A 72,089-nucleotide genomic window follows, 5' to 3' on the forward strand; every position below is an offset into this window, starting at 1 on the left:
AATCTTTTATGGGATGAGTCAGTGTCGAGACATCTCTCTGAGCAGGTATGGACTTCTGTATAGCTTGGACATGGGGAACAGAAGGTTAGGAAATTGAAAAATAAATCTTGGTCCTAAAAATCTATTGGGTGGCTCAGTCCATTAAGCATCTGACTCTTGGTTTTGGCTCAGGTCATGATCCCACGGTTTGTGAGTTCGAGCCCCACATCGAGTTCTGTGCTGACAGCTTTGGAGCCTGCTTGGGATTCTCCATCACCCTCTCTATCTGCCTCTCCTTTGCTTTCTCTCTATCTCTTCTCTCTCAAAATAAATAAACACTTAAAAAAAATCTATCTTTGAAAAATGTAGACTTTTTATCCCCCCCTCCCCTCTTTCCAGATCTTTCCACCACTTTTTTCTCTTTGTTTTCCAAATATGGGTGTGAGTCCTATCTAAATATCTAAACTGTCAAAGAACAATTGATTGCTTTAGGAACTGACACTGACTTTTTCTAGTGATGCCTGTTTGACTGGATATATCTGTCTCTACATAGAAGCAGGCTGATAACATCAATGTACTCAAAATGGTGATTTTCTGAAGGAGATTATCATATGGAAAAAATCTTTGTCCCATTTTTTCTTGCCGTTGTCTCTTTTTACTCCATGCTTTTCCTCCTCTACTCTTATCAACTGAATATTCACCCATGGAAGCCATTTAGAGTTTGACGCCTCAAAGCCCTCATATCTGTTAAATTACAGCTTCCTTTAGAAGGGAATTTTCCTTGAATCCGACCACCTTCATTTACTAATTAACAGATGTTGTAGCCGTGGCTGCATTTCTTGGGAGTAGGCGGGGGAAGGGAAATGGATTCATTGGCATCTTCTGTCAGAAGTCAGTGAGCAATCATTCAGCCCTCCTGGGCCCTAAGCAGGTGCTCCTTCCTTCCTGCCGACAACAGCAAAGGTTCCCAAGACTCTGGATGACAGCCCCTATGTTAGTACTTAGTGGCTCCACTGACAGGTGTTTCTCTGTATAACCAGACAACAGGTGTTTGCCTGGTGCCGCCTGCCAACAGCCAAGGAGCCAGAGTAGAAAACAAAGCCCATTTGTGAAAATGATTACTGTAATTAAGAGCTATGGTAATGCAAACGATGAAAACGTCCAGGCTCACACTCTCCCGAGTCCTTCATACCCTGGTAGAAGAAATCGCAGACTACAAATCATCCAGCATTACTATGTACTTAAAAAAACAACTTCACAAATATAAAAACAGGGAGGGGGACAAAAACATAAGAGACTCTTAAGTATGGAGAACAAACAGAGGGTTATGGGAGGGGTTGTAGGAGGGAGGATGGGCGAAATGGGGAAGGGGCATTAAGGAATCTACTCCAGAAATCATTGTTGCACTATATGCTCACTAACTCGGATGTAATAAATAAATAAATAAATAAATATGAAAAAAATGAAAATAAATAAAAATTTAAAAATAGCTTCATTGATTTCTTCTCTGATGCCTTTTCTTTCTTTAAATTTTTTAAAAACTATTTTAATTGAAGTGATAGTGGACAACCAATATTAAATTAGTTCCAGGTATACAACTTAGTGAGTCAATGATTATATACATTATGAAATGCTCACCACAATGAGTGTATTACAATACTATCGACCATATTCCCTAGGCTGTACTTATTATCCTGGTGACTTATTTATTTCATAATTGGAAGTTTGTATCTCTTAATCCCCCTCACCCATTTTGCCCATCCCCCGTCTCTCTCCCCTTTCACAACCATGAATCTGTTTTCCATATCTATGAGCCTTGTTTCTCTCTTTGTTGTTGTTTGTTTGTTTGAAAGTATAAACTCCTAAAAGAAAAAAACTTGGACATCAACGTTGGCAATATTTTTCTGGATCTATCTTCTCAGACAAGGGAAATAGGAATAAAAACAAACAATTGGGACTACATCAGACTAAAAAGCTTTTGCATAGTGAAGGAAACCGCCAACAAAACCAAAAGGCAACCTACTGAATGGGAGAAAATATTTGCAGATGACATATCCGAAGCCAATCAGAATGGTTAGTATCAAGATAAGACACAACAGCTGTTGGAGAGAATGTAGAGAGAAGAGAATCCCTGTGCCCTTTTGATGGGGAAGTACATTGGTGCAGCCACTATGGAGAACAGTATGGATGTCCCCTAACAAACTAAAAATAAATAGACCATACAATCCAGTAATTCCACTTCTGGGTATATATCCAGAGAAAAGGAAGACATTAATTTGGAAAGATATATGCACTGTATATTTATTGCAGTGTTATCTGCAACAGACAACATATGGTAGCAACCTAAGTGTCCACTAATTGACAAATAAAGAACATGCGGTACATATGCTCAGTGGAATATTACTCAACCATAAAAAAGAATGAAATTTAGCCATTCATAACAACATGGATGGACCTGGAGAGTATTATGCTAAGGGAAAGACAAATACCACATGACTTCACCTATACGTGGAATCTAAAAACAAAACAAAGCAAAACAAAACAAAATGAATATGGAATATACTTTTAACGGCTAACATTCTTATCTCTTTTGGGGAGACATTTTCTTGTTAATAAGGATCCTCATTTAGGATTTATATTAGTGTGCATTTGGGGGATCACAAGGCAGTGTATGCTGAAAAGAGGCTGCCTTTAAGGAACTTATATTTAATTGGAGACCATACACACCCATAAGAAAAGTGAAATGCACCTAAGCATAACTGAATCACAATACATTTGGTTGTGACCTTCCTTATGGCACCAACTTCCACTGTGCCCCTCTGGCCTCCCAGCAGGAAATTGCCTCATCTACAACCAAGAAAAGTCTTGACAGCAATACAGTGTATGTTCTTCAACCCCTCACTTAAGGACGACACAGGAGCTTCAAAGACAGGGCAGATACCAGAGTGGTTTGCATAAGGTATATTCTTGTTTTTTTAAAAAAAATCTGTGAGTATGTCATTTTTTTTTTTTTCAGGAGCTGAAGATCTTGTCACTGTTTTACTCTGGTATGGGGCAATGGCAAAAACACAGATAGATGGGAAAAAGTCATGGACTTTATCAACAAGACTTTTATATTATGCATCTACAATCACAATATTCAAAATAAATTACATGTGTTAGGTCCTTCTGTTTCATTTTTGATCTCCTTTGTATACATTTTCATGGGAGCTGAGGGAGTAGTCATGTGAGGGTAGTTCAGTTTTTGCTGTAATGTACTGTGATTATTGAATGCTTTTATAATGTGATTATCAAAAGAATGATCCAGGATTTTTGAGTTAGCAGTTTCGCAATGTGGGGAAGAAAAAAATAAAAAGAGGAAGAAACAAAAAGGGCCGTTCACAATAATTCTCCTAAAGGTCACAGGAATGGGATACTTTCTTTGTGCTTTTTCTTTGTCATTTCATGCTTTGTGTTTTTTTTAAGTTTCATTTTTATTTATTTGCTTTTTTTTTTTTAACAGCTTTTGGTTTGGGACTTCTCAGAAAATTCCAGATTTTAGAAACGTATGCAAGGAGTATTCTTCTAGAATATAATACCTAAACTTTACTTGGAAAAAATACGAAGCAAAATCAAAACATCCACTTGCTGTCGCTGAAGATATTTTTGCAACTTTGTGTACTTCCCGGCCAAAAAGTCGCATCTCCACTTTTAGTCCCCTTATCCCTTTAGCCCTGGGGGTGGGGGGGTGGGAAAGCATCTTATTTGGGGGGAAAAAAACTTAGTCTGTGTGGACTGGCTTTCAGACTTGGTCTGAGAAATCAGTTTTGATCAAATTACTTTCTGAACAAATGGCCTTTGACTGGGCTGGTGAATGGGTAGACCATGCGCCCCGGGTTTCAGCAGCTTCTTATCTGTTTACCACTGGTACCAGGCTTGGTCTCACTTCTGTTCTCTTCCCTCCTGTCTCATTTGGCACAAGAAGGATGTCCTAGGAGAGGACAGTGTGCTTCCTTTCTCTCGATCCCCCGCCCTCATTTTTCTTGAATGAGTGCCCATTTGCTTATGGCCTGTCTCTCTGGATACAAACCAAACATCCAGAATGCTAGAGCTAGTCCAATAGCAGGATCTGCTTCACCACATTTCCTCTCATAGATGAGAAAAGTGTCTGATTCCCCGCTCGTCTTGCCACCAGACACACTCTGCATGGGGAAATAAGGCTTGAGGTATCACATCTCTCCAAATATGCTCCGAGTGGCCTCTGTAAACGTGATTAAATACAGAAAGTTCCAGGACCAAAACCTGTTGCAAAGGGCAGAATGGGTCCTGTTTGCAGAAGGGATGGTGGCCTGATCTTTACAAATACACATATTTTTCTGTACTCCCGTGTAATAAGCACAAGGAACCACATCTTTCATCTCCTGTGGCTAGCCATAGACAGGAAAAGGGGCTTCTAGGACCTTAAGAGCAGTGATTTTTCTGCCATTGGATGCTGCGTGCTGAGGGACCTAAGTGCCGGTAAATGCTTTGGGATTCAGCACATGGATTTATCAGAAGCTAAAACCAAAATAGTCACTAGGTTAGTTGGAAAGCACCTGAATTGCGCTTTATAGTTGAGCTTTTTTTTTTTTCTTTTTTTAGAAAAGGTAACTGATTTCATTGAGTCAATTCAGACCACAAAAGATCCACTTCTACTAGCAAAAGTTGCTTGGCTTTCTGACTCCACATGAAATAGAGAAGACCAGCTGCCTGTGGCCATTTCAAAACACCTGCCTCCTCAGAGGGAAGTAATAGATGCTGGAGACAGAGGAAGAGCTCTAACCTCAGGACCCGCAGGGTTTCTGATCACACCGTTGCCACCCTGTCTGTGCAGTCTGTCTTTGCCTCCTTCCCGCACAGCGCCTTCCCACCCTCCTCAGCCTGTTCGCTGCTCCTTAAGCCACAGGCTATTTGTTATGTAGTTACTGCCAACTTGGCTGGTGGGAAGCCAGGCCTGGAGGACAGAGAGGGTCCTGGCATGAACATGGACTGAAGGTCCCAACAGGGTCAGCTCCTGACTCCTCCCACAATACAACTGTGCCTCCATTAAAACTTGTATGGAACTAGAAGTCACTGCAGGGTCATCAGGGACCTGGTTAGCCAAAAATGGTCCTGCTATCTATCTGGATACAGCCTCTCACTGTGTGAAAGGGTGGGGGGAATGGAGGGAGGGCCATAGGGTCCTTTAGGGCCAGGCTCAAGCAGCATACTCAGGAAGACACCCTGAAAACCTCTGGGCTCTCCCGTGCGTGGATCCAACAAAGAAAATCCGTCCTTGCCGTCCAGTGTAACAAACCTTGACCAGGCCAGTCTCACAGAGGGCCTCCAGGAACAGAGATCTGGCGCCGCTGAGGCTCTCCGGACAAAAGCATGTACCCGGTCTGCTAGTGGGGTGGCAGCCTGGCTCCCAGGTTGGAGGGCCTCCCGGGACTCTGGCTGGCACTGCCCAGGGTTGCTCACCCTATCCCACTGTTGACCTCTCATTCTTCCCTCGGTCTTGGTACCATGCAGGTAGGATGGACCAGGCTCTGGCCTTACCCTGGAGCGCCGGTCGCTGGAAACTCTGGCCTCTGTTTACAACCAGAAGAAGGTTGTAAATAGCTTGGGCATTGACTTTTCTGCCCTGATCTCTCTCTGTCTCCTTAGGCATTTGGCTGCCAGCCTGAGGAGACGGGTTATGATTCCTGTCGCTAGTGACTGGCTCATATCTACAGTGGCAGAAGATGTAAGAGAAATTCACCGCCCGGTTTCCCAGACAGAGCTAGAAAAGGCCTAGAAAGAAAGCTCAGGTGCTGGGGCTAGGAGAGGTGATCCTGAGGTGGCAGACCCACCGACTGTGAGGAGGAAGGATTGAAGAGCTGCTGGGGCGCCTGGGTGACTCAGTGGGTTGAGCGTCCGACTTTGTCTCAGATCATGATCTCAGGGTTCGTGGGTTCGAGCCCCACGTTGGTCTCTGTGCTGACAGCTAGCTCAGGGCCTGCTTCAGATTCTGTGTCTCCCTCTCTCTCTCTCTGACCCTCCCCTGCTCACGCTGTTTCTCTCTCTCTCAGAAATAAATAAAAACATTCGAAAGAAAATTGAAGAGCTGCAGGAAGTCAGTTCTGGCAGATGGGGGCAGTGGCAGGTAACCCCGAAAGGGGTGGAGGACCCAGCCCTGACCCCGGCGCACTTGGAACCTGGCGGCTAAGCGGTGCGACCCAGTAACCCGTGTTTTAGTTTTTCGGTTCCACGTCTGGTGGACCGTTTGCTTTACCTCCGCAGGTAGCCAGCGGCACGCACCTTCTCCTGGTCCTCGCGTTTGGGGCCTGGAGAATGGGGGGAGTTAAGAACAGCAGTGCGCGCGGGCGGTGGGTGAGCGTCCGCCAGCGCCCAGGAGACCTTGACGGGGCTCTACGACCTGTGCGTGGACCACAGGTACGTCTCCAGCCAGGGAGCTTTCGATGATCCTGGAAGTAACCAGAGAAAAAGTGACTCGCACTCTCTTTGAGTGGAGCTTAGGGGAGTATACAGCCCGGAGTAGCCGAGAGGGTGAAATGAGAATTTTCCGACTGCACAGTTGCTGTGAGCAGACGCTCAGCGGGATCGAGTGAGCGCGCGTTAGGCAAGGCGTGGGTCAGGCGGGCGCAGCCCAGGAGCGCAGGGTGATGGGACCTGCCTCTGCAGAGCGGTGGAGGAGGAGGCTTGCCGGTTTCGCGCGCGAAACACGTGCATTGTCATTGTCAGTCTTCTTTCACTGTTCAGCTTCTGCAGGGTTTTTTTTTTTTTTTAAATGACTCCAATACACGTTTCACCGTGTTTTATAGATTTTAAAGGTTCAGTGGCTTCTACCCTGCTTTCTTGCGCACACCACGAGTATTCAGCGCGCACTACTCATCCCCCATCCCCCCAAACCTCTGCCCCAGTATCCTGGAGAGTTGAAAACGAACTCCGAGTCTGGTTGCCAAATTCAATCCCTGCCAACAGGAGTCGGTAGCTTCTCTCATAAACGCTTGGCTTTTCCTAAAGTCTTCCCTTAGAACCCCAGAGGAAGTCTAAGTGAAACTCGCCAGCCGCCAGCTTTAGGTGAACTGAAACTCAAGTAGGTGTCTTGGCTTTCCTGGGTCATCCCTAGACAACAGTTTGATCTTCTACTGGAATCTTGCAGCTGAAGAGGGATATGAGCATGGTTGTTTCAATGTGGGTGTAATTTGAGAGGAAGGGTGAAAGAAAGAAAGAAAGAGAGAGAGAGAGAGAGAGAAAGAAAGAAAGAAAGAAAGAAAGAAAGAAAGAAAGAAAGAAAGAAAGAAAGAAAGAAAGAAAAAGACCAGAGGCCAAATCTCAGACTCCAGAAGTGCAGCCAAGTGGTTTTTGACTTCCCAGGTTTAGGGAAGAGGCTTATAGTGAGTCTGGGGCCCGAGTCAACTCCAGCTTTTCCAGCAGCAGACCCCTAGTGAAGAGGAGGATGAGAAACAAGCAACTGGATTTGTTTGGAAAATCTTTGCCCTTTGAAGCATGGGTTAGATTGTGTGACAGAAAAGGGAACTTACTGACGACATGCAACTGCACTATGGGCCTTTAACTCTGTGACAGCTTTGTCACAGAACCAAGGGCATCACCTGCAGAAGCCACAGTGCCCAGGTTAGCAACCTGTAATCATTAACTCAGGAAGGAGACAACTTCAGTGAAGTCTACTGTTCTGAGGGGCTCTGGCATCTGTTCTTGATGCCCACTTTCAGGATTGCCTTGTAAGGGTCTGGCTGCCCACACTAGGTAAAACCAGAAGCATAGAGCTTGAGACTAGGACAGTAGAAAGAGAAAGGGTGTTCAGCCCGGGACAGCATCTTTCATAGTGTGTCAGTGGCATGTGCCCAAGTTATGCACGCCTATGTGTGATATGACCTTTCTTCCCCACAGTGGCTTCACGGAACTGCACAGGTGACTTTCTGTTTTACAGTTGCCTTGATGTTAAGTATTCTAGTCGTGGGATATTTCCAATCCTGAAAAACCTACATGTGTTTTATAAGCTTTTCATTATCGAGATAGGAACCTTTAAGTGAGCATTCAATAATGGATAAGGCCATAAATTCACATCAACCTTGGCTTCTGTGAATTGACCTTCTAGGTCAAAATCACAGCCTTTTCATTAAAACGACCAATGAATAATGTATCAGAGTGTAGTTTAAAGCTCCAAATATGTTTTCAGACAGGAATATTCCAAGAATGCAAGTCAGGTATATTTTTCAGATAAATGACAGTAGGGGCATTGCATACACGGAAATTCTCGGGTCTCAGGTTTCCTGAAACCCAGGGCACGCATCATTAATCATTCATTGGGGTCGGTCCTTCAGTCAACTGCAGCTCTGAGTAAGCCAAAGCGAGCCCTTAGCTAATCCTTCCTGCCAAGGGGATCCTGGGGTGAGAGAGGACAACTGGACAGTCAGCCACCTGTGCTGGTGCCCAGACCTGCCCCTCTTGTCCGGCTCTGAGCGTGGCTGTGCGTGTGCGCTCACCCTCCCGGACACAGACCGAAAATTTCCCACTCGGAAAAGCAAATTAGGCATAATGTTTAGCGTGACCCAGAGTTTCCAATAGGAAAGCAACTCCAATCGTGACCTAATGGCTCAGGGTGACTCTCTAAGTGCCGAATAAACCCTTTCCTTCGCTCTCTAAATAAATTAGAGGCAACAACAAACAGCAACAACAGCAGCCTTCTCCCCCAGCCGCGCCACACCAAAGGCTTCCCAAGTTGGACTGCGAATCCTGCTTTGGTTCCCCGCCGCCAGCACTTCGAAGCGCTGGGATTCTCTCCGCCCGACTTCGCTCCGGAGGGATTCCCGTAGCCAAGGGGGTGCCGGCGGGGGGTCTGCGGGGCAACCTGGAAATTGGGTCTTGGGTAGGCGTGGGTGCGTTGTGGGGACGCGGGCGCGCAGCGGAGGCGGGCGAGGACCGGGACTCACTGCCACGTTTAAAGCCCCCATTTCGGCTGTTGCCCCTGGAGGACTCCAGGGCTCGCGCGGAGGTGAATTCCGCGCAGGGCTGGCTCCAGGAGGAGGGTGGCCGTGCGGCGCGTGAGAACTGCTGGGGCGCGTGGCCCCGGTCTGCGCGTGCCCAGCGGCGGGGTACAGCTCCTCGCCGCCCGCCTTCTCCTCCCACTCCCTCGCTCGCATCTCCTCCCTCCTCCACACCCCCCGCCCCCGGGACCGCGGAGCTCCCTCCCGGCACCGGCCGGAGAGTACACAAAGCGGCGGGTGAGGGGAAGCTTCGCAGGCGTGCACCGAGCAGTGAGATCACTGGCGTTATAAATATCCCAGTACCGGCGCCGAGATCCGTTCGAGTGGCCTCTCTCTCTCTCTCTCTCTCTCTCTCTCTCTCTCTCTCTCTCTCCCTCCCTCTCTTCCCCGAGGCTATGTCCACCCGGCGCGGCGAGGGGGGCAGCGCCAGAGGCACGCAGCCGCTTGGGGGCTACGGAGCCCAGAAACAGCCCCACAAGATGCACTTAGAACCCCCGCGGCTGGAAGAATGAGCTTGTCCTTCCTCCTCCTCCTCTTCCTCAGCCACCACATCCTCAGCGCCTGGGCTCACGGGGAGAAGCACCTCGCCCCCAGAGGGCAGCCCGGACCCGCAGCCACTGGTCGGAACCCGGCAGGCGCCAGCGGCAGCAGGGGCAGCAGGGGCACCACGTCTTCCTCTTCTTCCTCCGTCTCCTCCTCCCCCTCGGCTCCTCTGGGCAACCAAGACAGCGGCTTGGAGCAGAGCAGTTTCCAGTGGAGCCCCTCGGGGCGCCGGACCGGCAGCCTCTACTGCAGAGTGGGCATCGGTTTCCATCTGCAGATCTACCCGGATGGCAAAGTCAATGGCTCCCATGAAGCCAATATGTTAAGTAAGTTGCTCGCCCTCCGGGCCCAGCGCGTCCTAAGCGGGCGGTGGGGGGATTCGGGAGGCACAGCGGCTCTTCCCCGGCCCACAGGCGCACCTTCCGGAGCCCTGGCCGCGGGGACACGGCTGTCCCTCAGATCCGCGGGCAGGTTGGGTGGAGATGCATCTATGTGGCGCGCACACGCGCACCCCTCTTGTGCGTAGGAGGAATGGCGATTCCTGAGGTGTAGGCGACCAGAGGCTGGTGCCCAAGGCAGGGACCCTGTCTGCAGTTTGCCAGGGTCCCAAAGACAAGCCTCCAGCCTGTTCCTCGAGAAGGAAACAAAAATCTTCCCTCTCGTTTAGTTTCTGTTAACCTTCTGCTTCTGTTTACTAGGCTAACATTTTTCATGAGGCATCAAAGTGCATCCCTTTTGCGTGCCTATCGCTGAACAGTTATCTTAAGAAGAGTTAAGACTGGCCATGCCGGTCCCCCCAACTGCCACCATAAACCCCGAAGCAATGCATTATACATCTCTGTATCCATCTATGTCCATTGTATATGCATATCTGCACATTATGTACATATAGAATATAGGGGAGACCAGACATCCCCGCTGGTTGGAAGAAGACAGTGATCTGGAAAACTGGACACGTTTAGGGAGGATACATGATGGACATTCGAATTATTAATTCCAGAGTTGGGTTTAACAACGTTTAAGTATGTTGAGACGATGACACACCTTGTCAGGAAGGACAATTAAGGAAAAGTTCCTTATTTTGGAAGAAGGTCAGAGGAGGGTCAATTCCGTACAGGTGTACCTTGTGTTAAGTTTTGTTTTTGTTTTTTTTTTTTTTAAAGGTAAGTTTTACATTCTCTTTTTGAGTTTTCTCTTTAGCTCTCTTTTCCTCCTCTTCCCATCGCCTCTTTCCTTCCACACCATCTGGGTTTGCGGACCATCGCTGGCTGCCGTTCCTCTGATTCCTCTCGCTGCCTCTAGGTAGCTGCGGGGAGAGACGATCCGGGGGTGTTTGCGGGCCCGGGGCGATCTCCCCGAGGCTTTTCCTCGGTAGGGCCGGATCGCTCATCGAGCAGGGGTTAATCCAACAGATAGAACCACTGCCGGGGCCTGCGAGATAATCAGGAAGAGCGGGAACGTGGCCAGGAGGCTGAGCCGCTTCGGGTCCCCGGGCTCTCCTGTGTCCGCCTTGTAGCTCCCAGGTGTACTTAGCTTGGTTCCTTCCAAACCCACAACCAGTGGGCTTCTTAGTACCCGAGCTGCAGAGAAGCGCAGCTGGGAGCCGCTTGCCAAGCGGGCTTGCAGGTGTCCCAGGGGTAGCCCGCGGGCCAGCCTCCTCCCTGGGGTCCGGGAGGCGGGCTGTGGAAAGACCTGGCGGTTGTGCCGGAAGAGGAGCGGGTCCACGCCCGCCCCTGCCCCACACCCGTCTTTTGAGCTCTGCTGCTCCCGCTGGCGGTGTTAACACGTGTTTAGGTGGCCTGGAGCCCTGAACCAGAGGGGGCTCCGCCAGTAAACCCCAGCGAGCGCCGGGGCCTCCCGCACGCTCCGTGGAGGAGGCTGTTTCTATGTTTTAAGGTTCATTTGACTTTTATGAAACAACTTCCCGTCTTTGGTGACGAAGAGCAAGGTCTGTTAGGGTGAAGGGGAATTTTCCCAGATTTCGGGTGCAGCGAGAATCACATGAACTTCAGGATTTCCATTTGTCTTTCTCATTTGCCCCCACACAACTCTTTACTCCATCAGGCACCCGAGCTCATCCCCTACGTCTAGTAATCTTTCCACCTTTCCTCTTCAGGACTTTTCTGTCCTGCTCTTGTAGTTTACCCAGGAAATCAGCACCAACACTGGATAACTTCTGTGTTCCCCAGGGAAGGCACAAAGTTATCATGTACCAAGCTGCGGATTGGGACTCAGGGGGATAAAAGCATGTGTCTTGGGTGGGTTTTGGTGCAATAGGGATCTCTGAAAACCAGATTCATTCCCAAGATATTCTCCTGGAAAAGACAAAGATAATTGCGGCTTAGGCCTTGCCAGAGCGGAAGTCCTAGAAAAGCAGACAAGGAAATTGAGAACACATCAACAAAGAATACATTTGGCTAAAGAAGGATTACCAATATCTTTTATTTCCAAGGTACAGTTTATTTTAAAATCCACTTTGAAAGATATTTAAAAGGAACAGGGATGTTTACTAAACAGTGCCTAAATAAAACTTCCTTAATGTAATACTTTTCCTAATCCATTCCAGTTTAGAATAGCCTTTCAGAGTTTAGTCTGTATCTTTCATATGGCTTGCCATCATTCACTCGTTCATTCATTCATTCATTCATTCATGCGCCCATAATGGGGTATCTAACTCATCATGCTTGATATTTTGATTGCTTTTGGATTTGGAGGATTTTTTAAAAATTTGTTTTTGCATTCCATAGATTTTTCGCACAGAGGAAACCATAACTTAAGTGTTTAAATCACAGTGATTTTCTGCTTTGTGATGTCTGGAGTGTTCAACACTATTAAGTATGATTTTTCTGCCACGGGTGGATGAAGAATTTATGAAATATGTCATGCTTAGTGGGAGAGCATGTAATTTGGAAATTTAAAATCAGTCTCTGCCCTCAATATCTGTGAAAGAGAAATGGAAGCCTGCTAATTGTTGGCTGGTCATATACTTCTTTGAAAGCAGCATTTGACAGTTTCCTGACACGTACATAAACTAAAGCATTGGTCATGGGCTGTTGGCTAGAGTACACAAGGAAACAATTGTGTAAGTCTCACAAGAGATACTAAGAGCTGGGACGAAAAAGGACCATAGAGGATGTGCTAGAGTTTTACCTCATCATCTCATTTTACTCTCTGTGAGTGGGCAATGATGGAGAACTTACTTTTTTTTTTGGTCATAGCATGCTACTTCAGAAAGAGTCAAAACATTGCCATCAAACTGCCACCTAAAAGGTTCTTTTAAACTTAGTAATTTTCTGTAGTGTTTGTCAGGACAGATACATGTATCTATACATATACATATGTTTTGCAACTATCATTTGACATTAAAATTTCTGCAAACCATGAATGTTTTCTAGTTTCACCATCAGAAGAACACTCAAGCAATAGAGTTTGAAACACAGTTTATTTAGTTGAGGCATACCACTTAATATGTCCTAGCTTCTCTTATAAAGTAGTCAACCCAAGTTTTGGAGACAGAAAAATAATCAAGCTCATTGCATATACATTCTTATTATGAAGAAATAGTAGGGAAGAATGAATAAAGATGGACAAGAAAAACAGATGATAAAATCCAATTACTGAATAGAAACAAAGGTTTAGCTTTGATTCATGAGCTTTCAAGTTTAGTTCCAATGCTTCTGTTGACTTATGGTGAGCCATTGAAGAATAGCCAGTCAAGTAATTATCAATTTAGGGAGTAAAAGTTGAAGGTTATGGCTACACAAAGCAAAAGTGTTCACATAAAATAGGAAAGTTACAATAATATATTCTGACTAAACGGAATCCTCAATTTTACTAACTTTTAAACATTTAAATTCACTATCAGTTTTAGTCTCCTGTAGAATCAGTCTTTCTACAGTCCCCCAGAATCTGTATCTACTGAATAGAAAAACCCAAATGGAAAATTTCTATTACTGATTTAATCATCAAAGGCTGCTAAACTGGGAAGTTTAAGACTCAGATTTGATAATGATACCCAGAAATCTATGGCCGTGCGAACACAAGAAGAGAAACTTCAGTTTTAAATGATTTTTCTTTGAAGATATTCAGATGGGCTGTTGAAAGCTTCTGAATACATGGGTTATCTATGTCATTCTATTATGTTATTTACTAAGAAAAAAGTGAGAAATCTGCATAATTTTAACAACCACCATTAATAGAGTCCTGTTGTATTAAAAACTCTGGAGGGAACTAAGGTAAAAATGTAGACAGATGTCTTCTTCCTGAAATAAACTTACTTTGTTGTATATGCCTATGCTTGCAAGTAAGTGGATTAAACAATGTGTTATAAATTCTTGTCTTCTTCAATCTAGATGTCAGCTCCCAAATTCCACCAAGAAAAAGATAGTTTTTTCTGTTCAGCACAGCTTTTTTCTTTTGGCCCTGTTACATGTGAACACCCTAAGAAAGATAGCACATTGTCACTAGCACCTTAATGTGAAATAATTATATTCATCCTGTCTCCCTGCCCATTCGGGAGAAGGCCAGAAACGCGGGAAAGTAAAACCTGTGTCCATGCACATAGAGTGTTCTGAGAAAGGAAACAGAAATAGTGAGAAGGTCAAAGCAAACATTCACTGGCTATCTGTGATCCGTGAGATACACTTGGCCTTCCCAATTTTGCTTTAGGGATACCATCCTGGTATCCATAATGTGAATTGTAAATTCCGATAAAATTTATTGTTATGGACTCCTAGTAAAAGTCAGGAAATTACTGAAATTGAGAAAAATTTAGTTTTAGAGAAATGTTTTCTGGGATTTCTATAATTATGATTTAGTGCATATGGGTTTAAAATATTGTAGGGGCTCCTGGGTGGCTCAGTCGGTTAAGTGTCCGGCTTCAGTTCACGTAATGATCTCGCGGTTCTTGGGTTCCAGCCCCACGTCAGGCTCTGTGCTGACTGCTAGCTCAGAGCCTGTAGCCTGTTTTGGATTCTGTGTCTCCCTCTCTCTCTGACCCTCCCCTGCTCACGCTGTCTCTCTCTCTCTCAGAAATAAATAAAACATTAAAAAAAATTTTTTTTAAATATCGTATAGGACTCTTCACTGAGTTACTGAGATTTGGTATAGTAAAATCAATAATTGTGTAATCTCTTGGACATGGGGTCAAGAAGCTGAATTGTAGGGCTTGTAGAATCTGTTCCAACATTCTCGTAAAAAAGACATTGTGAAATTATGTTGAAATTACTTTGGAAATTATGATCTTAATAGCATTCCCAATATTACATCATAATTACTTTAAGATTTAGAAGATCATACCAAAGTTGTCTTATGTGTTATTTCATCTGATCTCATCTTTTATCTTTCCTGCATTCTTCATAATTTTAAATAGAATAATATATGTAAAAGTATATTTTGAAGCTGTCAAGTAACTTTAAAACATATTATAAAATCCATTCATTCCCAGACAAATATCAATTTTTTATACTAGAACTTGCAAGAAAAGAAACCAAGCACTATATAATAAAATAATAACATTGTACATGTATTATTTCATCTCTCCCATCTAATTTATTACAATGGAAATTTTACACAACATATACACAGAATGTACAGTGTGTTAGGAAACAAGTTAAATGACTCAAAACAGAATATGTTTTTGTCAGAAGCCGTAGCTTACTTAGACAAAGCATTAATGCTCCCATTAAAGAAATATTTCCAGAGCCTTTGTCCTGATCTCTCAAACATTAACCTATATACATATATATCTAATAAGAATTTTATCTTTCATGCTATGCTGTAGTTTTCCACTAACACACAGGTTTGCACTTACAAAGCCAAATACTTTTCCAAAGAATGGAATAAAAACACTCTAACAATGTACAGCCATGAGTAAGTTGGGGGAAAACATACAACCAACTCTCCTTTTCCACCAATCCCATATTGTCTCTTTTGTTTCTATTTTTCCGCACATAGATAACTTATCATGTTTCCATGTCTCATTTTTTAACACATGTTTACACACAATTCACAACCACAGCCCCATCTTCCAAATATCCAAAATCATCAATGCTATTTTTAATATCATTCTTTAATTATGATAGAAATATAACTTTGTATCATGTTCTATTTATGTCTTATTAATTATATTATTACAGTATATTATATTGTATGTTGTATCTAAATTTACAAAGGATTATGTGTGCTTTGGCACTATTTGATAAAATGGTAATGCTTCAAAATCTTTGGGTGTGCATCACAGTCAAATAATTCACCTGCCAAAATCTATTGAAAGGAGCATTGTGAAATCATTTGGAAGAAAATAATTTATGAGATGACAGTTTCTTTTGGAATTTCTTCCTAAAAGCAAAACTAGTTCCTTTCTAATAGTTTTGTTTTGTTTTTAAGAAACATCTACTAATAAAAGTGGTAGTGGCAATTTTCTTGAGTTGTGTTTTGTTTACTCTGGACTAAATACTCTTCTAACAGAAACAATAGTTCTTCTGTGGCCCCTTTCCCCCCCTGAACTTTCTGATCAAGTGCTTTTAAGAAGTCAAGCTGAATAAATAAATAAGCAGCAGTATTTGATGCATTTATAAAAATTAGCTCACATTGTGCAAAAAGGTACTCAATAAAGATATTCGTATAAATGTATATATCTTATATATATGTGTATCCACAAAATTACCTTTTTACTATATTGAATAATTTTATATGTACTTCAAATACTGGAGGGGGAGGTTGCTACTTCAAGAAAATCTAGTGAATTTATCTGTTCAGAAGAAATCTGTTAAGATATCGAATTAGTCTATATATTCAGAATATAATAGATTGAGAGGTTGAAATTTTCTTCCCTTCTCCCTCCCATCCTTTCTTCTTTCCTTCCTTTCTTCCTAGGACAGGCCTCTTTTCAGCTATAGTGAACAGATTATTTTGTGCTCTCCCCCATTTTTTTTTTTTTTTTGCAATTTGATGTAAACAATGAACAAAAAGCACTACCATTTTCTCATGTTCATATAACATTATATATGATTTATGATAAACAGGCAGGAATTCCAATTATATACAGGCTATAAATTTCATCATCTTAAAATACTCTATAAACTGTGGTATGTGATTCTCTTGACACGGTGGATACGAACTTACAAATTATTGAAGGAGACAGAGGGACATTGACTTGATAATGCTAACTTTGAAATACTAAATATAAACAATAATGTGATAAAATATCTTATTAATTTTTTGCCAGAAAAGGCATTTAAAATACAAGATGTCTCAAATCATAATGCATTAAACACTTATTGTGCTAATAATCCCAAATTATTTATAAAGCTTTCAACAACTTTTTATGTGTAGTCTTTAAATGAACTACTCACTGAATGATTGAATATAGTATATACTGATTTGCACTTGTAGTTATTATAATTTGAGAGGAGAGATTTATTTCATGTAAGTAATATTTGTCTCTGGCTTTCAATGGCTTACATTAGTCTTGGGTCCAAACTTTATGAGCTTTAATATTAAGAGCAGTGTATTATCTCTGATAGAAAACAATGGATGGGAATTCTTTTGAAAAACATTTAAAGAAATTTTCGATTCCTTTACAACCTGAGAAGATTCTATTGTTAAACCTGGTTTACTAGAAATAACTTCTCATTTGTAAGGAAAAAAATAATTATTAATGAAGCAGGACAACATTTTTGAATCTTAAAAGTTGTCATTTTAAATGAGCACTTGGGTGCTAGGCTTTTCTTTTTTAACATAACGAATGTCATGAAAAATAAGGATGTTAAGTACTGTTGTTGTTGTTTTTAAATCACAACTATAAAGAATGAAAAGAATCTATGTAGAAATTTAATTCTTCACAATGGTATATAGAAGAGTCTGTGTTTTATTTTGGGATTTCTGTCATCCTAGGTATTTTGGAAATATTTGCTGTGTCTCAGGGGATTGTAGGAATACGAGGAGTTTTCAGCAACAAATTTTTAGCGATGTCAAAAAAAGGAAAACTCCATGCAAGTGTAAGTAGAACCACTTTATGTTTTTAAAGGTGTTACGGAGGTTTTACATTTGTAGAATGGAATGAAGTGATTTTCCACATTGGTAGATGGACAATTTGCTCAGAGGACTTAATGTTGGTTTAAAAAAAAATTATTATAAGTAGACTTAACCAAGGTGATTGTGCATGTTGCTGTAAGTAATCATTTTTATATTTTATTTACTTGGAAAGATAATATACAGTCTACAAAAAACTTTAAGGAAGAATGTATTTGAAAATAGCACTCTCAAACTGATCGCTATTATTTATTTATTAAAATTGGCCCAACCGGGGAACAACATTATGGAAATAATATATAAAAATTTAAATGTACATGTTTATGGTGACTGTGTGTGCATTTTTATTTTAGTAGATCAGGTTCTCACTCAGTTTTACAAGCTATTCTGATGTCAAAAATTAGCTCTAATATAATCTATTGTCACATCAGTAAGTATGGAGAGAAAACAATAATGAGAAGATTTTGTGTTTCTTGGAGAAATTTGATTTATCCATTTGAGTAACTCTCATTTTGTGTTTTTGTTGCATCAAAAATAATACTTCTCAAAATTGTAATGACTAATTTTGTACTGAAAAATTTCTTTAAACCACACATGTTTTGTACTTAATTTACAAATAAAGATTTCTGTTTTTTTTCTCTGAAAATGCTCATTACTTAGGAAGTATTAAAATGTTTTGAAGACAGTAAAATATGTTTAGCTTAGTTTTTCTACTCACAGGTTTGGCTTATATTAGTCCATGTGCGCAGCACTTAAAAGTGATGTATACGCTTTCTGTAGGTTGTCATTTGTACAAAGTAATTATTATTTAGGGTTAGTCCTTCACTTCTGATTTCTTTAATTCTTAATAAATTGGAGAAATATCACTTTTCCAGAGTTTGAAGTTATATAGGAACTTTTAGTTAAGAGTGTAATCAATTGAAACTTGCTATTTTACAATTTTTTACTGATAGAGCTTCAAAAAATTCAGTGAGAATTTCACTTGGTTCAATTTGTAAGAATTTCAGTTTTCATTTCTCTAGCACCTCAAGGTGATTTCTTAATACCTCTTGGAGGGGATAGCAGAATTCAAGCTATTTCTGTAGTTATTTGTGGATTAAATGAGATAATACCTTTAAAGCTTTTAAAACAGTATTTGGTACATTGTAAGTGCTTAAGAAGAAATCCTATCTGTTATATGGTAAACTAAATATAATAGATGTTAAAGTCTCAGTTGGTTGAGATAAATAGAAAACCTTTGCTAATCTCTTTAATCACCCACTGCAAGAATTATAAAAAGATTTACCTACTTCATTTTCTGAGGGGGTTATTGTATTTTGGCAAGCTCTACTACTGTTTTCATAAAGTAATCACTCTTTGATTATTTATTTTGAGGGACAAACTTCTGCATCACTGTGGAAAAGTAGGCAATGCCATTTACTCAAAAAATTTTTTTTGATTTGATTTTTAAAATCCACATGCAGAATAAAAAACAATTACCAAACACATCCGAACACAGTCCTTTTCCCCAGTCTACTTTAAGGTTGTAAAAAATTGAAACTACTTTATTGCTTTGTTTTGGGTGAGCTCCTTAATTTTTTTTTTTTTTTAATTTCTGAGAGAGAGAGAGAGCAGGGGAGGGTCAGAGAGAGAGGGAGATAGAGAATCCAAAGCAGTCCCCAGGCTCTGAGCTAGCTGTCAGCACAGAGCCCGACGCGGGCCTTGAACCCACGAACCGTGAGATCATGACCTGAGCTGAAGTCAGATGCTCAACCGACTGAGCCACCCAGGTGCCCCATGAGCACCTTAATTTTTTAATTGTTCTGACTTATGCCCTAGTACATGCAAAACACAGACCAAACTTGGGCCAGCTTCAGAATAATTGCCACAGAACTCGAAGTATTACAAATGGATGCCAATTAGAGAGGTCACACAGAGAGGTGAGGATACATGATTCCTCTGGCAAATGCAAGTAACAAATTTCCAGAAATCTGACCCAAATGTCTAAGGATGGCTGGCTGAAATAATGCAGATAATGCAAAAACAACATCTGTTATTCTTTCTCATCTTGGCAGGCTAAAGTTATTTCATGGAATAATGACTTTAAACAGTACAAAGCAAGTCTTGCTCCTGTCACTCACTGAAGTTCTTTGATACAAAAGTCATTCTAATGACTTTGAGCTGAATTGTAGATAAAAACATTAAGCCCTATGATTATGTGGATTCTTGTTAAACCTACCGTCCAAGCCCACTTTCTCTTATCTGAGCTTTTATTAGCACTTTTTCTCTAGATGGAAACCTAATTAAATTATAAAGTGATTTCTTTTTAAGGAAGTTGAATTTAGAAATAGTATTAATCCTAGCAATTATCAGTTTTATGCCCAGATGGTTTCTTTCCTGTTTTCTTCTAGTTAAACACGTTGAAAAATTACTCTTGTAACTTTAGATATAATTATTTGATTTAGTTTTGATTTTCACAAAATTGCATTGTCACTAAAACCGCTAAAAATCTTTACATTTTTAGGATTAAATGTATAGTTTGTGAGTTGCTTTAAATTAGTAACTGCAGAGCCATTGAAGAGTACCTTTGTAATCATTTTGACATATAGATGTATATATATATATATATACATCATATTAATATATATTCATCTTAAACTTATGCAATGTTACATGCCAATTATACCTCAATAAAACTGAAAAAAATTAAATTAATAGAGTAATTTTAAGGTTTTACCTGCAAAATAAATATGAACCAAAAATACAAAGTGTTCATCTAATTCTGGGGAAAGTAATTTCCGTACTGTATTAAGAAATATTCATGGATAATTGTAGATTTTCAACTTAGTTTTTATAGTAACAATTAGAATATTAAAAATTAGTTGCTGGGCACAGACAACATATTTGCATAGTTCTTTAAAAGTTCTTTCACTCACATTATCTCATTACATGATTAGGTGAGGAAAGAATCTAGAGATGTTAAATAATTTTGTAAGTTAACACAGTTAACAAGCAATTGAACCAGAACCATCCTTTTAAAATTTTGTTTCTCTGTAAATGCTATAATGCTTTGCAGGTAAAATTTAGTTGAGAGAAGATACTAACTTTTGTTTGGAACCAATTACATTGTTTTCACCTATTATTTTATGGGAATTAACAATCGTATAGCTTAATAATATTTTTATACACCATGCCAAAGAATAAATATTGTGGCGCATCCTTACAATATTTTGCACGTGCTATGCCTCCCCATCTTACCCAAGCTCTGTTTGGAAAGTTTTTTTCCATCTATTTCTGTGTCTTTAGTTTCTGCATTTGCCAGAGAACTTATCAAGTTTTACACACATTGGTTATTCAATGTGATGACGTGTCACATAGGAAATGCTTCTCAAGATGAACTTCCAAAGCAAAAGAGAGCTGTATTTTGTTCACTGAAAATTTTCATTTAGAAAATGCTTCATTATCAGTAGACACAAAGATAGCAAACAGAAGTATGAGCTCAGAATGGGTACACTTAGGCAATATTTGTGCTGATCTTTTTCTTGTGCTAAGTTTGTTAACTCAGTAGAGAAATTTTATTTGAACTTCAACCATCTTGGTGTGCACCTCTTCCTGACTCATTCAACCTATGCACATCTCAATCTACGTGCAGCTCTCCTTGAAATCTTTACTAGTGTACTCCCAATACACAATGCAGCCAGATTCCTACCATGCAGGGTTTTTCAGCATCCTTTACAAGGGTGAAGATGTATGGTCTTCTCCTTCTCAAGATGTGTTGGGAATTTTCAAGAGTGGGAGTAGGTAACTGCTTCCCAAAGGGCCACGAGGGTGAGTCAGAGCCTTCACTGTGACCTCCACTGTCCTGCTGAACTCATTCCAGGCTGAGGTACCTTGTGGGAATGAGCCCCCTTCTCTTTCTCTCTGACTGCTTGTGTGTTCCTCTTCCCTCCTCACTGTTCCTGCTCTCTCCTCAGGTTTGTTATCTCTATGGAAATCCCCATAGAGTGCCTTTCTGGATTTATCTGAGGTGGGTCCAGATGTAGGAGTGAGAGACCTTGAATGTGGTGGTTACAAACATAGTTAGATTGTGTCATTCTAGTTAAATTAAAACTAGTCGTTTTACTTAATCTTTCCCTTCCTTGGTTTTCTGAGCTGTAAAAGGAGGGGGACTAAAATCAAAATCTATTGTGGTAGTTGAGCAGTTTAAATGAGATAATACATATAAAATACTTAGAATAGTGCCTGGGCAGTATTCAGCATTTAATTTAAAAGAGACCTTCCTTAATTTGCTCTCAGGCAGCTGTTTGATGATCCTGTCTCCTCAGAAGAAGACATTCTGATTTGGGGGTCAGGCAGCTGTGACCCCTCAGATATTTAAACCAGCCCCAAACCCTGTTTATCACTGACCTTTTTTTTTTTCTTTAGCTCCACTTTTAGGCACTTTTTGTGCCTATAAGAGCCCCTTATCGCTAGGGTTTTCTTTTTTTCAAGGAACCTAATTTGAAAGCAAAATTCCCAGGCTCAGTCTCTTAAAGAGGCAAGGATTTCTTAATGATCATAATCTCATGACACTTTCAGAGCCCTGTTACATCTTGTTATTTTCCTAAAGGAAATGTAAATCCTGGAAAAGATGGTTATGATGTATTTTCTGGCCTTTTCATAAAATAGGACTAAGAGCACCTTACCTATCGGGGAAAAAAACATTTTAGCTTATTTTAAAGGTCCAGAGAGAAGCATGTGGTAGAATTATTTTTGTTTCTCAGGGTTTTAGGGGATCATGTTTGGAAGGAAAGCTAATTGCAGAGTTTACGAAACAGGCATGGAATGTGTGCTTGATCAGCCCTAAGCAAGGACTAGAACGTCTTCCTTTCCTGGTTTCGGAGGGTGCCAGCTGGCTTGCCCGGGATGGGAGTCTGGACTGGACTTCCTGCGCTGGGGGCAGTGTGAGCAGGAGTCAGCAGCCCCGAGAGCTGGGCATGTTTACTGAAGGGGGAAATGGACGCTTGAGCAATAGTTACCACCATCATCATAAAAAAATAACTTATTAAGCACTCCACTCTCCTAGTCAAGATCATGAGCCCTCTAAAGGTAGTTGCATAGAAACTTCTCTTGCCCTCTAAAGGCTTTCGATTTACATAGTAAACCAAACGTCCAGTAATTCAGGCTCAGAAATAGGTTCAGAGTTCTGCCTTTATAGTAAATGCCGGTTTTCCCTTAATTTCACACTATGCTAATCAAGCTAGAGAGCCAATTTTATTGTAAAAATCTGGGTGCGATGAATTGACTTGTAGTTTCAGAGATCTGTTCCAGCCTATGGAGAGAGATGGTATATTTCTCCAATGTTTGGGGGAATGGCATTGTTTTTTATTTTAATCAGTATTTTTATCTATATCAGCAACTTTATGACAGGCAGGACTATTCAGAAGTCTAGGAGATGCCCTTGGGTCTGTATGATATGAAGGAGCTGGAATCTAAGAATCAGAAGATGGGAGATTTAAGTCACAGGTGCTGACCCTGGCACTTGGTAAACATGGGGCTTTAGATGAATCTTTGTCTTTACTTCTCTGACTGGAGAATTAGATAATAACATCCTACCAGTCATGAGATTATTGTGAAGGTGAATAGATGTAAAATCCCTGGCACATAGTAGCCCTCAATAGCCCCGCTTTTTGAGTTATTAAAAACAACAGAGAGAACACTCTCACCTCACTTGCATCAAGTCACACAGGGTGCTGGTTTAGTGATGCAAATCTAGGACCTCACCTTAGATTACTAAAGACACTACCTCTGGAGATAGGGCCTGGGGAATCTGCATTTCGAACTAGCTCCTGGAATAATTTTAAGTCAATCCGTAAAGTTTGGTGAGGGAGATATCCTGTGGTTGTTATATTCTTCATTACATTACCTCAGGCTGGTTTATTATTAAATCCAACTTGTATATTCCCTCGGTCGCTCAGGATGACGAACTGAGATACGGAACGGAACAATGTCCAGAGTGCCCAGAAGCAAATAGGCCATGCCCTGGAGATAGCATAATATGGCTGCAACTGACCTATACGAAGCCTAGGTAGTAAAGAGTAAAAAGCAGCCCTTTGGGTGCAACCCCCTGAGCTATTCTGCTTGGAAGCAATGGGAGCAGGGGCTGCCTTGTGGCCTTTAATCACCACCAAAGGTGGGTGCCTTCGTTCAAGGAGCATTCAGCACAATCACACAAAACAGCTTCGTCTAAGGGGATGTGGCCGGCCAGCTCCGAGGGTGGGAATAGGGCTGGGAACCGTGAAGCACTAAAGGAGGCAGGGGAACCAGAAGCAAGGATGCAGTCAGGAAGCTTTGCTTACAGTACAGTTGGGCTTATAATTGTTTTTATTGCAGTCTATAATAATATTTTAATTATTTAATAATATTACAGCCCACAATGACATTTTAATTATTTGTATTTGGTTAATTATTTTCTTCATAAAGTTTTCCAAAAGAGGGAGGCAAATCAAAGAAAACAAAGTGAAATAAAGAACTAACTTGATTAAATACCCCCACAAACTCCAAGGTTTATACCCGTGTTGGTCCAGATTCAGTCCTCTCCAAACCGTTTTCATATACTACATATTTTCTTGTATTGTTGCATGTACTGAGAATTGGTACTTGTTTGCATGGATCGGACTCAATCACTGCACGATCCTCAGTCATCATACAACACGATATTAACTATGGAACAAAACTGTGTTGAGATGTTTTAGAAAGTTTTTGAAAAATGTTGTTTCAGAAAGAATTTTCTGTTTGGCTTCCTTAACCCTCAGATTTCAACTAAGCAGGATTAGTCTTTTCTAAAATATCCTGGTTAACCAAGGTTTTACCTTCTTTGAACTGAATTTGACCTTTCTTCTAAACACCCGCTGTGTGTTACCGCTGTGTGAAAAGATGGGTAGAATCAAGGCACAGCACCCTTCTAATCCAAAAGTTCTTGTTTTCCTTAACTGCACCTTTTCCCTTCCTCCGAGTAATTAGGCTAGCCAACCAAAAATAGTTTAATTTGTTTAAGTTTTATTTGTTTTGTCTATTAAAACTATACTAAATTACATAAAAATTAGCTGACTTGAACATTTAATTTTAATTCTGCAGTTATGATTTGTTGAACGTACCTTGTTTTTACACTTGCAAGATCAAAGAGAAGTTAAGAAGAGGGCTGCCTGAGTGTTGGTTATGCATCCGACTCTTGATTTCGGCTCAGGTCATGATCTCAGGTTTGTGGGATCAAGCCCTGCCTCAGGCTGTCAGCACAGAGCCTGCTTGGGATTCTCTCTCTCTCCCTCTCTCTGTCCCCCTCTCCTGCTCACACTCACATGTGTGTGCATGCATGTGTGTGTGCGCGCGCACGCATGCTCTCTCTCTCAGATAAATAAACATTAAAGATATTAAGGAGAAAAACATATACTTTAATTCAACAAAGAACATGGACAGGACCATGTCTGTATTGTTTTTGACTGTACAAGTGGCAACTAGCACAGTGCCTGGCATGTGATAAGCCGTCAATAATCGTCTGTGGAATAGACTGGTAAAAAATGAAGTTGAAACAAAGATACGGGTTCTTTAGGTTCGGTCTCGTGGCTGATGCTGCTAGCACGCGGGGTAATGGGGGTCCTGGTTTCAACAGCTTCTCTGAAATTTCCTTCACTCTCTACCTCACACCTTAACTATAGAAAATGCCTTCATGCCAACATCACTCTTTCTAGGGAAACAATGTAGTTCTGTTATTTTAAAAGCATATATTTTGCAAAAAGATTTCTTATAATTCGAAGGAGATTTAAAAAGTTAAATTTATTATCCAAACCTGTGTGGATAAATGTCTATCTATTTAAACACCTGTAGCTAAGACCTATATTGCTTAGTGACTCTTTGCAATGAAACCGGTTCACGCATGATGTTAGAGGCAGAAACCCATTGCTTAGGGTCACCGTCTTGTCTGAGTGAACAAGGCCGGGAATAGTGACAGGAACAGTCAATCTCTCAAGAAGAAACCAGATCTCCTGGTGAAGAATAATTTGTTGAAATGTTTGTTTCAAATGGTTCTTTTCCATCACAGCTGGAAGAATTTTTCAGACAAAACATTAATTTAGAAGTAGATTAAGAAAGCCAAAACAGTCTGACTGCCTTTTACGCCTGTTCTAATGTGGGATTTTGGAAAGGCTGCACGCGTGGGGCTGCACGTGGTATGTGGGTCCTTGGGTTCTGAATACCTCTGCCCTGGGTGACAGGTAGTCCTTGAGAATTTAGAGCCTAAATAGCCTTCCTTTGTCTTAAGAAAGAACTTATGGACATAAATCTTAAGGAGGAAAAGAGAATGATTTTGGATGATTTCTGGCAGGTGGAGTTGGTGGGCTTTCATGCATCTGAAGATTGTAAGATGTAATTGCTATAGGTTTCATTCGATATGCTATGTGTGTGTTTGTGTCAGTAAAGAAAAGGTTAAATAATGCAGTCCACTTTTTTAAAAAACCTGTCAAAATTGGATAGTCACTGCTATCTCTATTTCAGAAAATGGACTTTTGCAAAATAGGATTCCAAGTCATGTTGGGGTATAATGTATTATATACCTTTAAAATGTTTTTCAAACACATTTGAGGGAAAAAAATGAGACAGGGTTAATATACCTACTAGTCTGTTTGATGAAACCCCCTATACCTTTCTAAAATCTTACCCTTTTATGTAGCAGAAAACATTACAGATGGCTATAGCACTTATTTTAAAATAAAGCTTTGGGATTATCTAATGAAATGGGAAAGCATTTAAGTTCTCTTAAGAGCTAAGCAACTATAAAAAAATCTATGTTTGACTTGTAAGTCTTCTTAATAAAAAAAAAAAATAAGTGTTGTAAGCATACCACCCTTGGCCTTGACATAGGCTGGTAGGGTATGACAAGATGACAGAAATGACTTAGGTGATAGTTCTTTAAAACACTTGTTTCCAGAAGCTAGAGATCAAATCCAGGGAATCACCAGCAGACTTGTAGAGATTCTAGATATATGACTCCATAGTTTTCAAATAAAGAGCTTTACTGATTGAACTATACTTGAATGTAAATAAGTTGGGTAAACTGTCATATGTAACATAAACGCACTGTTGGAAGATCTCTGAAATTGGTGTCTTCAAATATTGTTGCTATTTTGCACAAGTCATAAAATTCATATGACCATCAACAGTAGATCTATGTAGATTGCCTTGCACTGTTCTGACTTTCACATTACAGCATTGTGATCTATATTGCAGAGAAAAACTTGGCATTATTAGAAAAAGTAAGCAAAAAATAACTTTTAATTTGAGTATAGTACCTCTTGGTCTGATATGGAGAGTACATCATATATATACATTGAATGTTTTTCTCTATAAACATCAGTGTATTTGGTATTTGCAAGCTGAGGAACTCTATACAATGGTGCTCCCTGAACTTGTGAAACCCAGTGATCTGGTCTAGGATAGGAATTCTTATTCTTTGGGAGTTATGGCTTTTTTGGGTTTGATGAAAGCTACCAATCTTTTTCCTAGAAAAATATTTGGGTACTCACAGTAGCCCTAGGGATAAGACTTGTGGATAAGGAGCCTAACGCTACGACGTTGATTGGCAGAATTGGTATCTGATCACACATCAGTCTGACTCCATGCTCATGTGCTACCTCCCAGACCATCTTCCTTTAATTCCTTAACAAAATCTTCTGTTACAAGTTAACTTTTTAACTAGAAATTTCAAAGTCATTTAAAAACAGTAACAGAATTGAAATATATTAAGAGTTCTGATTTTCTTACATACATTGATATTATTTATGTGCACAGTAAACAGAAGTCATCAGCATTACGAGCATGCCAACTGAGCGTTTTCAGTGCCCTTACTGGCCGACTTGGTCAGCTTTATCTCTAGTTTCTTCTACCGTACATCCTACATGGAAGTCACACTGAACTGCTTACTACCTATAGTAAGTGTCATGTTGACCTGTGACCACACTGTTCCTGCTCCCTGAGAATCCTTTCTCATGTCCCCTGCCTTGCTAATATCTTGTACTTGATGACTCAGCTCAAATGTCACCGTTTCTGGGAAAACGTCCTTGCTCTCTGCCAGCCACCTCCAACTTCTTAGATTCCCTTCCTCTGTGCTATGGTTGTACCCTCTGCATATTGCTGTCCTAATTCCCTGTATCAAGCTGTGCCATGACGGATGTCTGCTTCTTTCACTATTCTGGGAACATTTCAAAGGCAGACACTGTGTGTGTGTGTGTGTGTGTGTGTGTGTGTGTACCTGTGTCTCTATCTGTCTGTGTCTGCATCTGCATAGGGGCAGAGAGAGAGAGAGAGAGATCTGGATGAAGTATTGCTAGTGACTCCAAAAGTAATTTTTTCTTCTTGGCATCAAATATTCTCTCCTGTATCACTGTGTGAAGATATATTTTTTCCTAAAGAACTCTAACACATGCAATATTAATAGGGCCATATGCTACCCCTCTCTCAGCACCATGAATCACACTGATAACGTTGAAAAATGCATACTTATTTCAAAGGAATAATATGACCCCATTTCTCAAAACATGAATTCATGTTTTATCAGGCAATTGTTCCTTAGTAATTCAGTTCTATTTATTTTCTTGACGGCTTAAGAGGGGAAAATATTAAATTGTTAGAAGTTAATTATTTTACTGCAAATCTCAAAGTGCTTTAAAACCCATAACAGAATTTCAAAATATTAAGAGTTCAACATGTTATCATTTTTATATATGTTGATGTTATTTCACTAAGTACACACTAAATGGAAATGAGCATTACAAAGATGAATAAAGTAGGAAGACAGAAATGAACATAATAATTTAAAGCAACTTTTTAAAAGAAGCCAATATGTCTTAGGGTGCCCGAGTGGCTCGGTTGGTTAAGCATCCGACTCTAGATTTTGGCTCAGGTCATGATTTCAGTTTCCTGTGTTCAAGCCCCACGTTGGGCTCTGCACTGACAGTGTTGAGCCTGCTTGAGATTCTCCCTCTCTCTCTGCCCCTCCCCAGCTCACATTCTCTCTGTCTCTCTCAAACTAAATAAAACAACTTAGAAAAAAAAAAAGAAGCCAATATGTCTTTACAAGAGAGAATGGAGGAGGAAGCCTTCGGTCAATGGAATTTTTGGTTTTCCTTTACAGTACAAGACCTCGTTTTATTACATGCTGAAAATATTATTACTATTTTAAATCTCTTCTTCTTTCCCTCCTCCACCAGGCCAAATTTACAGATGACTGCAAGTTCAGGGAGCGATTCCAAGAAAACAGCTATAATACCTATGCCTCAGCAATACACAGAACTGAGCCAGCGGGCCGGGAGTGGTATGTGGCCCTCAACAAGAGAGGAAAAGCTAAGCGAGGCTGCAGCCCCCGTGTTAAACCCCAGCACATCTCTACCCACTTTCTGCCAAGATTCAAGCAGCTTGAGCAGCCAGAACTTTCTTTCACGGTTACTGTCCCTGAGAAGAAAAAGCCACCCAGTCCCGTCAAGCCAAAGGTTCCCCTTTCTGCGCCTCGGAAAAGTCCCAACGCCGTGAAATACAGACTCAAGTTTCGCTTTGGATAATATTCCTCTTGGCCTTGTGAGAAACCATGCCTTCCCCTCAGGAGTTTCCATGGGTGTCTTTACTGCTCCAAAGAGAAAGGTTCGGATACAGCTTCAGCTAGACTCTACTGTAGTGAAGTCAGGTCACTTGTTTCAGTGTGACTGAAACAAAAATGTTTTCCGATAGGAACTGAACTGGAATTCTGTATCCAACATAGGGAGCACACTGCTTCAGTTCAGGGTGGCGTAAAGCCTTTTGCTTTATGCTTCGTGCATACTCTGTATTTTCAGAAAGTTAAGCAGCATGGACTATCTATTTTTCAGACTTTCACAGATCAACCTGAAAGAACACAAATGATGCATTTTTATTTTTGGTTTCCAAAGAATATTTTGATGCAGATAAAATATTTTATTAACTTTTGTTTTTTGTTTTTTGTTGTTTTATTTTTTTAAAAAAGTACCTCTGCATTGAGCATATTTTCTTACTTTTATTATTTTAATTAATATGACATAACCATTTGAATGCAGTTTATGAATATAAATGTGTTAATAGCCCATTTGTAATACGTGGATTTTTTTCATTTTTCTCATTCATTGCACTTTCATTTTTTATTTTTTTTTTTACCATACCTCAGATAATGTAAGTTTAGTCCATCACCTTAAAATACTTAAATTGTCTTCAACAGCACCAAAAGCTTAGCTTAGATGTGTGTGTGTGTGTGTGTGTGTGTGTGTGTGTGTGCAAATTCATGACACTATGTGGAATCCTACCCCTTTGGTGGCTGGGCTATAATGGATTAGGAGTAAAGAGAAAATATAAGGATTTGTTTGATGGAATCATACACTGGAGGTAAGGAAAAGGATTTGAGGCACAACTACACTAAGTGTGCAGCATTTACTGGGATCTGATTCTGTCTTGCCTTCATTTCTCCTTTTATCTACCCCCCCCCCGCCCTCATTCTTGAACAGCTGGAGGAATACATTTTATTCTGTCCATGAAGCACACACTATGAAACGAGAGGGTTTAAAAATACCTCTTCTATGACCCTCTGCTGTCCCCACTGTATAGATCCACGGGGAGCAACCCACTTAGCAGAAAAACATGGAAAGCCGAAGAAGATAAATCGTTTAACAGTTATGCACATCAAGTTCCGTTGTCAAAAATATTCTTATTACTCAGCCAAACACTCTTTGAGTTTGCTATCCTAAAGGTAACTGTTCCAGTGAATAGATTGTCCTTTAGAATAGATACTCTCTGATGTATATTTTTTAAAAAGTGGGATATGGGAAATTTAATTTGGGAATTTGATGATTGAAAACGGCGCTTTAATTCTCAACCCTCATGCTGAATGTTGAGCATAAATCATAGAAAATTTAACTTAAGAGAATTTACATAATTTATTTACATTCTTGGGTAATCATTTCTATGGAGTTCTATAAACCGTAAGGGTTTATATCAGAAATGCGCCAATAAGAAAAGGTACAGCTAATGCTTAGAAGTATGTCTTTCACAGGAGGAGCAAAAGAATTCACAGAAAGCTTGTGTTGTGCGTTTAAGCATGCTTCTTTTCTTTTAAAGAATACTAACAAACTTTTTTAAGGTTTGGTTTATTTTGGTACACAAATGCAAAGTAGAAATTTATCACAGTTGAACTTACTACTACTTAAGCAGATTGCTTTGCTTAAATAGAAAGAAACTGTACACATATAATATATATGAAATCATCCATCTATGAAAGCATCATGCCTATACTTTAATATTGTGTTTTATTATAAAGCCAATAGTCTGATTAAACATTGTTTGCATTTAATACATGATTTAAAACATATAAGATGAAATACTACAAAAGTTTTATTTAAAATATAAATTAAAATTCTCCTGGGTTAAATGAAACAAGATTTTGGAGAGAAAATATGTCCAACTCTCATCCAGCTGGCATATCACCTTATATACACAGTCCAAAGCTGAATATAACCCTCTAGTTTATTCTAATATATGTTAAGAATTGTACACTGTGTATCAAGTTCTTAGTACACATGAAAAATTAAAATTGTAAAACAGAACAGTAGACACATGTTCCTAAACGGGCAAGGAAAATATGATATTAATGATGATTAACAACAAACTAAATTAATGCATATATTACATTAGGCTAATGCTCCTGGTAGTTTATTTTAAACTACAAAATAATAGCTTATCTTGTACTCTTAGTTTGATTTGATTAGTATATGGAAGTTAAAGTAGGATAGTTACTAAATATATATTATTTGAGTCAGGACTCATTAATTTCAAAATTTAAAGCCAAGCTAAAATTAAAAAAAAAAAAGAGAGATTTAAATTACACTTATCTTCAGTTTACTGGCCATACACAATTACATTTAATTAATGCTCACTGAAGCTTAAAGTCACCTAAATTAATTAATTGAGTGAACTAGTGTACAGAAAACATGTATAAATGTAACTCCTTATTAATACCTAGAACATTTGAAAGGGGTCCTTGCTTATGTCATTTCTGATCATTTTAAAGTAACTGGGCCCATCTAACATCAAATAAAGTTGTTTAATCATGATTACATTTATCTAAAAATGTCAATGAATTCGACATCAAAATTTAGGAACCTATTTGCGTAGAAGAGAGATGGCAAATACCTTCCTACTGACAATTCAATTTTATTAGTTATATTATGTTTAATTTAAGATATTTCTTATTTGGAACATCTATAGAAGTAAATAGAGGGTTCCAATGAGATGGAATAACACTGGTTTTATTTCACAAATACTACCATCCCTTCTTTTTGAGGAAACTAATTTGAGAGGGCGGATGTCTATAAATTATCTTTGTTTGCTGAGTTATAGTGGCCAGCAGTTCAAGATTATGTGATGCTAAGAAAGGAGACTGACAAAAGCTATTTCTGAATATAATAATTATATTGTTTTATATGGTTTTATTTCTTGTAACTGAAAATAAAGCACCATCAATATGGCAGGTAAATTTTCTATAAAATTGATCTTGAACTAGAAAACGGAATAATTTTCTTATATTGACATTTTTACCCTTCCATAGCGTGGAGGAACCAGCTGGGGCTTCCCACATTTTCAATAACAAAATGCAAAGATTGCACTAACCAATACCTTGAATTCTGGCACCATTGTTACAGTTGTAGAAAATTGCTTGTACGGTTAAGTTTTAAAATAAAAACAGTATTGCCGGCATTGCTGCAATGAGAAGTAAACAAAAATAACTTGTTAAAGGGATTCTACACCTCCTTTCAGATTTATTTCATTGCTACATCTAAATTTTGATTATTTGAAATCTATTTTTAAGCCAATGATCTTTTAAAAAAGTTTTGAGAGAAGCTTTGAGACCTGACTCGTCTAATTTTTCTTTTAGTGGTCAGTCTGATGGTACTAGTCAGTTTTTGTTTTTTGTTTTTTTTTTTATAATAGTTAATTGTCAAGTTGGTTTCCATATAACACCCAGTGCTCATCCCCACAAGTGCCCTCCTCCATACCCATCACCCTCCATCCCCTCCCCCCACCCCATCTGCCCTCAGTTCTCGGCATTCAAGAGTCTCTCATAGTTTGCCTCCCTCCCTCTCCCCCACTATTTTTCCCCTTCTTCTCCCCCATGGTCCTTCATTAAGTTCCTCCTAATCCTCCTACACGTGCAAGCATATGGCATCTGTCCTTCTCTGCCTGATTTATTTTGCTCAACATAACACCTTCAAGTTCCATCCATGTTGCTACACATGGCCAGATTTCAATCTTTCTCATTGCCATGTAGTATTCCATGGTATAGGTAAACCACATCTTCTTGATCCATTCATCTGTTGATGGATACTTAGGATCTTTCCATGTTTTGGCTATTGTTGAGAGTGCTGCTATGAACATTGGGGTACATGTGCCCCTATGCATCAGCACTCCTGGATCCCTTGGGTAAATTCCTAGCAGTGCTATTGCTGGGTCATAGGGGAGTTCTATTGTTAATTTTTTGAGGCATTTCCACACTGTGTACGAGCAGTTTCTGAGATAGGCTTATCATACAATTAGATATTAGCTAAAGAAAAGAGTTAGCTCCTCCATTTAACTCTGCCTATTGGAAAGTCTCAGGAGAGAGGAAGGGGAGAACCCAGGCTGAGCTGAGTCGTGGAGGAACTTTTACATCTAAGAATCACAAACAACATTCAGACACAACTGAGACAACCGAGCTACAAATCATCCATCCTTATTTAAGCAATTTTATGTAATAAAAACAGTAGGTTAGAAATCAAGAGCTCTCACATACTTTTATTTCGTTAAGCTATCCTTTTTTCTGACTCTGTCATATATTTATCGCACATCACTCTCTAGGCATTGTTTTATCGTCTACCATATGATCTTTAACGTCATTTCCAGCTTTGTCATCATGGAGTGTACGAGTTTTAAAATGTTGAGGTATCGAAAAAGGACAAATAAATCTAAACATTGATGTCCGGGTTATACTAGAAAACCACATAGAAAAAAAATTGTCAATGAGGTGTTAAGTAGAGATATTTTTTAAAGAGATATTGTTTGGATTAAAAAAAGTAAACTAAGCATGAGATTGGATCAAGAGATTTACATAATGGGGATCACCTCTGGGCTTAGCGTCTTATGAAGGATTTTGGAAGTATGAATGAATCCAGAGGGGAATGGTCAGAGTAGTATTCTTGTTGATAATTAATAGTTCTAAGACATTGTCAAATGTGTAATTTTTCGACATCTCTGTTCTGAGTGAAATCCCACTTTTTCCATGAAGCCTCCTAGAAATTCATAAAGGAATATGAGTAATCTCATCTTGATACCACTCCTCCAAATAACTATAGCTCGTGACATAAATTTCCTCATCACTCCCTTACTTTATTCTGCAAGTATTTTCTAAGATCCTGCTTTGTACAAGGTACTCAACTAGTGAAACATTCCCTTATTTGCTCAATACTTGTTCTGTGTGTTCCCTGTGGATGCTAACATCAATGTACATGCAGAGTTTGAATTTCTGTAGGGCGTATATCTGCATTTATTGAACATTAGCCAACCCAATTTCAGGCTGATAAAAAGAACTTCAGAAACGCCCTTAGAGGGTAGCCATTTTGAATGGCATATTTCCCTGACTTAAAGACTCTGTGGAGCATGTGGGATATTCCACTTATTCCAGAACTTGCTATATAATTATATTTATGTTTATGTCTCTAGCATATGTCAGGTGCTGAAAAATGCTTGTAGAATGGAGATAGTGCTGAGTAAGATTTGATGAGGTTAATGATATAACAGAAGTTCATATGACATAGGAAATGGCTCTTACAAGAAAAAGAACACCTGCTGCCCCTCTCACTGTACTTGGACTTCTCAAACACAAATCCTGAGTCCAAACTAAAAATGCACATGCAAGCTGCATTGAAGTATGAAGAAAGTACTCATTTGTATGAAAGTTTCATTGTATGAAACTTCAATGTCATTGGTAATCCTAAAAATAGGTTACTGTGTAAATCCTGATGCTTTTGCTATTTGGAGGCCAAACAAGCAGTCCAGTGGGATGTCAGTAGGTATCAGTGGGAGAGTGAAGACATTTCTTTTGTGTAATTTATTTCTAGATGTGTTTTTTTCCCTTAACTCAGATAAACTCTCTCTCAGAGAAGACCGACGTTTGCTATACCCTACAGAGAGATTAGAGAATACATAATCACAAGGTGACAGGTCTGGTTGCAATGTGTTTCTCATTAAATTCTCCATCGTTTTCTCTGTGGGAAACTGGAAAATTTATCAGATTTTCAAAAAGGGAGGTGAATTTCTGCTGAGGAGGCAACACAATGTCTTTTACTCTCTGGAGTGCAATTATGCCTCTGCTTCCACACCAGTACTTCATTTTACCATAGGGCTCTCTTTGAAGGATGCATGTATTCCATAACCCGTTTCCATACTTTGACACAGGTTACATATTTACATTTTTAAACTTCACTGTTGTCCTACATTCTCCCCAATAAAGGGCTCCTGAGAGTAAGTGAGACTGCATGCTAGAATATTAAATGGACCAGAAGGGTATACCAAGACCTCCCTAACAGTCACATCCTAATGGAGCATGGGACAGAATAAGTTTACATTTTAGAAGGAAAAGCAGCATACAAGTTGTCCATTCTCAGCCTATCATGTCTATGCATAGAAGATGCATTGCAAAGAGGTGGAAACATGTTTTCTGTTGAAGTAATGACAGAATGGAAGTCATGTCAATGACCACTGACTCCCCTCCTAGACTGCAGCTCTTGTCAGTTATGATTAGGAAGGCCATATATGTTGCCACGTCAGTTGTATCTCTGGATGGTAAAATTGGGTTGGCTCAGAGACAGTCAGTTTTCAACTTAGAAATCTTGTTGTTTGAAGGGCACCTGTGTGGCTCAGTCAGTTAAGCGTCCAACTCTTGATTTCAGCTCAGGTCATGATCTCATGGTTCATGAGATCCATCCCAGCATGGGGTTCTGCGCTGAGCATAGCGCCTGCTTGGGATCCCTTTTCTCCTTTTTCTCTGCCCCTCCTCTGTGTGCTGATATGCACATGTGCGCTCACTCTTTCTCTCTCTCTCTCTCAAAATAAATTTTTAAAAAACTTTGAAAAAGAAAAAGAAATCATGTTTTCTGAGATTCATAGCCTTTACCATCTGGAGAGCAAGAGACTAAATGGGAAAGACACACACAGCTCAGCTTGCTGGCCCAGAGCACAAACCACAAGATCTCTACTAGTCAAGGGGGTTTAATGCTTAATGATGTGAAATCAACTCAGTCTAGCAAACTCCCCAGTCCAAAGGCAGCTGCTCCAACTAAAGGAATAATGATTTCTTGGTTGCAAATAATTTATGGCAGTGATCTCTAATACACTTCTAATGAAAACATTCAATGTCCATTTAGCCCCTTACAGTATACTGTCATTGTGCTGGGTTCTAGGGGTAAAACTAAATAAAGGACCTGTAGGGAAAAAATTCATACTCTGGCTTCTATTATCAGGGCAATGGATCATATCTTCTGTGTGTTATGTCCAGTTCTCAGTGAGTGAGTTCACAGTACGTGCTTTGGGAGCACTTCACCAATTTCTTTGGCTCTCCCCTCTTAGAATTTATAGCAAGTTTTCCACTGGTTACCGACAAAGATGCAAGATTATTCTGTGTTCATTGAAAGATAATTAGGGGTCTGATAGACTAGGAAAATGGAATGGGTGCTTTTCAAGGAAGACCTCAAATGCCATCGGTTACAACGAACCCTGGCCTGATAGCCATGATGGGAAGATCAGTGACCATCTAATCTTAGCATTGCTCAGAAATGGGAAAAACTGACTCGTGTTTCCCAGTATGATTTATTTCCCAAGACAAGGATGTACAAAGGATAGAAACAAGTGTGTGCATTAAGAAATGAAGGACTGAATGTGGCCCTGAGTCCCCCCTAACTTTTTAGCTCTCTTTTTACCTGTTTGCAGGAAGCTGGAAAACTGTTAACAATTTAGCACTTAAAAAAATAGTAGCACACTACCTCCCACTGTTTGTCTTAAACAAAGGATTATATCAGACTCCCCCTGAGAACAGCTGCTGCTTTTGGGGCTGCTAGGATTAGTGCAAACGAACCTCCCCCAGGACATTTGAGGCAGTTGGCAAATGTTGCCCTACCTTGGGTGTTACAGGCACCCTTGCTGTGGTTTCAGACAGCGTGCCTGTAACGTTGGCCTGCAGTCAATAAATATTTCATGTCTCTTGACCCGAGGGTGTGTTCAGAGGACCACCCTGCAAGTATCTGCCTCTGTGGTCACAGCTCCATGCTGTGGGCGTAAAGGTGGGTGTTGAGCCAGAGGCAGGATGTACAGGCAGGATCCAATGTGGTTAAAATTTGGGATCACTGGTCTGGCTGTAGGGGATCTGGAGACTTCTTCATGTCAACACTCATTCTAGGAGGAGAAGCATGTCCACCAGAAGGTTATCATCAAGCATCAGCGTGACTCACTCAAGGGTTAATGGAAGGTAGCATTCATATGAGGTGAGGTTGCTGATTAAGAGAGAAATAGAGGCCTCTTGTTCTCCTCATCAGGCTTTCATGGTTAAGGCAACCACGGTGTTGTCTTCCATTTAGTAAGGATCCTCAAAGTTCCTGAAAATCAAGGATCTAAGTGGGAAGGGATCCATGTCTCCTTAACTCTTTAAAACATGTCATGAGTTGTGCATCAAAACAGTAAAGCACCAAGTAAATATCTCATGAACTGAATGACTCAGGGTTTGGTCAAGTTTCTAACTGCTTAATAAAGAGATTCAAAGGCCAGAGAAAGTAGAGCCAGTTTTGTATCACTAGAGAAAATAAGAGGGAAAATGAAAATGATGTCTCACCTAATGGAGGGTGGGTCTCATTGTTATAACATTTGGATGGGTTGCTTATTTATTTCCTGCTCGTTTGTTTTGTTGTGGACATTGGCTTGAGTGCCTACTGTACATCTAATATAGTACTAAGGACTGGGTAACCAGAGATAAATAAGGCATGGTTTCTTCCTTCAAGAAGCTTAAAGTGTAGGGGTGCTAGCTGGCTCAGTCAGTAGAGCATGTGACTCTTTTGTTAAAAAAAAAAAACTTTTTAAATGTTTATTTATTTTTGAGACAGAGAAAGACAGAGCATGAGTGGAGGAGGGGCAGAGAGAGAGAGAGAGAAGGAGACACAGAATCTGAAGCAGGGTCCAGGCTCTGAGCTGCCAGCACAGAGTCCAATGCAAGGCCAGGAGATCAGGATGTGAACCAAAGTCAGACACTCAACTGACTGAGCCACCCAGACACCCCTAGCATAATCTCAGGATTATGAGTTCAAGCTCCACATGGGGTATGAAGCTTACTTATAAAAGAAGAAGAAGAAGAAGAAGAAGAAGAAGAAGAAGAAGAAGAAGAATCAATAGCTTAAAATCTAAACAGAAAGATGGACAATTAAACAAATAAGCCCCATACATCCTATGGGGGGGGGGGGGATGGGCTCAGCAGGCAATAGTGCTAGTATTAGTAACTTGACTATAATAATCACTACTACCACCTCACATTTGAACAGCACATTTCAGTTTAGCACTTTTTGTTTGCATAATATATTTAACTACCATATCTAATTAGATATAGAAGGAAATCATCTAAAAAGAAATGAGAGGTGCTTGGGTGGCTCAGTCAGTTAAGTCAACTTTTGATTTCGGCTCAGGTCATGATCCCAGGGTCATGGGATGGAGTCCCATGTTGGGCTCTGCACTGAGCATGGAGCCTGCCTAAGATTCTCTCTCTCTCTCCCTCTCTTCCCCATTTTCTCTCTTTTGCTCCAAAATAAAAAAACAATAAGAATTAAAAAAAATAAAGAGAGATGAATATCTTCTAAAGTGCTGGCATTAAACTTTGGATACTGCAGTGCTCTATGTAGGTTTCCTCTTCAGTTCTGGGACACTTATTCCCAACTACTAGAGACCCAGTTGCTCAAGGCTGTGTCCCTGGACCTTGGGGAACCACCTTGTCCTGCCCCAGGTTACTCCAGAGGCACCCTGAGACCAATGACTGGCTGAATCAGTGGCCTGGCCAATGGCCAATCAAATGACCTGGCCCACTTGTCACAATTTGTAACACTCATAGGGCCATACTAGCTTCAAAGCACTGCTAGAATCAGCCGCTGTTGTGATCGTATCCAGGATCACCTTCTCCCTCAATCCTGCTTTCTTCACGTTGTAATAGATGAGGATGCAGATAAAATACAACACACTCAGTTAAATTTGAATCCTAGGTAAAAAGTGAATACTGTTTTAGTGCTATATATTTAAATATTGCATGGGCATCCTGTATTTTTGTTTATTACATTTGGCCAATCTATATACAGGTATAATGCAAGAGCACTCCTCAGTTAACCTTAGTGCTATTCTCTGCCACAGATTCTTTACAGGAAATGTATCCTCTACGAAAAGGTATTTTGGTTGGTAAGCACCAAGGGGAACACAGGACTAAAAGGAAAACTCAGGAGAACAAGAAGAAGATCTAGAAAGATCTTTCACATTTGAAGGGACATATTTCAACATCTTCATGTTCTAAGCAATGACAAATTCAGAAGCGTCAGTGGCTATATGGACACTAAAATAATACTTATTCCACGTGTGAACTCGAGGCTTTAACTCTTGGCTCTACCACACAAAGTATTAGCTCTAAGTCTGTGTGCGTGTGTATACGTATTATACCAAAGCACATGGACTGTATGTCCTAAAATAATACAGGACTAAATCGCTAACAAGTCCGAAAGTCTCTTTGAGAGTGGATCATTTCCTCTTTCAGGTGACGTTTTTTTTTTTACAAATTTTCCAAAGTGCCACAAGCCTCTGGTCTTTCTGGCAGCTCAGTGGCTGCTCTGTCCTTGTCTCTTTGGCTAACTCTGCTTCTACTTGGCCTCTGAACTGTTCAGGCATGCAGGGCTGTTTCTGGCTCTTTTCTATTCTCTTTCTCTGAACACTCTCCCTACGTGACCTGTGACCTCATCTCTGCTTTAAGCACCCTCTCTGTGCTGACGACTCCCTAAATCTAAATCCCCAGCCTCAACCTCTCCCAGAGCTCCAGGTTCACAAGCTCACTGCCTACTCCACATTACTACTTACCTGTCTAACAGGAATCTCAAATCTAGCATGTCCAGAACTCAACTCTTGTTCCCAAACCGGTTAATCTTCCTGACTTCCACAGGTTAATAAACAGCATGATGATTTATTTATTCAGTGCCTTGAGCCAAAAATCTAGGAATCATTCTTGTGCCTTCCCTTTTCCTCATAACCCTCACCCAAGCCACCAGTGACTCCTTTGCCTAAACCTTCAGAATAAATTCTAAATCTTACCACTTCTCTCTTTTCTCTACCGTGGTCCAAGTTACCCTCGTCTCTACCTTGATCCATTGCGATAGACTCCCAACCGGTCTCCCTTCTTCCCACTGGCATGGATTTTATAGAGAAGTCAGGGTGAAATTTTTAAAACATAAATCATGTCACTCTTTGGCTTAGAACCGTCTAGTAGCTTCCCAACCCACTAGACTATATCTGGTCCCTCCTTAGCTTTCCTATAACATCTCCTGCTATCCATGCACCTCAGTGCTCTAACCACAGTGGGCTGGACTGCTTTCCCTCCAGTTCTTCACTGACCCCTCTCCTTGGAGATGTCATCCCTAACCACTCTGTATAAAATCTCTTCCCCAAGATACTCTGTTCCATCCCCATCTTATTTTCTTTAGGTTATTTTTCACACTCCTTAACGATCTTGTACAGCTTTGTGTTTACTGGTTTCCCCAGGGGAATGTGAGTCATCCCCTCAGGAGAATGTAAGTACCTTGAATACTCAGTATTGATTGATTGAATGAATGAATACAGTCAGCTGAGTTACAGCATTTGTTTTGAACATATTAATTTGTTCTCACTCGACTGCTATATAATAGAACAATGTGACCATGATGTGAATTTGGGGTTTGCATCTGTGATTTCATCTGTCAGAAATACTAGGCATTTCAGTTGATCCAGGCTGCAGAGGAATACACAACATCTTCTACACCTGCCTTATGAGGTCAGCGAGCCACACCTGTCCTCAAGCGGTTTTACAACTTTCCACCTGATTTCAGGTAACCTTCCTTCAACCACGTCAGGGACTGAATTGTGTGCCCCCCCTTCCCCATTCATATATCAAAGCCCTGCTCCCAATGTGACTATATTTGGAGCTAGAGCCTTCAAGGAGATAATTAAGGTTAAATGAGGTCATAAGAGTGGGGCCCTAACCTCATAGGACTGGTATCCTTGTAAGAAAAGGCAGAGCCACCAGAACTCACTCTCCCCCTCACACACACACACACACACACACACACACACACACACAAGAAAGGCCACGTGAGGACAAAGTAAGAAGGCACTTGTCTGTGTGAAACCGCTTAAAAGCATAAAGTTGAACAAAAATCAAAATGGCCGCACCTGATTCAGCCAGGCTCAATTTTACTAGCTTTTCTCCTCCCTTCCGCCAACCTCTCCTGCTCCCGTCTGAGCCTTTTGTTTTGGGAACCCCCATACCACCCTGAAAACAAGCCAGGAGGCTGGCTGCACATACGCAATTCCTGTCAAAACTGGCTAGGTCCTGTATTTCCCAGTAAACGCCCTCAGCCCCTTCCTCCTGGCGGGCTTGAAGTTTTGAAGGCCTTAGCCTGCTGCAGCCTCCTTTGCCCAGCAAAGCAATAAACTATCTTCCTTATTTATGCACAACTCTGCTTCTTTGTGTTACATATTTCAGCTCCTGAGCACAGAGGTCAGTTTTCAAACAAGACGGAAGCCAGGAAGAGAGTTTCTCCGGAAATGACATCTGCTAGAACCTGGATCTAGGACTTTCAGCCTCTAGATCTGTGAGAAAATAAATTTCTGCTGTTTAAGCTACTGGCTCTGCAGTATTTTGTTATGACAGCTAGCCGACTAACGCAAACCACTTGACAATAACTCATGAGCTACAACTCTTCCCTCAGCCAGCACCCGCCCTCCTTTTAATTTTTCCCTCCTCTTTCCCCTCAGCCTTTTTCTCTCACATCCTCTGTTCTCTATTCTTTTTTCATCATCTCTTTTATGATAAAAGTTTTGTCTCACTTTTTTTCTTTCTTCTCTTTCTCGGTTACACTGGAAGCTTAAGTAAACAAACAAACAGAAGACCTTTTAAAAAGTAGAATGCCGCATGTATTATAGTGTTTACATATTTCTTAACTATGTGACAAGAATGAACTGTACTGTCATTTTTTACTAGGTTTCTATCCTCTTTTACGTGTTTCTCATGAAGCTTTGAGTGTTGTGTTCCCAACCCCACTTTCTCATGGGCCCTGTGGTCTTTTTTGCACAATTCTGCATATTGCAGTGATCTTTAGAAATTGCATATGCTGGGTTATATCAGAAATGGCTCTTTTATACTTCCAGAACATCAGAGTTAGAAAAGTTGGTTTTATAGATGAAGCAAAAGATTGAAGCATTATGTGTAAGTCACAATGTGTTCTTATTTATGGTGCCAGGCACACTTCTGTCCTGTATCTTCTGATATTAATCCTTACTTTTTACCTCTAGCCACCATCTTTAATCTGATCGTGTTCAGAGTAAGTCATCTTGTTGTGTTGGTATTTGCTGTGGCAAAGAGAAATGAGGATATGACTTAGATAACTTAGGTCCATTGTCCACCACTAACAATGCAGTACAGATTGAAGTTTTCAGTGGTATATCCTTATTATTGGACTCAGCAAACTGAGTTGACAATTGCTTGATCTCCATGCTTTATTTCATTTTGGAGGTCAAATGTACATTCATTATTAAATAATGTCAGTTTCAAATCACATAGGTCAGCAGCAAATAAAAATAGATGTATATATAAAAACCCATTTTATTATTTAAAGGAACCATTCATTTTATTATCAGATAATATTTTTCAAACACTTACTATGTGCAGATATGTAAAAATGAGTAAGGATGACTTAATTCTTCCTTTGGTTGTTTCATACATATTGTCTCATTTTACATAAGCTCTCCTAAACTGGGAGCCATTTGACTTCACTGCTCTGTAATGGGACGAATCGAGACTGGCAGATGGGAGTCTGTGTCCTGATACTAGACTTCAGTGAAGTCACTGGGAGGGTTTGAACTTGTTAATGGGGCTTACCTTGATGATTTGTAAAGTTCCTCCACAAAGTGAGGAGGTGTGTTAGGGTTCTCTAGAGAAACATAACCAATAGGATATTTATGTCTATGTTTGTAGGTATATATCTCTAAGAGCTTTATTTTAAGAATTGGCTCATGTGATTATGAAGGCCTAGAAATCCCACAATCTGCCATCTGTAAGCAGAAGTATCCCAACTCAAACAGAGAGAGTGAATTTATACTCCCTCAATCTTTTTGTCCTATGTGGGTCCTCAATGGATTGTATGATGCCCCATCCACTTGGGGAGGGCTATCTTCCTTACTCCATCTACCGATTCAAATGCTACTCTCCTCCAGAAACATTCCCACAGATACACTGAGAAATAATGTTTTATCAGTTATCTGGGCATTCCTTAGCCCTATCTAAATTTCCAGATAAAATTAACCATCACAGCTAGGTTTTCTTCTGCTTCCTCTTCATCTCACTTTGCAAATTGGCTGCCTTTAGAGCTGTCCTCTGTTCAGATTGTAAATCATAGAGAACTCTGTTTTTCCACCAAAGCTTTGGAGACTTCTGCAAGCTCCCTTTAGAAAGGCCCTAGAGGATGGAGAGGGACAAGAAAAAGTCTTTTGTAAGAACACACAGTTCTTGAAACTTTTGAATGTGGTGCACTTAGAAATTAACAATTTAACAGTTATAGACTACTGAGAAGGGAGGAGAGGATGCTAATAATAAATGGTTAATTTAATCAGTGCAGTTAATTGAGTGAATGAAAAAAATGAAGGAACATTTCTTTACTTCCTTTGCTGCTATAGGCCAACTGTCAAAGGTCTTCTAACATTCTACTCTGGAGTAGAAGGAGCTGATGAGATCATTCCAATGTAGAGATAAGCAAAACCTTTGAACTCTCCCACTGTATTTAAATTTTGTTTTCAACTTGACTCTCAAAATAGATCACACATCTTAGCTTAACTCTCATTAATATAATCATATATAAGCTCATCTCTCTTTTTTAAAGTTTATTTATTTACTTTGAGAGAGAGCAAGAGAGAAAGCGCATGTGGGGTTGAGGCAGAAAGAGAGGCGGAGAGAAAATCCCAAGCAGGCTCCACGCTGTCAGCACAGAGCCCAACACAGGGCTCAAACTCATAAACCACAAGATCATGACCTGGGTGGAAATCAGGAATCGGATGCTAAACTGACTGAACCCCCAGGCGCCTCTAAGCTCATTTCCAAGACTCTTTTACTCCTTCTGAGAGTGAGTTCTTTCCAAATGAAAAGAAGGAGAAAAAATAATCTAACAGTTATAAACACAAAAATGACAAAAAAACAAGCAAAAAATAAATGTATACACTAAGATACAGCAAGTTGGATTAAATTGCTCCTAAGGCACTATCCAAATGTAAGCTTTTAAAAAAATATGTAAACTTACTAGCTGTAAACATGTTGATTGATCGACTGCTACATTAACTAAAATTTATGTCATTTGTTCAAAATCTCACAGAAGTGGAAAACCATAGTAATAACACTCACAGGAAATGACCTTAAGATGTGCTTAAATATTGTAGTGATAAGCCACACATTCAGTAGTGAGACACTCATTCAGAAAGCTTGTGATCTTGTCTCTGGGAGGGCTGATAGGATTAATTTTCCACAGATCTTGAGTTGAGGAAATGAGAACACTATTGTTAAGAACAACAACAACAAAATGAGCAAACTGTTGAATTCTACAAAAGATGGTCTGTTTTGTCTTCAGAATACAGTAGGGGGCAAAGGAAAGGGCACTTTAAGAAAAATGACATGCATATTTTTAGCAGAAGTTACAGCCACTCATCTGATTCAACATAAAATATGTCATATCTACATAATAGCTTCATGCTTGCCATTGTGCTAATTGAACTATGTACTTTTGATGCATTCCCTATTCATGTTAAAGTGTGGGTAACAAATGATAGAAGTCAACAGTCATGGCAATTGGACATACTGAATATCTTTCTTCTGGGACTCTGAGTCAGTCTCCTCCGTGGATTACTAAACACATTCCAGAAATCTCGTAAGTTACTACTGGTCTAAAAATGGATATAATTAAAGATGAGTAAACCTACCGCAGAGTTTGATGTAATCTTTTAGGGTAATTAACACAAACTATTTACAATGGACTTTTATTCTACTTTTCTAAAGATTGCATATATGTTACTACAAGTTCATATAGCTTACCATTACAAAAGTGACTTCCCCCACCCCCCAACATACTCATGCAAGGAAAGGAGATACCTGCATTGTAACTGTTCTACAGGAGGTAACACCAGTAATAATGATTGTTAACTTTGGCCAGGGCCAGGGGAAGATATGAGAATCTTTCATGAATTTCATTACTTTAAGCATTTACCAGTAGATATATCTTTGGGTTTAGGACCACTGTGATTTGGAGCAGTAACTTACAGTCTAAGATCTAATTGTCTCTATGAGGCTGCTTATTGTTATGCCACTAGTTCCTTTCCATGGTGAGGGGAGAGATGATTCAGTCCTAAAATCCTCCTTCTTTTCAAACGTGAGAGAGTTTTATTGAAATATAAAACACAGAATTCCTTTTCTTGCTATTTCCTAGTTTTAACTCAGACACTGACTTTCCATTGTGAGGCTTTCTAGTCTGTGTGGACTTACTAAAAAATCCATGAAATAGGATAGGACACTTCTGGATAATTAATTTTATCTTTTATTTCATAATTGACCATTACTTCTTACAGACCAGGTGCTGTGCCCAGTGCTTTCGCCTTAACTCTTTAGCCCTCACAGCTACTTCGCATGAATGAGTAATTTCCCACTTTTCAGGTTGATGAAATAGAGGCAGAGGGATTCTATCAATCTCCTCAGGTCACAAGGCAAGGATGAGAATCAACTCAAAATCAGGTGGTTGTTTTTTTTTTTCTGTAGTCCAAGCTTTAGCTTATACAGTATATTCATCCTTGGAACTCCATTATATATTGCATGGTTCAGAACCTAAAGGTTCCCTTCTCTACTGGGGTTTAGAAAAGAGAAAATGGTCAGATGTAAGTTTGTTTCTCTGAGCCTGAGCATGGAGAGTATAAGGGTTCATGTGCTGGCATATATGAGGGATGCACCGAGCACTGAGGAATAACTTGACAAAATGAGAGGCTAGATATGGATTGCAGATATTGAATTGGCCTGCTTGAATTACCTCCTACCTTAAGAGATGCCCATGGGATCTTGAATGTACTGAATCCCTTTTACTTGCCCATTCTGATCCTCGATGAAGAACACAGAAGTTTTCTTTCCATAATTACACCTAGAGTTATGCCAATATGCCCTGTCATATTAGGGACTAAAATAACCTTTGATTTTTTTTTTTTTACATCAAAAACAAAACAAAACAAAAATTGTAGAAATCAATAGTCACAAAACCCAGGACCCCAATCCTGTCTTTGAGATATTTTAGTCCCATGATAATTTGACCTGATTGTGACTTAGGACTAGTTGAGATTATTTTCCTTTTTCTGAGCTGTCAAAATTCAGTTGATACATCACAGATCCCTAAAGCTATGTAGGGAACTCTTCCCTTAATTCCATTCGCTTCATTTCTAAGCATCTGTAATAGTCACAGCTGGGTTCAGTGAGAGTTCTGCTTGCCATGAGTGTGAGATCATGCCCTAAGTAATTACGGTGAGTGTGCAGTGAAAATATGTGGTGAGTATAATGTCAGGAAATCATGCAAATTTTATTATCATCAGTGAAGTGGTGGCTGGTGGAGAACTTGTCAGTATTTGCAACTTGCCTCTAATTACCTTGATTTACTTGTAGTACCATTCATAACCTTGCTGCCATGCTGTTCCTGACAGCACTTTTGCATTTTACAAGAAAGGAATAATGCCACATAAATAATTTAAAAACAATAAATCATTTAGAGTGGCTTTAAACCAAAACCTAATGCAATAGCTGGCTGAGTTCTTGCTACACTTGACAGGTAGCTGGCACGCAGAATTCATCCATGCATTGTTAAGTATTTACTTTTAGAATTCACAAATCCAAAACAGGATGGAAGAAACAAAGACGCAGACCTAATCCCCTCTATCCTGAATAGTCCATTTCACCTTTCCGAGGCCAAGTGGGAAATGGAGAAACTAAGGTCTATATAGGATAGTTCTCCTTAAAACACAGATTTGCTGAGTTATGATAGGTAAATGAGCAATTAAGGCCGATTCTCCTCCTCCGAGCAGAGCTGAGTGTTGGAGGAGGACATAAACATGCCTATGGCAACATCCCCACCCCCACCCACAGGGAGCTGGAGGGGAGAGCCTGGGAAGGTTGGGGAGCATGAGGAGAGAACAAGCTGATATGTAACCGGTTCCCACCTACTCTCAGGGGAGGACACAGCTCTTTCTCTCTCTCTCTGGCCATTTCTAATCACGCAAGACAAAGCAGATAATGAAAAGCAAAACCCATGGAGAAAAGCTTCTACTTAAGAAAAAAGGTAGGACTTCTTCCATTATGCCGGAGGGAGAGCTGGGTCTGCCAGCTGCCTTTGGACAATTGAGTTCCTACTGGGTGCCAAGCAGGTCATTATCTCTTTTAATCCTCACAACAATTCTCTGAGGTAGGTATGATTATCCCCCTTTCTAGATAAGGACAAAACCTGAGTTAGATTCAGTAATTTGCCTGAGATCACCAGCTAGGAAAGGACTATCAGAATGAAGTCTAAATCTGTCTGACTCAGGCAGCACCCTCCCTCCATCACCCCTGCCTTGCCACACCCACCTCTCCTCCCCAACCAGATTTATTTATTTATTATTTGTTTATTTATTCTTAACCCAATCCATAAATTCATTTATATTTTTGACATTGGGGAGGGGGGGGAGGTCCTGGGACCATTCACAGTGGTGGAATCCCAGAGGTAAGAAGGGATCCTGAAAGTCACCAGTAAGGCTATGCCTAAAACATCCCCCTTCTACCACTCCAGAAGGGGTCTTCTAGCATATTCTGCCCAAACAACTCACAAGAGGGCAACACACACGGCTCAACCAAAGCAGGTGACTGCTGTGCATTTCTGTGCATTTCTCTGTACGTCGCTTCAGCCCCACGGCTTATTCTTCCCAAGTTCCCAACTACCTCGTTTCCCTCATCAGGTATTTCTCTTTCAGGGGAGACTTCCTTCAGATCTGTGAAAGCCCCAAAGTGCTTTTCCCCCCACCCAAATGCCAACATTCAAATATGTATTTCCTTAGGTCAATGGTTCTCAAAATGTTAGACTGTGTAAGAATCACTTGGAGGGTTTACTAACTATTGCTGTCTTATGAATTAAAAATGCATAAGGCTCAGGCCCATAGTAGGTGCTCAGTAAATATCTTCTTTTAAGTTTTTTTCCTGATTTAAGTTTATCTTGGTGTTCCACAGGCTTTGGGCATCAGTTTTTACTTTCCAGCAGTGGGTTTCTTAAATTAATGCATTCAGAAGGAGGAAAGTCGCGGGGGGAGGGTTCACCCTTTTATTTGTAGTGTGTGAAAAAGCAAACGTACATACTTGTGTCCTCTCATGTCTGCATGGCATGCGCTAAAGACATTGTAGCATAACCACAATTGTATGCTTATGAGAAAATGTCATTTCTTAAGAAAGTCACTCAGTTCAAGTGTTTTTGAAATGTTTCAAGGAAAAGAGAGTTGCTCTTTAGGAACTAAAAGCAAATGGAAGAGTCCAGTTGGTAAAATCTGCTAGAAGCTTTCTATAGCTACTGAGAGGCAAATACAATTGCTAGAAGTTACACACTGATCAGAAGGGAAGCGGGGATGGACTCGGGAGAGCTAGTCACTAGTCAAAGAATCTTGCCTTTGTCCATCAGTCCTCAGTTTTTGTCAGCATTCAAGAGTCTCTCATGGTTTGCCTCTCTCCCTTTCCCCCACCATTTCCGCCCTTCTTCTCCCCCTTGATCCTCCGTCAAGTTCCTCCTAATCCTCCTATACGTGCAAACATATGATATTTGTCCTTCTCTGCCTGACTTATTTCGCTCAGCATAACACCCTCAAGGTCCATCCATGTAGCTACACATGGCCAGATTTCATAGTTTCTCATTGCCATGAAGTATTCCATGGTATAGAAAAACCACATCTTCTTGATCCATTCATCTGTTGATGGACACTTAGGCTCTTTCCATGTTTTAGCTATTGTGGAGAGTGCTGCTATGAACGTTGGGGTACACGCAGCAGCACCTGAGATCTTAACAGAACAGAATATTCTCTGGTCTCACTCCAAACCTCCTGAATCGGAAACTCTCGGCATGGGGCCTAGAAATGTGTGGTTTAGCAAGCCCTCCAGGGGATTCTGATGAGCCAGGAAGTTTGACAACACTGGCCTAGAGCAAAAATTTTCAAGAAAGGAACAAAAAGAGTAGAATGGACATTGACCTGAGATTTTAGTTATGACTGGTCTGTCGCTGCCACTAGAGTCATTCGTAATGACAATGAAAAGCAACCGGAGAACAGGAATCCAGATGACTCTCAACCCTGGATGCACACCGTAATCACTGGAGGCACTTAAAAAATGCTGCTCCAAGGTGGTTTATGCCACAGAAACTAAAAACAGCCAAAAAACCATAGACCCTAAAAAACACACAAAACCCCCCACTTCATGCTACCTCCTAGCCATTCTTATTTCATTGTCCTGAGGTGGAGTCTCAGAGTTCCATATTTTAAACAGTTCCTCAGATGACTCTAGTGTGGTAGCCTGTGTTGAGAATTATTATTATTATTTAATGTTTTTATTTATTTTTGAGGCAGGGGAGGGGCAGCGAGGGAGGGGGTCGAAAGATCTGAAGCAGCCTCCACCAACACACTGGATGTGGGGCTCAAAGTCATGAACTGTGGGCTCATGACCTGAGCCAAAGTCAGAAGCTCAACTGACTGAGCCACCCAGGCGCCCTTGTGTTGAGAATTATTGTTGTAGAGACTTGAAGTTTGGAACACTGCAAAACTTAAAATACCACGACAGAAAGTTAGGCATATTTTCTTAAAGCACAATTCAATGTACCGTAGATCTCACTCCTTGAGTGCTATTCCTTTGACTTTTTTTAAATTAAAATTAACCTTTCACTTTTCAATACCTAATATGGACGCTCTCAAGGAAATGCAGGCATTGCCAGAATTATGCTCACACTATGCTCTACCTCTTCCAACTGAAATATCAGCAAATGACACTAGGTACAATCTGTTAAGTTACCTGGAAAATCAAGTTTTGATGGAAGAAATGGAATTGGCCATAGAAAGTAAGAAGCTTCTCTGGCTGTCTTTCTTTTTTTTAGACTACCGTTAGATGTGCTTATGTTTGATTTCATGATTCTTTTTTATTATGAAGCCAACTTATAAGCTGAGAGGGCTTGGCTGAAGCACATTGTTTACTCTTATAAATGATGCTCCAGATCATATGCGATTCTGAGAGGTACCATATGAAGTGTATCACACAATTATTACGGTCCATTCATCATGGTTGATTTCAACAGCTGGATTTGGAAACCATACAAGGATCAGATTCTAAATGGAATACTTAGGAAGGAGATAGATATTGCTTCTACCTTTATAGCTCCCGAAGTCGATCCTTTTTATATTTTAATGGTGTAAATATTTCTTCTGCTGTAGCATAAAACATCTCTCTTTTCCCATCTCTCTCTCGTCCTTCCTACCTTCCCTCTTTCCCTCTTACTCTCGCGTATCTCTAAGAATTATTAACTCAGAAAAGCTCATTTGAGAGTTGCACGTAAATCTTCATTTTGAGACACAGGCCAACCAATAAATGCCAGTTTTCAATCATATGCTTTTAACAAACCTTGATGCACGTATATGTCTATCAATACACACGTGCACATGTGCATGCACATACATACATACATACGTGCCCCACCCCCCACTTTTGCAGCCTCGAGAGAAAAACCATTTTCTTCTCTCACTGACACGTGGTCTTGGACATAGGCAGGTGCTCCAGGACTAGAGGGTGAAGGAGAGGAGGAAAGAAGACCTCCTCTAGTTAAAAATGCAAGTACTTTCTAACTAGCATGGAAAAATAACCAGTTGTTCTCAGGGAAGATAGAGACATAATGCTGGATTAAAAAAATCTTTTATATAATTGGCAGAGGGGCTTGAACAATGATATTGTGATTCACTAAGCAGAGCCTACATTCTCATTTGGGTCTATGGGGCTTGTGAAGAATATTTTTCATTAAAATCGTATTTAAAAACACACAGAATTTAAAACCATAGTATTGAATTGCTGTACCTCAAAGGCTCAAACCAAGCTAAAAAAAAAGTCACGTTTCTCTCAATTAAAATAATATCAGTGGGGCATGTGGGTGGCTCAGTTGGTTAAGTGTCCAACTTAGGCTCAGGTCATGATCTCACGGTTTGTGGGTTCCAGTCCCATGTTGAGCTCTATGCTGACAGCTCAGAGGCTGGAGCCTACTTCAGATTCTGTGTCTCCCTCTCTCTATGCCCCTCACTCACTCTCTCTATCAAAATTGAATAAAATTTTTAAAAAATGTTTTTAACTAAAAAAAAGAATATTAGTGAGGGTGTCTGGGTGGCTTAGTTGATTAAGCATCCAACTCTTGATTTTGGCTCAGGTCATGGTCTCCCCATTGTGAGACTGAGCCCCACATTGGGCTCTGTGCTGAGCATGGGGCCTGCTTGGGATTCTCTCTCTCTTTCTCTCTGCTCCTCCCCTACTGATGTTCTCTCTCTCTCTCTTAAAATAAGTAAGTTAAAAAAAAATCAAGACTTTAACAAAAAAGTAAAATAATGTCAGTGAGATCAAAATTATTTAAAGTATTGATAAATAAGAATTATTATTATTTTTAAATTTTTTTAATGTTTTATTTATTTCTAGGAGACAGAGAGAGACAGCGTGAGCAGGGGAGGGTCAGAGAGAGAGAGGGAGTCACAGACTGAAACAGGCTCCAGGCTCTGAGCTGGCAGTCAGCACAGAGCCCGACGCGGGGCTCGAACCCACGAACCGCGAGATCATGACCTAAGCGAAAGTCGGACGCTTAACCGACTAAGCCACCCAGGCGCCCCGATAAATAAGAATTATTTAACACGAGCTACATTTTATCTCCTTTTCAATTCCATTTCATATATACTGATAATATATGTTATATATATTATTAGATAGTATGTATTATGTATGAGTATAAATTATATAATCTATTGTATTATATATAATGTATTATAAACATATACATATCCATTATATATAAATAATATACTTATAATTAAATATAAATTTATTGATATTTCATGTTGATAAAGGAAGGCAACCTATGTAGGGGACAATCTGTGACAAAAAAGATTATAAGTAGTTGAAATAGGGGATTAGGTTTACCCACAAGTAAAGACAGTTATTGTCCTTTTTTGAAAACAGACGAACCAAAACCCCTACAAATTTTATTGAGGACTTATATAAGAAGGTGATTGCTTCAATTCAGCAAGAGAGATGCAAAGAGTGTATCAAGATAAATTCTCCAACTATGAGTTGTGCAGTATTTCAAATACATATCAAGAGTTTGACAAATAGAGTTCCTTTATCATATAATTTGTGTGGTCCCCATGAGACTTGGGGAATTACATACCTAGGAGACTTGCCAAATTTCATTATATGCCCATTGACACTAAATCCTACCTCTTGCTCTTTCTTCTTCCATCATATCTGGGTATAAACAAAAATTTCAGGTGAGAGATATTTCAAGCTAAAAACAAAGATGGATCAACAGGTAGATAGAAGTAGAGGTATATGGATGAGAAATATTTGAACACCTCCACCAAAGTCTCTGTACCCTTTGAAACAGACCCTATTAATAAAAATTTATTTGTGAACACATCCCTAACATTATACCTTTATTTATAAATTGTGTAAAGTTACTATTGTACCAATATATAATTTTCAATAATACTTACTAAAGTAAAATATTTTTATGTTTATACTATATCCAATGTGACATTTTCCTTGTATTTTCAGCATTTTAATTTACTGTATCATCTTCCCCTATCTTTCATCAGGTGTGAGATGTAATTTTAGTTTACTGAACACTTTCAAGTTCCTACTTCCTCAGTACTATGCTAAGAACTCTAGGTGATACATAGATAAAATGGACTTGTCCTATCTCATCTAGTGTGTTCTTAGTGCCTGCGAAGAAGACATACCCTAGCCATAATAGCCATTTTTGAATTGGGGCATATGGTTCAATGTAGTTTTTGGTTTGTTGCCTGTTAGTATCCAAGTGCTAAGGTATAAAAGTTGGAAATTTTATTATATGTATACATAAAATGTATATGTATTAAATAGATATACTATGATATATAGTATAAATAAATATATATACCTATATATACATATAGCATTGTATATATGTCCTTTATATGTAGCTATATAGTATATATAAAATACAATATTATATATTTATCTTTAAAAAATTTTTTAAATGTTTATTTATATTTGAGAGAGAGAGAGAAACAGAGTGCAAGTGGGGAAGGGTCAGAGAGAGAGAGAGAAACAGAATCTGAAGCAGGGTCCAGGCTCTGAGCTGTCAGCACAGAACCCGACGCGGCGCGCAGATTCACAAGCTGTGAGATCATGACCTGAGTCGAAGTTGGACACTTAATCAATTGAGCCACCCAGGTGCCCCTATATATTTATCTTTTGAATTTTTAAGAAATGTTTATTTATTTTTGAGAGAGAGCACATGGGGAATTGGGGTGGGGTTAGGGGAGGGGCAGTGAGAGGGAGACAGAGTATTTGGCTCTATGCAGTTGATCATGACATGAGACTCCAACTAAGAACCATGAGATCATGATCTGAGCCCAAGTCAGAAGCTTAACTGACTGAGCTACCCAGGCGCCCCTATTTTTTTTTTATTTAAAGTGCTTTACTACCATTACTAATAGACACTATCAATGCATGTGTTATAAATGAGGAAACTGTAGTGTATTATTAGTTCTTAATCATAAGTAAATGTGAGTATAAGACATATAAATTATTAAGATTTCAGATAGGCTAAGCAGCAAATAAGAAGCAAAGTCTATTTGAGAACCATGTGTCAAGAATTCTGCTGAATTTTTCTATGTGCACTTTCTCATCTCATCTTTAAAATACCTCATAAACTAAGTACTTTTCATTACTTTTAGCTTACTGATAAAACAAACAAACAAACAAAAACCCAGGCCTTAAGAGAGATTTTGTGATTTACACAATATGAAATAATCAGAAAAGGGTAGATCTAAGATTAAAAGTCAGATCAAGTTTAAACTTCAGATCATTCTGGATAATAGCTAACTCACTTCTAGATTGATTTTCCTACCTTCTTACTAATAAGGACGCTCCAGTGCTCCACTGAGATTAAAATCAACAGCATTTCAATACAGTTTATGGAGGCATGTTCGGATAAGTCACTTGTAAGTAAGCATTCTTGCGGTTTGCTTTCTTATGAATTAGTGATAACATAGGCTATCAGCCGTGCCAAATTGTAGTATACATTCAATAACTGTTTTTATAACAGTTAAGTCTTTGTCTTAAAAAATGTGTGAGTGGGTAATTGTCAAAAATATGAAATACAGCCAGCCAGACTAGAAGACTAATTGCTTAAACTTTCTCTGCAATTATATACATTTCCTTTATTCAAGCACATAATACAAAATAGCACAGCACTCGAGTTGTGTCACAGGTTAATCTATTCTTTCTGATGAGGGATGTTAACCTTGCCCTAACTGTAGCATCTCTATCTGTCTTCCAGCTTCTAGATAAAACTCCTTAAAAGAGATCATATTTTCTTAGGGAAACTTCACGGTCTCCCTCCTTGCAATATTCCTTGGCTCTGGAGACTACATCCTGGGGTCAGGAGGTTGCCCCTGACCTCAGTCCCCTCTGGGGCAACAGATCAGCTAAACTCTTTAATGAGTGCCTCAGAAACGTAATCCTAATAAAGACAGCCGTATGGGAATGATAGATGCATTTTGTACAGAGACAGAGGGACATGTTGAAAGCTTCAGTGTTCATAGGATCTGTTTTATAATTCTTCACTAATTTTTATTGCTTTGCTATCAGTCTTGTGCCAGATGCTGTAGTTTTTTACTCAATGTGTTGCAAAGTGATTGCAGAAACAGTTTTCTTTTCCAAATTTTTAAAAACTGTTTTATTTATTTGATAAAGAGAGACAGCATGAGCAGGGGAGGGTCAGAGAGAGGGAGACACAGAATCTGAAACAGGCTCCAGGCTCTGAGCTAGCTGTCAGCACAGAGCCGGACGTGGGGCTCGAACCCACGAACCGCGAGATCATGACCTGAGCCTAAGTGAGACACTTAACGCTTAACCGACTGAGCCACCCAGGCACCCCACAAAAACAGGTTTCTATGTAGATGAGAAAAGTTGCCATATGTGGCAGTTATTTACATTTTGTGATGTCGGGGATACATAAATTAAACATTTAATTGGTCTTTTGTGGACAGATGTTCTGTTGTTTTATTTATATTAGTACAAATTTACTGCATGGTGATATGACATTGCTCTTCTGTACTTTTGACTTCTGTGTAAAATTATTTTATAAAGAAATTTATTTTATTGAATCAAAGACTACTGACCTGGGGCACCTGGGTGGCTCAGTTGGTCTGACTTCAGCTCAGGTCATGATGTCAGGGTTTGTGAGTTCAAGCCCCACATCGGGCTCACAGCTGTCAGCGTGTCAGCACAGAGCCCACTTCCAATCCTCGGTCCCCCTTTCTCTGCATCTCCCCTACTTGAGCTCTCCCTAAAGTAAATAAATATTTTAAAAATGACTACTGAAACTGCAATTGATTAAATAATACAATCATTTCAAAATAAATGGTATAACATCTCTATTTTTACAGCAAGACAGTCATTTTACTGTAAAGAAGTAAAGTGTTCAGAAGAAACAATTGTCCAGGAAATTTATGTTAAAGAACAGAAAACAAAAAGAAGAGAAAAGGAATGTTTTATCAGAGATAACTATACATTAGTGGAAAGTAGATTTTGATAAAAATGAAAAACCCAGATACTTGTCTAAGTTCTTACATCTGGTCATAATACATTCAGCTGTTTCAACTAATGCTAAAATATTATGAATTATTATTTAAAAAGCATTACTAAGAAGTAAAACTATTTCTATTTGAGATGACAAGATATTATATATAGAAAACACTAAGGAATCCACTAAGGAACTATTAGAACTAATGAACAAATTCAGCAAGGTTGTGGCAACAAAATCAAGATATAAAAGTCAGTATATTGTATGTATATATAAGAGTTTAAATTCTACTGTAGTCTTGCAGTGACCAATTCAAAACCAAGATCAAGAAAACAGTTTCATTCAAAATAGCATCAAAAAGAATAAAATGCTGGGGTGGCTGGGTGGCTCAGTTGCTTATGTCCAACTCTTAATTGTGGCTCAGTTCATGATCTCAGGGTCATGGGATTGAGCCCTGAGTCAGGTTCTTGTTGAATGTGGAGCTTGTTAAAATATTCTCTCTCTCTCTCTTCCTTCCCTCCTTCCCTCCCACTGCTCCTCTCCCCAGCTCATGTGCACTCTCTTTCTCTCTTTCTTGCTCTCAAATAAACAAATAAGTAAATAATACAAAAAATTTAAGAAGAATAAAATGCTTAGGAATACATTTAACAAAATATATACAAAACGAATACTCTGAAAACTAGAAAATATTTTAAAAAGAAACTAATGAATTAAGTAAACAGAAAGATATCTTGTGTTCTGAACCAGAAATCATTATATTAATATTAATATATTATATAACATACATATTATGTATCATATATCATATTAATGTTACTAATATGGCAATACTTCCCTAACTGATCTATAAATTCAACACAATCCCAATCAGAATCCCAATCAGCTTCTTTGTAGAAACTGACATACTGATCCCAAAATGCATATATAAAAGCCAAGTATCCAAAATAGCCAAAGCATGTTAGAAAAAGTTGAAGGACTTACATTTCTCAGTTTTAAAACTTACTACAAATGACAATAATCAAGACAACATAGTATTGGCATAAAGATAGATGTATAGATCCATAAATAGAATTGAAAGCCTAGAAATTAACTCACATATCTGTAGTCAATTGCTTTTCAATGAGTGTCCCTAGACCGTTCAATATGGAGAGAAGAGTATTTTTGCTAAATGGCAGTAAAACAGCTTTATATCCACCTTGAACAGAATGAAGTTGGACTACTACTTCAATTTTGCATGTGAAAATTAATTTGACATATATTAAAGACCTAAGTATAAAAGCTAAAACTGGGGCATATGGGTGACTCAATTGGTTGAACATCTGACTCTTTCAGCTCAGGTCACCAACCCAGGATCATGGAACCGAGCCCTGTGTCAGGCTCTGTGCTGAGTGTGGAGCCTGCTTAAGATTCTGTCTCTCTCTCTCTTTCTCTGTCTCTGTCTCCCTTTGCCCCTCTGCCTCCATGTGTGTGCTCTCTCTCTCTCTCTCTCTCTCTCAAATATATTTAAAAAGCTAAGGGGCGCCTGGGTGGCTAAGTCAGTTGAGCATCCGACTTCGGCTCAGGTCATGATCTCACGGTTCGTGGGTTTGAGCTCCGCGTTGGGCTCTGTGCTGACAGCTCAAAGCCTGGAGCCTGTTTTGGATTCTGTGTCTCCCTCTCTCTCAGAAATAAATAAAACATTAAAAAAATAAAAATAAATAAAAAGCTAAAACTAGAAAATGTAGGTATAAATCTTCATGACCTTGGATTTGGCAATGGTTTTTAGATACACTACAAAAACATAAGCAACAAAATATTAAATAGACTTTACCAAAATTAAATTTTTTTGTGCTCCAGAGGACAGTCTCAAAAGGGTGAAAAGACAACTCTTGTTAATGAGAGAAATTATCCCCAAATCATATATCTGCTAAGGGGATGGTATCTAGAATATAGAAAGGGCTCCTACAATTCAATACTAAAAAGATAAACCATTTACTAAATGGGCAAACAGATAATGACAAGTTTTGGTGAGAATGTAAAGAAATTTTAATCCTCATTACATAGGTGGTGGGAATGTGAAATGGTACAGCCATTTTGGGAAGCAGTGTGGCAGTTCTTCAAAAAGTTAAACATCAAGCTGTCATGTGACCCAAGAAAATTCCACTCCTGGGTATATACTTAAGAGAAGTAAAAACATATATATGCAAATATACGTACACCAATTTTCACAGAAGCATTATTCATAATAGCCAAAGGGTGAAAACAACCCAAATGTCCATTGGCTAGTGAGTGGGTAAACTAAATGTGGTTTAATTCATATAGTGGAATATCATTCAGTCAAAAATAAATATGAATTACTGATACATGCTATAACATAAATGAACCACAAAAATTTTATGCTAAGAGAAAAATCAATCACAGAATACCACATATGATGAGATTCCATTCATATAAAATGTTCAGAATGGGGTAACTTTACAGAAACATAAAGTAAATTAGTGGTTTCCTATGATGGGCTTAGAATCTAGGTAGGCGGGGTGAAAACTAAGGACTACAGGATTTCTTTTGGGAGTGATAAAATGCTTTGAAACTGACTGTGTTGGGTTGCACAATTCTGTGAATATACTAAAAAACCATTGTATGGCATGTGAATTGTATTTCAGTAAAGCTGTTACCAAAAAAGAAGGTATTGTTTTTTAAGCAACAATCACATACTTTTAATATTAAGTGTCTAGCCCTTTCAATATGCATTTTCCAGTTATATCTGTGCAAAATAGTTAACGTTTTTGCCTTTTGTGAAGAGAACTTTATCTGGTCTGGATGAATAAACATCCAATATACTTTCCAAGTACAGATTCATTTAAGCTTTGGGCTGTCCCTTATTAGCATTGTGAAGTTAATGGTTGCAAAGGTCAAGAGATGTGAAACTGGAGAACAAATTCTTGAGACATTTTTCTTTCTTAAACAGGTGCACCCTATCTAGAGAAACAGTTGGTGTGACTCTTATACCCATTTTTTTTGTAGATATCTCAGTAGAAAATACTATTTTCAGAAAGTATTGTCTTGCCCTTGAGTTATACATTTACAACGTATCATTCTTGCCCAGCTATGAAAATAATCTTAGGGCATCACACCAGAATCCTGAAGAGCTGGTGCAAGAGCCAGCTGTGTTTGCCTCTTGTCTGTCTTTTGCCTCCGAGCCTTTCTACTTAATAAATCTGAAAAATGTATTAGTCACAGTGGTTTTGTGTTCTGCTTTCGTGAAGCTCTGTTCTAAGTGAGCTGTTGCACTTCTCAACTAAAATTTCCCTGCTCTCTGCCGTCTTTCACCCTGTGCTTTTCCAGACCTAAAATGTCAAAGTATCAAGCAGATGGAATTACATTTGGAACATTGGTTTCGTAGAGAATGACTCCATGCTTTTAGCCAATCTGTAGTTGTATTATTATTTTTTTAAACAATGGACTGCTAATAAAAGACTAAATCCAGTCCTCTGTCTCAAGTAACTACTGTGTTTAGATAAAATATTTGATACTATAAAATAAAATCGGCACAGGCTGTTTGCTGAGGTACCCAGAAAGTGAGAGTAGGCCAGATTTTTGTTCAGTAATTCTCCGGAAGAAAAGGGTTTTAGGTACACTTCGATATACTCCCATATCCTTTTTTGTGTGTATTTGGGCTAACGAAGCTAACATACTTCTTCTAAGCCCTTTTAAGCAGACGGTTAGAATGGCTTCCTTTAAGCCAGGGTCGTTTTGTTATACCCCTTAAAAGGATTGGAACTATGGTGTTCTTCTTCTTAACTAGAAGTGCACAAAGACGTATTACTGTGATTGGGAGGGGAGTCTTTTTGCTTTCCCCTCTCCCTTTCCACATTGGCTTTCAGACCTATAGGGCTATGATTACGTCTGAATGCATCACTGAATATGGCTGGGGAAAACATGAGGATGGGCACTGCAAAACAACTTACCTGGAATCAAGAGTCCCCTGGCTCTCTCACTGTCTCTAGTTTTGGGTAATAATTTCATCATTCAGTAAATATTTATAAGCTGCTACTGCGTACAAGATACTGTCTAGATATCGCAGCTCGTTCGATTTCACTATTCTCTGTAAAATGAAACATGATGTTTAAGCTAGAAACTTGATTATTCTATGATCCAGAGAGCAGAAGTGAACACATTTGACCCTTCTTCCAAAGAAGTCACAATTTTTACCCAGACTTATAGACGTAATACAGTGCTTTCTCATTCACTGAGATGTTCTCTATTTTTCTAAGTGGTGTTAATGAAGTCTTGTACATGTCTTGAACTAAATTGAAAGTCACTCTAAATGAATATTGTGCACATGCGTATATAACACTAGGGTAATATCACCGGTGGGAGGTGGGAAGGAGGAGGCTATAGTCCCTTACTTTTCAGGGCACCTGCCTTTTCTTGCCCTGCCTCTTCCAATTTGAGGAGTTAAGTGGCCAAAAGAACATGTTCACCCAGACCTGGATCCCTTCTTTTAGCTACCTAGGATTCCAGAACTTCCTGTTAACGGGGCCCCCACACTGCAGGTGTACGGGGTGGCCAGGCCGGTCTTGGAGCCAGATGAAACCTTCAGGTTGGGGAATCCACATGCGTGTGCTTCAGGAATAGGAGGAGAAGGGAGAGTAGACTCCAGGCCATCCGAGTTTTGAGGCTGGGCCTGGGAGTACGTATTAACTGCTCTTTATAAGACATCCTCCTATGTGTATATTTCTCTGGTTGCTTCCTCTGTTCCGCAAGGAACTCACAACTTTAAACAAATTAACTGTAAACCCTCCCCAAAGGGTAAAGGTCATTAAGATCTCCTCTGCCCCTCCTTTATTCATCTCTTAGTCATATTGGTGATTTCTTCCCAGTATATCCCCATGTTTATTACAGGCTGTTCTTAGTCTTCCCACCACCAAGGGCTACCTGACCTGGATCCGGCCCTCCCCTTCGTTGCACCTCATCCCTGCCTACCCCAAATCAACATGGCTAGGACTCCCTTTATTCCAGAAAGTGCTGTGCTGTTGTAAGAAGCTTATGCACTTAATTAAATGCATTTTGATGATTTATTTACCAATATGTTCTTTTTTCCAGGCAACAAAACGCTTAATCTTGTTAAAATCTACTTCCTCTCAGAAGGCAAGTGTAAGGAAAGCAACATCCACAGTGAAACAAAAACTCAGTACATCCCAGGTTTTAGGAATTCAAATCATCTGGTGAGGATCAGTCTTGATACTGTTCCCTGGGTCCATCTGGATTTTTCTCATTCTGATTAGTTTCCATCACTTCCGTTACCATCACCCCTGGGCCACTCTCCTCTGCTGCAAGTATGTACAGTGTCTTGTTAGTGAGAGGAAAACTTTTGTAAATACCTCCTTCTACTTTCTGAGCACTTAAACAGAATAAAGGGCAGACAGATTACAAGAAACGTAAAAATCTTGCTTACCAATCACCATCTGTTCTTCTATAGCACAATTGTTGAAATCTTAAGAAACCTTGAGTTCTCAATAATCATGTAGGAACACAATTATTTCAATAGGAAAAGGTAGAAATGGCGGCTAGGAGGATACAGATTCTAAAAACAAAGTTATTTATTTATTTATTTTTTACAAATAGTTTATTGTCAAATTAGTTTCCTTTTTTTTTTTTACAAATAGTTTAAAAACAAAGTTATTTTTAAAGAACAACGCTTATGATCCTTGGCTGGAATCTCAGATCGGCTGCCAGGGGAGTTTTTGTCTGGCAGGCCTGATGCCCTTCCCACCACACCATAGTATGGCCTTCGCCTGTGGGGAAAGCTGTTCATTCAGGGCACCGCTGGCAGACAAACAGGCAGCCCTCAGAGCCTGCTTTCAGGCTGGGGAGACTCAGGCAAGAGCGCCACCCACAGGAGGCTGGGCTAAATGCATTGCTCTGCGAAAGATGAAGCAATCTAGAAGAAAAATCCAGGCTGGAAGCGATGGACAAGGTCATACTGGAAAAACAGGGTAAAATATCTGGCAGAAAGGCAAAGTTAGATTATAAATTGAAGAATGACAAATATCATCAGTAATAAAAAAGGTTAGAAACTGATTGGAACACAGTGTATAAATCAGGGCAATTGGTTCTGGACCAAGTACCTGAACAGTGATTGGAAGCAGCTGTCATCTGATGTCTTAAGTGCAGACCTCATGGATTTAAGAGCTCATGACTTAAAATGAAAAGTAGAAAACATGGTCTCTGTTTTATGTAGCTCATTTCTCTCAATTAACTTCACTGTATAAGTATGACTTGAAGGAAGCTATAATTTATTACCAGTATCTCTCAATAGATAAAGATACAAAGGAGTTACAGGATTTGAGAATCGTTACCAACTAAATAAATACAACTAGACCTTGATTTTTCTAAAATCTAAATCAGCACTGTTATTATGTGTTGGTTTCTCAGGAAAACTGTCTTAGTTTTTCTTGACCTATCAAATGGCTTAATTACTCTTTTTCTGTTAGTATCCAAGACCTACATAAAAATTGCATTAGCCTCAAAAAATTATTAAGGTTAGTTAACATGTGGAGGAACAAAGTAGTTATGTCACCATGTATACTATAATGGTCAATAAATTATATAGGCTTATAATAAAAAGTGTGCGAATATTTTATAAAAATAATACGTCACTCTTGAATCATTATGCAGGTCAAACTTCCAGAAATCAGTAGGAGTTTAAAATTTATTTGAAATTACTTAGGTTATTTTAATTAAATTAAGAATTAGATCTCCCCCCATGTATTAGTAATTATTTGGAAACTGAGTAATTTAGTTTAATCAAAATGATTGCCAATGTTCTTATTGTTCTTGATAGCTGCCAGTACAGTAATGCTTCAAGGTAAATACTAGATTTTTAATTGAAGTAAAGGACAATATTCTTAAGTGACTTTTTAAAAAAATCTAGGAATTTATGTTACATGTACACTCCTTCTGGAATACATAATCTGCTGGGAAACGTTATGAAGGAACAGAAAGTAAAAACCTATTTTTCTCTCCAGAACAGTTATCAGGAGAGGCTTTCAGAGTACTTTGCAATCAATTTTTATTATCAGTCTTTTATAAAAACCTTCAAAATCCAATAACTGACTCATAAACTAAACAGTAAATGGAAAGGGGAAGCATTTAGAAGCATGGTTCATTATGCATGGTATCAAAAGCAGAGGTCTGAATTATGATTAATGCATTTAGTTGTGGATAAACATGCACATAGAGCCACATTTTCAAGTTTTGGTCTTTTTTTAAAACTTTTTTTTTATTTAAGAGAGAGAGAGAAAAAGAGAGAGCTCATATGCAAGCAGGAGCAGGAGAGGGGAGGGACAGAGGGAAAGGGAAAGAGAGAATCCCAAGCAGGGCTCAGTCCCATGACCATGAGTTCATCACCTGAGCTGATATCAAGAGTCAGGAGCTTTAGTGACTGAGCCACCCAGGCACCTCCAAGTTTTGGTCTTTACTAAAACTTTAATTTTATCAGACTCAGTCACAACCACTTCAGTTGTGTTGCTATCATTACCTCCTCTGTCTCAATGTTCTTTAATATGCATCAGAGACATTAACACTAACGTGTCCTGGGAGAAAACAATTTTCAAACAAATTTGAAATTCTGAGAAAGGCAACAATTTTGAAAAAATAGAAAAGATGTGTGTCACAGACTATGAGTCTAGAGTTCTCTCTTGTCCAGCAAGAGAGAGGATGCAGAATTGAATAAGAGAAAGGCTAATGTCCAGAGGAGACAAGAGCCCCAAAGAGAAGTTTTGTATCCGTGTGTATTGAGCTCTCAAGATATTACCCACGTGAAGAAAAGAAGATCTTACACACGTGAATGTGGAGAAAACAATCAGACAGTAATCATTAACTTGTGTGTGTAAGAAGCAGAGAGTCTGGGGGTCAAGTGGAGTTTGTGATATTGGCGTCAGAGGGAAATTAATTTCCTGGAGGAAATTAAAGTAAGTCCATTAAAGTAAGTGTGCATTTAAAATATTTACTTCTAAAACACTGTAGTTGCCAGAAACATTCACTCTTGGTTATTGAAATCAATATTTTTGTATTCCTTTGGCTAATGTTAACATCATTTTGGCAAATGACAGTAGTGTCCATTTATAAAACCTTTTAATATTTCTTCAAATATATATTCTATGATAGTAATATATTGAGTGTTCAGATTACTTGGCAGGGGTTAGCTTTAGTGATATCTGAATTTTCCTAAAAATAATATTCATTTTCCCTGTTTTTAGATTTAAAAGTAAAACTACTATGTAGAGATGGATCTTTGAGTGGGTAGGTGGGGAGTGTGGTCATAGGGGTGGAAAGAGAGGGAGAGGGAGGGTGATAATTTTGAATGGAAAAAAGATGTGAAATAGACATTTTTTTGGAACAAGAGATCGGACACACTGAGACAATATGGCTGTCTTGCCAAGCACGTTATTTGTAGTCATTTAATACAATATGTGTTTTCTTCCAACAAAGTCCATTATAGAATAATGACTCCACTATTTCCCTTTCTTCTCAGAGACTTCCACCAGGTTAGACACAAACTCTTAATGAATGTGTGTAATTACAATAGAATATCACACAATTTTGAATCTGGATGTGATCACAGAGATCATCCAACCTAAACTCATTCTTTTAGAGAAGACAAAATGTTTTACTGACTTTTTAAAGTGGAACATGCTTGCATTCTTTCTGTTAAGTCTCTCCTTCCCACCTAGAAAACTTTTTTTTACCCCATTCCACGTTGTATCTTGCAAACATTTTTTATCATAACTTCTATAAAATTTTATTTTCTCATTTATTTACGAAGTTGTTTTCCCAAATCTGCTCACTTCATCTTCTTTTCCTTCTCTCATCCAGCTACCAGTTCAGGCCCTCCGTATCTCCTGTTCCAAAAATGTTAATATCCTTGAAGATAAAAAGGACCAGGCTTTATTTTTGATTGTACTTTCAGGGCCTCCTTAGCACAGAACTTGATGTGGTTATGTTGAATTATTGCTGGGTGAATAAGTTTTACCTTTGCTTTGGTAAGTAAGAGTCAATGGGAGAGATGGATCTAAATGTCTTTTATTGTGGTTATTGTGCTTAATTTATCTGTAGTCTGAGAAAGTTTGATATCCTGGAGCAGCAGAGCCAAGAACAATTAGTTAATTAGCTCCTAATGGAATTGGCATCTCCTTTAATGCTTCTTCTAGAGAGGCTAGTGAAGTATAGTGATCTTACCTCTCCACTCTTTTTGTATTGGCTTAGTTGTAATGGGTTGTGTTATTAGCATGGCTGCAAAAATACTTGAATATCTAATGAGCTCTGACATTGTACTCAGAGGCTAGAAAGAAGGCAGTGGCTTAAAATAGATCAAGCCTCTCCTCTTAGGAATTCTATAGAGGTCATTGCGTATTTTAGAGGGGCTAAATATACTCCTCAGAGAGGCAGCCTGTTTCCACCTTGTATCTGGGGTTTTAAAGATGTCACTTTTTATTTTCTTCTGAAATTTCATGTGAATTTCTTTATCTTCAAGTCGGTGTCTCACTATCTGAATTTATTAAGTATCAGAAAATTTTCATTAAAAAACCAACCACACTGAAGTATTTCTTATTTTGAGCAGGTGAAAGTTTGATTTAAGATGAAAATCTTTCTAATTTTACTTATGTGTCAAAGGTATGTATTAACCTTGAACTCAGTTGCTGCTCTGTAGAATTCTTTCCTCCAAGGTTTCTTGAATCTGTCTTTCCTCCATTTACTCTCCCACTCAGATTCCCCTTCCCTCCTCTCTTCTAGGTCTGAGGTCTTTGTGCCAACCCTCCAGTCGTTTGCTGCTGTCAGGATAATCTTTCCAAAGTACAATTATGATGATCATTTCTTTCCAAACATTTCTTTTGATTCTCCTTTGCTTGGCAATACAGTTGACGCTTATTAAATTGACAAGTCTCACCATGGTCAGTTTCTGACTTAGCATACCATTCCCCCCATTCTTACACATATCCTACCCTATAATCAAATTTATCGGGATAAATCTGTGTTTTCTCACTCTGAAACTTTAGCGCGTGTGATTTGTTCGCATGCACGTTTATTCAGAGCCCCATATCCCTATCTCAGTACTTCACATTTACTGCAAAGGCCATGCTATGCTTTAAACTTTCGTTGAATCTTCCAGTTAGAGGTGATTTTTAGCTGCTCTTGATTTGCATAGTGTTTCAAAAATATCATTTCGCCTTTTGGTAGTATGATCCTAGTAAGGTAAAGCACCTTTCTAAAACTTGGGTGCTAAAATTTAGGTTGTTTATGGTCCTCACACTGAGTATAGTGCCTTTCATTTGCTAGTTCCCAAAAGTGAATGAGTAAAACATACAGGAAACTTTTATTCAGCAAATGTTATTTTTTGCAAATTAAAAAAATTTTTTTTAATGTTTATTTATTTTTGAAGTAGAGAGAGACAGAGCATAAGCAGGAGAGAGGCAAGGAGATAGGAAGACACAGAATCTGAAGCAGGCTCCAGGCTCTGAGCTGTCAGCACAGAGCCTGACACGGCACGCCTGAACTCACAAACTGTGAGATCGTGACCTGAGATGAAGTCAGACGCTTAACCTAGTGAGCCACCCAGGTGCCCCTATTCAGCAAATGTTTTAAAGACCCAGTATATTTCAGGTGCCACGTTAGATGCTGGGAAAATGGAGATGAACAGGGATGATATAGTCTTTGCCTTCATGTGTATAGATTCTAACAAGGAATATAGACATTTTGCAAATACCTTATTATAAATGAGATGTTCATAACTACGGGGCGAGTAGCAACTGCTCTGGGAATATATAAGAGAAGATTAACTACTATATCTCTATATTTCTATCTATACCAATATCTATACAATGGAACTAATAGTTTAAAAAATGTGTACTTTGAAAGAATGTTCTAGGTAGAGGTAATAGCGTGTTTAAGGGTCCAGCAGCAAAAGAAAGTGTGGCTTCTTTAAAAACTGAAAGCAGTCCAGTGTACTTAGGACATTTCATGTGTGAAATGGAGGGTGTCAGAGGAGAGTCGGAATGTGGAGGGCCTTGTAAGTCATGTTAAAAAAAAATTATTCTAAGGGCAATGGGGAGACAATGGAAGTTGTCAGAGGAATATGATGGAATCAGATCAGTGTTTTTAAGCAATCACTGATTACACTGGGAAGAGTAGAATGGAGCCTGTGGAGTATCAGAAAACCAGGAAAGAGGCTATTTGGGGAGCAGTGGTGTCAGCCTCTGGCTCAGGTAAGGAAGCAGTGGCAATGGGACCGGGGAGAAGTCGAAGCCTACAAGAGATGTACTTGGGAGACTGAAATACTAGGCTGCATATTTCAGGGGTGAAGGAGAGGCAAGGGTCACGACTGTCTTCCGGATTTCTTTTGCAAGAACCACCAAAAGAGGAGCCTCCTCTTGAGAGAGGGAGCCCTGGAGTAGGAGCAAGTTTAGGAGGCAGGGGGAGAGAAACAAGTGAATTTTATACACGTTATACATCCAGTGGCATCTGGTAAGAAGCTGGATGTTCCAGTGGAGCCCAAGAAGGTGGCCTGGCTAGTTCTAGATTGGGGAACCACAGGGATGTAGACTGTCAGTAAAGTTATGGATGTGGATGTGATCTCAAAGTGAAAGGGTAAAGAGGCAGAAAAAGGCCTCGGAGAGAACTCTATATTTTAAAAAACTAGTTAGGGGGAAGAGGAGCTAGGAAAGAAAACTAAAAAATGAACAAACAAAAAAACTGATGGAAAACCAACCAACCAACTAATCTCAAGGCTAAGTAGTACAAGGGAAGCTAAGAGACAGTTTCAAAGAAAAAGGAGCGGTCACAGGACCCAATGCGCCTGAAAATCAAAGTAGTATGAAGACAGAAAAAGAAATGTCTATTGACCCTCAATGGCAAGGAGGTCATGACTGACTTTGGTAAAAAATTTCAGTGGAACTATGTGTGAAACTAGATGAAATGTGTTGGGCAGAAAGTGGAAGGTAAGAAAATGGAGAGAGTGATCAAAGCTAACTCTTTCAAGAAGCTTTGCTATGAAAGGTGGGAGAGCCCATAGCTGAAGTAGGCTACGGAGTTGAGAGGCTTGTTTTTCAGTGCCTTTGGTTGGTTTTAAAATGAAATAGAGGTTGGGGAGGGGAGAGATTTTGAGAGAAGTGAAAGAAAGGAGGAGAGAGATAAAGTAACGATAGAAGGGATAATCAAAATAAGAAATCCTGGGAAGGCAGAAGGAGAGGCCTCAGAGGATGTAACAAAAGGGAAGAAGAACTGATGTGTGAGTAAGCTTGTGTACCTGAATAAAGGATACCTAATCTGATGACTTTTACTTTACTTCCTTTGTGGAGTAGGAGTCAAGAATATCTACTCTGATACAAGGGGATAGAAGATTAAAGAGAGAAGAGAAAATAGGGAAAGCCATTGTACAAAGTAAGAGTGAATAGAAGGGACAGGACAGTTAAGATCGTGGTGGCTTGTGCTGAGTATCCACTTGAAATTGGCAGCTTTCCATTGGTAGTGGTGGCCCTCGATATTTCCGTGTGATGTTTTCTGAGAGTGTTTGGCCACTTGAAGGAAGTTGTGTTATAGAGTAGAGCCTGATTCCCAAGTAGACAAATAAGTTGAGGGAATTTTCAGTGAAATTGTTAGGAAAACCTTATAAGAGCCATTGTGAGGCCAGGTTTCCCACTGTTCCAAAGAGATGGGTGTAGCTATGATATCTCTCATCTATCCCATGGCGCAGTAGTAATTTTCAGCTTTTATCAGCTGCTGGGACTCATCAGCCCCGCTCCTGGGACTTGTCTTTCTCTCTTCTGGATTCTTCCTTACACACTTGTTAGATGCAGTCCCGAGAGGAGAAAATTTGGGACTTATGGCACAGGAAAACATGGTGACTCCAGACGGAGAAGCTGTGGAATCAGAACTCTAGCACTTTAGAGTAACCGAGACAGTGTGCAAGTCCAGTGATCTCATTACAAGAAATATCTTAAATAAATTCAATGTCATCATTATTACAAAGCACAAAAGAGCCCTCCTTGGCTGATGATTAAGCAATAGTCCTCATTTGCAATCCACAGAAACTTAATAAGCAATTGGGCAACAAAAGACACAAATTTCTTATCTTATTAGAGTGAGCGTATGTTTTTCTTTCTTAAGTGATGATAATGTGTTAAGTCCATTTTAATAGAGCCTCAAGTTCTTACGCAGAGTGTTTAGCATCTCAAAGACATAATAAGCAAGGCATTCCCCTTCTGATCTTGTCAACCTACCAAAAGTATGCTTCCTATTCATGTTCCCAGCATAGTATATTGCTGAACATCTGAACATAGAAAAGTACAGAGTTTAATTTGAAAAATTTTAACTTTTCATTTATTTATTTTAACGTTTGTTTTTGAGAGAGAGAGAGAGAGAGAGAACAGAGAGAGGGAAACAGAATCCCAAGCAGGCTCTGTGCTGACAGCCTGATGTGGGGCTTGAACTCCTGAACTGTGAGATCATGACCTGAGCTGAAGTCGGGTGCTTAACAGGCTGAGCCACCCAGGTGCCCCTGAAGTTCTTTTACCTAGTTCCATCAGGTAAGTACAGTAGTAGTAATGCCTGTTTATTTTAAAGAGGCACTTATGCTTAGATTTTGCCTACATTGCTATGACCTTTGTTTTTCCCTTGTGCTGTTTTCTTTCCCTACTCAGCACTAACCTAAATATGGCATATATTCTGTTATTCTCACATAACACATAGTTCTTCTCATTTACATTTTGGAATTTTGCTGTGAATATACATAATCCTTGCTGGTCCTTTGGCAAGGAATGAAATTTCTGGGATTTGGTGCTAAATTCCAGGTTTCATTCTTTAACAATCCCAGACTTTAAGTAGGAATGCGTGTTTTCCAAAATAAAATGTTTCTCCATCATAACAAAGACTTTGCAGTTGGAAATAGGGCTTGCTGAAGCTCATTACTTTCTCTGTTGCTGTCATTTTCTCAGGCAATAGTCAAAAAGTAGTTTTGAACTTCAATTGAAAGTTAAGCCAAAGACAATTGAATTAAGCCTACAATAATTCAGGCTTTTCTGGAGGAACAAGGCTAAACTTATAAATTTTCTTTTTCTCTTTAAATATTCATAGAGAAACCTAATTGTTGAAAATCACCCTAAATGTTTTGAGTTAGAAGACACAGCTAGATTCCTTGACTGAAAGTATTTGCATAATTGTTTAAATTTGGGTGCTTTAGAGATGACCTCATCAAAGACTTGTTTACCAAATAGTAAGTTTAATGAGGTTTCCACTGAAAATGCATGGTCACAATGGGTCAGAATAGTATAATATTCAAACAAAGACCTCACATTTTACTAATATATAGGTCTTTATAATTAAACTGCTATAGTTTAATGAACCTGAGATTTTATAGATGCTTTACTGCTTCTTGAGAGTGATGAAATCTTGATGGAGGAGGGCCTTAAACAAATACAATAAATATAAATATAGGCACCCAGAGGCTTTGGCTGTAAGATATGATATTTTTAGTAGTGCATGATCATCACTCAAAGCCATTGTTATTGTATCCTAGGCTTATTCAAGGACGTGATTACTATCTTCTGCAAGCTGTTCAACCTAGCACTCAAAGCCTTTCGACCAAGTTTCTTCCTCCAGGAAGCTCCCTTTCCTCCACTTCTCATGGCCCCCCTCATAACATCAAAACAACGTGCAGCTTTCCCGTACACAGAACCCGATTTTTCTTTCCTCCACATCTTAGAATGCCATCCCTTTTGCTCCTGTTATTTGTGCTAAGTTCATGTTGTCTTTCACAATTTGATATATATTTTTTTTCTAATAAACAACAAAGAAACCAACTTTTGTAATGAATTCCATATGGCTCTTCAAACCTCTATTTGCCTCCGCTTTCTTTTGTGGGAAATCAGGAATAAGTTGTGTTACTATTTTTATCTTAAAATTTTTTTAATGTTTATTTTTAAGAGGGAGAGAGAACACAGGGGGAGAGGCAGAGAGAGAGAGATTGAGAGAGAGAGAGAGAGAGAGAGAGAGAGAACGCATCAGAAGAGGGCTCTATGCTCAGAGCTGTCAGCACAGAATGCGGGGCTTGAACTCACCAACCACAGAACCCAATGCGGGGCTCAAACTCACCATGAGATCATGCCCTGAGCTGAAATCAGAGGCTTAACTGACTGAGCCACCCAGGCACCCTGCTACTTTTCGCTTTAAGATTTCGAACCAATCCATTTAGATTCACTCTATGTTGAGAATAATGCTAATACTATTTTCCTAGTGGATTTGTCGTCATGATTAAACAAGTTGATGTATTGAAAGTATTTAAAACTGGCACACGGTAAAGTCTTAATAAATATTACACTAAAGCAAATACCTGTATTTTCTGTATACAGTAAGTGGCTGAAACTTTTCCAAGCCTTTGCTTGTGCTCAATTCACCCAGAATATGCTTCTTTCAAGAGTGACTTATAGAACTCTCCAGATAATAGAAGAATATTGAAAATTATGACCCTTATTAGAATGTCGTAAGTCACAAGAATGATTTCATTCTTGGGATATTTGAATTTTCATATCTTTTTAGATATTAGATGATGTTAAGTTGTTGGTGGTTGTTAATTATAGCACAAATACTAGTTAAGGATGTAACTCATTGTTGGCACTTACCACAGTGCTTGACATGCAGGGTCAATAAATTCAATAAATATTGTTGTTCTTGTGCTTTTCTCTCCCTTTTAAAAAACGGGCTCCATGCCCCACATGGGGCTTCAACTCATGACGCTGAAATCAAGAGTTGCATGTTCTACTATGTCAGCCAGGCATCCCTCTTTTTCTGTTGTATTTTTTGAGTGCTCAGGGTTTCTCTATCTTTTCTGGTCTCCTGAATTCAATGATTAAATTGCATTAAAAAAATGTCCAAAATGCCTTTTAAAATATTTCAAGATATATTCATTAATTAAAAACAAGTTAGTGATTCCGGGTGTGTGGGTGGCTTTGTCCGTTAAGCGTCTGACTCTTGATTTCAGATCAGGGCATGATCTCACCGTTAGTGAGACTGAGCCTTGTTGGGCTCTGTGCTGAGCATAGAGCCTGCTTGGTATTCTCTTCCTTGCACTCTCTCTGCCCCTCATCTGCACACACCCTCGCTGGTCTCTCCCTCTCTAAAATAAATAAATAAACTTAAAAAAAATAAGTTGGTGATATCTTAGAGATTATTGTGCCCATATCACTTAAAATTTATACATTCGTAACACCCTAATTTTTGAGATGACCTTTTTAAATTGGGAAAGCTGTCA

At 39.3% G+C, this 72,089-nt stretch overlaps 1 protein-coding gene across 2 annotated transcripts; it reads left to right on the top strand.

Annotated features, from left to right (window-relative positions):
* The first annotated feature begins 9,452 nt into the window (after positions 1-9,452).
* FGF5 (fibroblast growth factor 5) lies at positions 9,453-29,497 on the top strand. 2 transcript variants are annotated; one of them, XM_039220019.1, is made up of 3 exons: positions 9,453-9,856; positions 17,427-17,530; positions 28,784-29,497. In XM_039220019.1, exons 1-3 carry the CDS (start codon positions 9,496-9,498, stop codon positions 29,129-29,131), a joined length of 813 nt encoding a protein of 270 aa, XP_039075950.1. In that variant the 5' UTR covers positions 9,453-9,495; the 3' UTR covers positions 29,132-29,497. The 2 variants fall into 2 exon arrangements, with proteins under 2 accessions (XP_039075950.1, XP_039075951.1); XM_039220020.1 differs by lacking the exon at positions 17,427-17,530.
* The last annotated feature ends 42,592 nt before the right edge of the window (positions 29,498-72,089 follow it).

Source organism: Hyaena hyaena, unplaced genomic scaffold (genome assembly GCF_003009895.1).
Source record: "Hyaena hyaena isolate Hyena2069 unplaced genomic scaffold, ASM300989v1 scaffold_857, whole genome shotgun sequence".
Taxonomy (NCBI): domain Eukaryota; kingdom Metazoa; phylum Chordata; class Mammalia; order Carnivora; family Hyaenidae; genus Hyaena; species Hyaena hyaena.

Coding starts and splice junctions, on each gene's coding strand:
- FGF5 (XM_039220019.1), top strand. CDS start 9,496: ATGAGCTTGTCCTTCCTCCTCCTCCTCTTCCTCAGCCACCACATCCTC. Junction 9,857..17,426: donor CCATGAAGCCAATATGTTAA/GTAAGTTGCTCG, acceptor CTGTCATCCTAG/GTATTTTGGAAATATTTGCT. Junction 17,531..28,783: donor AAGGAAAACTCCATGCAAGT/GTAAGTAGAACC, acceptor CTCCTCCACCAG/GCCAAATTTACAGATGACTG.